Below are 72,089 nucleotides of genomic sequence, written 5' to 3' on the forward strand. Positions count from 1 at the left end.
ATAGAGTTGTTCATGGTATTCATTTATTATTCTATTAATGTCCATGGGACTTGTAGTGATGTTCCCTCTTTCATTTCTAATATTAGTAATATGTATCCTTTCTTTTTTCTTAGACTGGCTAGAGGTTTACTGATTTTATTGCTCTTTTCAAAGAACCATCTTTTTGTTTAATTGCTTTTCTCTATTTATTATTTCCTATTTTTAATTTTATTGAATTCTGCTCTACTTCTTATTATTTCTTTTCTTTAGCTTACTTTGGATTTAACTTGTTCTTCTTTTTCTAGGCTCCTAAAATGGAAACTTGGATTACTGATTTGAGATTTTTCTTTTTTTCTAATATATGCATTCAATGCTCTACATTTCGTTCTGAGCACTGCTTTCACAGCATTCAACAAATTTTGATAAATTGTGTTTCTGTTTTTATTTAGTTAAAATATTTTAAATTTCTCTTGAGATTATTCTTTCTCCCATGTATTATTTAGAAATAGGTTTAATCCCCAGATAATTTGGTATTTCCAGTTGTCTTTTTATTATGAGAGTGGACTTCCATTCTTTAAAATTTGTTGAGGTGTGTTTTATGGCCCAGAATGTGGTTTATTTTGGTGAATATTTCATGTGAGATTGAGAAAATCTGTATTCTACTGTTGTTAAACGAAGCAGTCTATAGATGTCAATTATATTCAGTTGATTGATGATGTTGAGTTCAACTAAAGCAGTTACTGACTTTCTGCCTGCTGGATCTGTCCATTTCTGACAGAGGGGTGTCAGAAACACAGCCAGAGCCTCGCCAGAGCTCTGCTCTGAGTCCATATATTCTCTTGACTTCTGTTAGACTACACCAACATTCTGGGCAGGTTCCTTCTCAGACCTTGCCCATTCCACTAACTTGGGCCGAGCCCCTCTGCCTAGGGACTGGACCTTCTTAGAGGCTGGGTCTTAGACGGAGAAGCCATGAGAAGTTGTGGGTGTATAAGAATGAGTCTTTATTGCAGAAGCCAGTGGCCATATAGCTATTAGACAGGACAGTTCTTCACAGCAATCCCATATAGGCAGCCACACACTGGCTGGTAAATACATGTTTTGCCCACACAGTAGTAGCAGTCTCTGTACCCACAGTTATTATCTGAGCAGCCTCACGCTGCCCCCTAGACTCACTACCTCACATAGTAGTGGCACCTGAGTTATCTGGCTCAGCAGCTTCTTCTCTCTCCCCTGCCCAGCACACTAGCTGGTCTCTGTAGCCTCACATACAAACTACCTCTGAGCTTTTCTTTCAGCACAGTGGTTGGTTAATTACATGTATTATATCTACTTAGACAAAGGAGGCTAGTTGCCAACAATGACATCAATCACTTGGCTATAGGAGGGCAGAGCATACTGTGAGATTGCTGTGGCCTTGCAGCTGTGTAGTCCTTAGATATTTATGATTAAGATTCCCATGTTTAGAGTGGCCTTGGCCACCCAGAATACTATCATTGAGGCCTCCAAACTCTAATTAGCCTTGACTATCCGGGAACTCTGGCATGGTTCCCACAAGGGGTATTGAAGTCTCCAACTATGATAACGAATCCATCTATTTTTCCTTGCAATTTTATCAGTTTTGTGTCAGGTAGACGGATACTGTTGTTAGGTACCTACACACAGAAGATCTTTTTTTAAAACATATTTTATTCATTTTTTACAGGGAGGAAGGGAGAGGGATAGAGAGTTAGAAACATCAATGAGAGAGAAACATCGATCAGCTGCCTCCTGCACATCCCCTACTGGGGATGTGCCCGCAACCCAGGTACATGCCCTTGACTGGAATCGAACCCGGGACCCTTCAGTCCACAGGCCGACGCTCTATCCACTGAGCCAAACTGGTTTTGGCAGTGCTGTTAGTTTTGTATCTCCAGCATTTCTATTTGGTTCTTTTGGGGATTTTCATCCTTTGTTCATATTTCTTACATGTTCTTGCATGCTGTCTAGTTTATCCATTAGCATATTAATCATAGTTGTTTTAAATTCCTGGTGTGATAATTCCAATATCCCTGCTGTGTATGGTTCTGATGACTGCTCTCTCTCCTCAAATGGTGTTTTTGGCCTTTGGTATGCCTTGTAATTTTTCTTTACAACTGAACATGATGTAGCAGGTCAAAGGAACTGCTATCAAAGGACTTAGCAACACTTCCCAGGAAGCGTTCTATAGCGCTATGGTTAGGTCCAGTTTTTTAGTGAACCTCTGCCTCTGGACTGTAAGCTTCACAAGTATTTCTCAGTTTTTTACCCTGCTCTCAGGTGGAAGAGGATGGCTGAATGGTCTGAAACTGGGTATTTCCTTTTTCCAGGTCAGAAGGGCTCTGATAATACCCCAGAAGGTTAGGCTCTGGATAATTAGTTACTCCTGAGGGCAGGCCTTGTTAAAAAGAATAGAGTGCTCTGTAATATTTCAGAATGGCTCCTTTCTCCTCCCCCATGGAGGAGCCCAAAGAAATTTTACTTTGATATTTATTGTGGGAATGTGGTTGATTGAACTTTGTACTTGTTAGGGAAGAGAGGGGACTTCCAAGCACCTTACATGCAGAACCACAATATTGAGTATATTATAGAAAACTCACTTTTATCCATAAGAAAACATCAACAACCAATAGAAAAAAAAAAGCTAAATTTATGAACAGGCATCTCAGAAGAGAAAACTAGCCCCCTCTCCCCCTGCACCCTCCCATGATATTACAGCATGTGAAATGATCATTATTCTCAATGATAACTAGGGAAAAGCAAATGCAAACCATAACAAAATAGAAATTCATTTACATCAGAATAATGGCAATATTAGTTATACTGAAATTCATGCCTTGTGCAAAGTCATTTGTCAGAAACTTCTATGAAGTTGTAGTTGGTTTGAATTTAGGAAGAAGCCACTAGAATGGAATTGGTCAAACAGATTTAGGATTATGCCAATTTACCACAAAGCTACTCCTTGGGTGTAACTTTTAGGTGACTAATCTAAGACTAGGCTATTATTATTTTTTCTAAATGTCCAAGTCAAGGAAGTTTGTCATTCCCTGGATGACTCCTATCTTGAAACTATAGAAATATGACAGTCTTTCACCCTGATAGACAAGTTTCATCTTATTTGTTCTTTACATTTCACCCAGCCCATAAAATGAACCAACCAACACTGGATGTAGCACATAAACCTGTGACACATCGATCACCTTTAGAGCTACACAAGAGAGATACTTATTTTTGCTACCATTATCATCATTGCCATCATCGTCACTACCATTGTCCCTGACACCACCGCAACAATCAGGATATAATGTACAGGTAAATAGGATTTTATTTGGGAAATTAGGTCTGTGAAACCTAACAAGTAACAACAAGGTATCTTCTAACTTTTTGCTAATTGGTTGCTTTCTATAATTCAGATTTTTTTCTGGTCACTGTCAACGAACATGCTATTATTTCTGAGGTCTAAAGGCCTTGTAAAGTCTCTAGGAAAGTTGCAGAAAGTTGGAAAAAAGAATCAGATTGCAGCAAAATTTTGCTCACTTTTTTTTAATAACCACCCATAAGAACACTTTCATTTTTTTCTCTAGTAATAGAATTGAAATAAATTTTATAATATAAAAATGTTTAAATTTTATAATATAAAAATGTTTAAATTTTATAATATAAAAATGTTTAAATTTTATAATATAAAAATGTTTAAATTATAGAAATAATTTAAAGCTATGAATGTCTTTATACATTTTTAGAATTATGTACTTTACAATACACATCATGAATTAGTATCTGGCAAATTTCTGGGGGTCCTCAAAACTTCATAAATATTTAAATGAGATTCCTTTCTAGGGTATTCTGTTTTTGTAGAGTTCCAGGAGAAAGTTGGAAGAGGAGGCCATTCAACTCATTTGATCATTAATTTCTCTGTTCCTTATTCAAAACTTTCTCTTTAGTGATTTAAAGTCCTCTATAACAATAAATAAATAAATAAAAGGTTTATCTTTATAAAATTTGGGAAATTTTGCACTGGAATCTTGTGCTAACTCTCTTCACTATATAACAACTTAGGTGCATCTAATTCAAATGGTGTATAACTGAAGGTCTAATAAATGAAAACTAGTTCATTATGCTTTGCAGTCAAACTGATAATGCAATATCAGAATATGGTTATAAGGAAATCTAATCTAGAAAACTATACCTGGTATAAACTGTGGGATAAATTATAGTGAGATTGACGTTTTAAAATTGAATAATGTATTTACTACTACTTATATGAATATTATTATTGTAATTTGATTAAGGTGAATGGTTGATTATGTCAGAATAGCAATGAGCCTTTACTTGAAGTAGATTCATTCCAAAATTGAGGCAATGGTAGTCCAGTTAAGTATATGAAGTTGGTTAAATTCATTGAAGATTAATTTTTAACCTATTCTCTTTATTCAATGAGGGGTTCATCCTGGCATACAAATCCCTACATTAAAAAAGAAAAAAAAACTATGGCTAAAATTAATTTGGCAGGCAAAAGAGTAAACTGTTCCATGAATGGACATTTTTTGGTATTTAGAACATCATTTTAATGGTTTCTGTTATTATTCAAAATAATAATCAATTCTTGAAGTCCATGGCATCACATTTACTGAAGGAAGGGTTGAATAAATCATAAACTACTGTGATCTTTTAGATATCAAAGACTCTTCTTAATTGTTTATGACAGGAAGAAATCCATAATTGGGGGGAGTCATATTGGTACTATAGTCAACAATCTGTTTTCTTTAGAATATCTAAAAGGGCATTCCAGAGCATCTAATAGAGCTTTCATAGGAAAACATTTTATAAGATGCTATGTAGTGATTATTTTTATAGAAACCATCTCAGCAACTTAAGAATCACCATTTAGGCTACATGCTTGAGTTCCTCAAACTGATATTCGTTTCTCAGAAAGACTAAACTGCCAGTCTACTAGCTAATCCAAAATAAATTTGAGATCTTACTATCACAGTGAACTTCTACTCATTAAAAGAACATATTCTCAGATATTAGTAGGATTAAAACTATTGCTATTAATTACTTTAATTGTACATTTCTTTTAAAGTGTGATTCATTTAGTATAAGAGACTGTGCCAGAATAGCATTTTGCTCCAAGTATGAGATTAAACAATAGAATTTCAGTATGAAAGCTTACATGCAGTGGGGAGTTTCTCTGAAGAGATTATGGTTCTTGTAAACATGAATTAGCAAGTCATCAATATCAGGAAGAGGAAGGATTAAGAATAGAGAACAGAGCAGAGAGGAAATAAGACAGGTGGAGTTACACAGTTGTGGCTTAAGGTAGTGTTTTAAAAAAGTGTAACCCCCCCCCCCCCAAATCTCCTCTATCTAAAAATCAGTTGGTCCTTTAGGCATTAGAACAAAATGAAAGATGCTCATAGTCATAGGGAATACTTAATTTGCCAAATATTAAATATTTGTAGAAATATTAGAAAACAAAGTTAAAGTAGACAAAAAAGAAAAATATCTATCTATGATCTCATAACAGGGATAACTGTAGTTGACATCATGATGTTTCCTTCCACATTTAATTAAAACTTATAAATGGTTATATTATGTATTTGTTTATAAATCTACATACATCCTTATTCATGATGTGGCTATAGTTTAGAAACATACAATCAGACCGAATGCATATATTATAAATCATGTTGTATGAGTTGGAGGAAAGACAGGTAGATTTAGAATGTCTGTTATCTGATTTGAGCCATTTTTCTCCTTTCATAGGTCAGGCATATCATCCCAGAGAAGATCTTGGCCACTATATTTGACAATCCTTGTTTTTCTTGGAGTGGCGGCAATCGTGGGAATAACTATTGGTCTCCTTGTTCATTTTCTGGCAGTCGGTCAGTATTAACTATTTTCAATTTTCACCCTTACTACTAAATCTCCTTTTACTTAGGAATTGTCAAGAAACAACATAAATTTCTTTTGGTAAAATTTATTATTTATTAGTATTTTATTTCAACATAACGCTTTTCCATGAAATTTATAAAAACCTTTTGAATTAGATGCCTCTTAGATCCACTGTATACATTATATCATCAACTATGGAAATATGGCAAGATTGAAATATTCAATATTTGATGCTAATATTCATTGTAAATAAAGGAACTTGTGTAGTAGGCCTGTAGTTGAGTTGTTATGTCTTTCAGTAAATATACCTCAAACTGTAGAGATCCCTACTCTTCTTGGCTCAGTTCTGGTATTGACAGATTAATCTGTCCAGCTGCAAATACTTAAGTTCAGCATACTGAATGCAACAGTGTTAAAGATTCTAGTTATTTGCTGTTCTGTTTTGTGATAAATGTTACAGATTAAAATTATATAATGGTAGTTAAAAAAGGGTCTTTGGAGTTTATTTTTTGTAATCTAGTCTTTGTTATTAGTGAAAAATATTCCAGAGGGTTAAAGTGATATGCTGGGTGACAGCCAATTTGTGTCATCTTTTATTTAACAAGTTGAACTAGTTTATCTAACTTTACATACTTTACTCTTTTCATAATGACCTTAGATAACTTCTTAGACAGAAACTGGCATTTGATTTTCCTATGTACTGGTTGCCATAAGAAAAAATAGAGGAAGCTATAAAAAAGGAAACTAATTTTTATTTTAGGTTGAAATATTTCTGACTTCCAGGACAATGAATTATTACAGCTCAGGTGATCACATTTTTCAAAGTCTATTAGCAGTGTTTGGAGACTATGTGGTGCTTTTTAAGGTTGCTCAAAAGCACAGCCATTTTCTCCCTAATCAAAATACGGTACCATTTCCTATTTTTGAAAGTACGTATATGACCTGAAAGAGCTACCTGTAGGCTTGTCATGTTTTAAATTATGGTGGCCTACTATACCAGGTGAAGCAGTTTACATTTGGGGATAGGAAGAAATGGGGAATGTGAGACCCATGACATATGCTAGGCACCAGCCATCAGATGTTATAGGGAAGTGCAAAGGCAGCATGAAGTCCTAAAGGAATGACTTCAAGGACTGGAAAGAAGGCCAATAGTCAATGGGGCATAAGAAAGGGTGAAAGTGAGTATAGATAAGTCAGAAAGTGAAGGGAGATGTTTCTTGTATCACAGGTATTTAGAAAGATTAACTGGGTAATCATTAAGCTAAGAATTTAGATTACACATGAAAAATACATTGCATCTCTAGTGAATTCTCAGGTAAACTGCTATTAGCTGCCAATATTAATGCTTTGAGGAGGATTATGAGGGACAGTGATATCTATATCTTATGAAGAAAGGAGGGGAATCACTTTATGAATGCTGGGTAGTTACTATTTCTAGAATAAGTGAATATTAATTTCCCTCCTCTTCTTTTATCCATCCCTATGATTATTTCTAAAATTAGGTTGAATATTATTTTTGACATAAAGATATGGAGGGACTTGAGGTCAATTTCTACTTTAAAATTCTTTGAGTATTTCTCTATTTAACAGGAAAGAATTACCATTACCAAGGGGATTTTCATATTTCTGGAGTCACATACAATGATAGCTGTGAAAATGCAGCCTCACAAGTTAGCAAAGATCTGAGCAAAGATATTGAGACTAAGGTAAGTCGGTGATTTATTTTATTAATTTCATTATAAATTTGATTAAAATAGACATGGTGGCTCTTTTATTTTTTCTCCTGACAGATGCTTGATGGATTTCAAAATTCTAGCATATACAAAGAATATGTCAACTCTCAGGTCATCAAACTTCTGTAAGTGCCAATTTATTCAGGATATTATGGAAAGGGATGTAGGTGATATGTAACATTAGCCATGGTTTTATATAATAACAATGTAAGAGAGAAAAAGAGAGAGAGAAAAAAGAGAAAGAAAAAAGGAAGGAAGGAAGGAAGGAAGGAAGGAAGGAAGGAAGGAAGGAAGGAAGGAAGGAAGGAAAGAAAGAAGTAGGAGTTGTCCATAAATTAAGGTATCATTGTATTTAACAAATTTCTGTTCACAGTAGGAACTGTTCTGTACAAATCTGTAATCTTATTCCTAAAGGGGAATTACAAGGTTGTGGCAATCAGGTCTAACTGACTTCTATGATAAAAGATAATTATAACTCTATGGAAAACAAGGATTCCAACTTTATTGTTTTGCTATCTATATATGAGCCACCTTTCCTTTTATCCATATCCATCTGGCATGCCTTTCCTAAAATAATCTCCTTTTGGTCTCTTTAGTATTACCATTACAGTAATAACTGTGGAGCAAAGTGAATCATTTAAGAGAGCATTTGTCTAAATATGTCTTTGAAGTGTATTTGAGGGTGGGGGAAGTGGTGCAGGGAGGAGGGTAGCATGTAGCATAGGGGATGTAGACAGCACTTGTATTTTGGTAATTGTCAATATCTATTCCAGAGATTTCTGAACTTCCAAAACAAAGCAAACAAAAAAATCCAGATGACCAAATGCCAAACAACCAAACAACTTTCCTACAGGCAAACAAAAACCTTCAAAGCTCTCCCATTGACCATAATTATTTGAAAATGTAGTGTTGTTTTTTTAAAAATTGTGGTTAACATGGCTTTTGGTTTGAAAGTCTTCCAAATGAATTAATTTCCTTTTCTGATTAATTAAAAGAATGTACTGAAAGTATAAATAATGGAGATTCTCTTCATGCTTTAGAGCTATCTTTCTGAGATTTCTCATGGTACAGATTTCTCATGGGGTAGATATGTATAAGAAACTATAAAAAGGAGCTTAGTACTGGCTCTTGAATATATTTTAGAAGCTATCTTTAGTTTGACATTAAGCTCTCACTTATCTCTTAATTTAAATTTAAGTTATTAGAAAACACCTATATGAGAACATGGTTTTTTACTGTGTTATAATAAAATCTCATGTTTATTATTTATTGGCTGGTACTCAGTTTCTCTGATGTGTTTAAAATACAGGGTGGGGCAAAAATAGGTTCACAGTTGTGAGTTGGTGAAATACAGGGCTTATTATCATATAATTATTTATTAATTATCATATTATTTTCCATATGAACAACTGTAAACCTACTTTTGTCCAACCCTGTATTCTGATTTTTAGTTTATGGTTCACATCTTCATCCATGCACCATACCTCTGAACCCATTAGAATATTTTTTGGGACCCTTGCACTTTAAACAAACTAGGACAATTTCTATGTATTGTTCTCTAATATATGTAAAGAAAATATGATAATTAAAACGTGGGAAGTTCAATGTGTTCACAAAACATCTAAAATATCAAGAAGCAACAACTAGAACATTTCTGCTGTTTCTAGCCCTTTTCCCAATGGTTCAAGTGTGCAGTTGCAGCTGACATTCAAGTTTCCTCCAGCAAAGAGGGGGATCATGAAGCCTGCAATCAAAGCTGTCTTACTTCAGCTGTTGAAAGACAACATGGCAACCTGGAATGCAGTTCCAGCTTCCATTAAACTTACGGGTATTTCATTTATTTCCATTACTTTCCATTACCTGGGCTTATGACTACTAAAGAAAAATGGTACCAGGAAAAAAAAAAAAGGCAAGCGCTTCTGGAATTTGTTTAGAAAAAAATATGCTTCCCAAAGTCTGGCACTTATACAATGAATTGGTAGTAGAGGGGCCAGTGCCAGAGAATTTTGTCTGAAGAGTGATTGAAATGAAGTTAAACTGTAGCATGAAACTTTGGAAGGGTTTATTGTCAATGTGTGAAAAGGCAATGAAGGGACCTAACTGAAGCATTATTCCCCCCTACCCTGTACTCTTGTCAGGATCCCTTTACAGGAAACAGATTTAAGATATTTTTAATCATTCAGTGTAAAGACTGTAATGGTAAGAAGGAAGATGGAATAGGAAGTTTTTGTTGCTTCTTGAGGAAGAACGGGAATAATAGTATTAAAGAAAAAAATTTATCTGGAATAATTCCCTGGAAAAAAAGGGAAGAAAATGATAGGAATTTGCCCCAGTACAGAAAGTGAAGTTTGTAAAGACTTCAAGGTCCTGCAAAGGTTTTGAAACTCTCACTTGTATTGTTGGAGGGCCTGTTAGGTGATAAGCATGTGGTTACAGATCTGTTTCTTTGTCTCCACATTTTGGCTGCTTCCCTGTGTTGATAGAGTGGCTTACTGTGCTAGGTGTCCTATAGGGCCCAGTGGCTTGGCCTCCCCAGTTACCTGAGCTGAGAGCTCTAGGTATACCCCTTTGTGGGCTGTGTGCACAGTCTTGTTGTAGTTAATCCTTGATTGTTGTAGGTATCACTGGGAGGAATTGACCACCAAGCCAATTGTCTGTAAGAATCAGCTGTGTCTACAGTGAGAGAACTTCTGTGCTGAAGACACCCTTCTGGGGCAAGACTTGCTTCATTGGGGTTTTGGTGCTCACTGAGTCTGCCCCATGAGTGTGTCCCTTATGGATCTGAGGAGTTGTAATCTGGATGGTCCCACTCTGATCACTGGGTACACTGGCTCTTGGATTTCTATGGAGGTGCTAATTTAGCCTCTGCCTGAGGTTACCCAGGAGGAGCTATGGAGACATCTGCAGATTCCTCTTCCTTGTTTGGGGTTTGGAGGTGCCCAGATGAGGCCCAGCTGTGAAGCAATGCAAGCTCCTGTGGGACCTTGGGCCTTCTTTTGGATGTTCTGGGTCTGTCTGACCAATCTGCGGTTTGTTAGGTAATTGTAGATTGCAAAGGGCCAGGCCATTCATATGCAAAAGCCTCTGCGCACAGCTTGGGTGGGGCGGGGTCTCAGGGAATCAACAGGGCAAAGCAAACAGCTATGGCTGATCCTCAGCCCTGCCCTAAGAGGCCCCCGGTGTCAGTGTCCTGGTAATCGCTACAAGCACCTCTGAGAGAAAGCCACCCTCGAGTTCTGCCTGCTGCCAGACAGTCCAGTTTCACCCCGTATGAGTCTGGGTCCCCAGAGACTCACCTGGAACTGGAGTTCAGAGCAGTTGGGAGCTTGAGACTCCCTCCTGATTATAAAGGACAACCACCTCCTCAGTTGCCAGCTCTTTCCACGTGCACCTCAGTACCTCTGCACTTTACTTCCACACCTCCTCTGAGTCTCAGTGTGCTTTTCTTTCCTTCTAGTTGTAGAATTCCACTCAGCCAGCATTCCTGTGGTTTTGGATGATGTCCATTTGTCTTTTAGTTGTATTTTTGAAGTGGTTGTGCAAGGCAGCAATTTCAGGTGTTTACCTATGCCACCATCTTGGTTTTTTTCCTGTGTGCTGCTTTTTAATCAGGAGGGAGAGCAAACAGCTATGGCTGATCCTCAGTCCTGCCCTAAGAGGCCCCCATGTCTCATTGTCCCAGTAATCGCTGCAAGCACCTCTGAGAGAAAGCTGCCCTCGAGTTCTGCCCGATGCCAGACAGTCCAGTTTCTCCCCGTATGAGTCTGGGTCCCCAGAGACTGGCCCAGAACTGGAGTTCAGGGCCGTCAGAAGCTTGTGACTCCCTCCCTATTGAAAAAGACACCGGCGTCCTTGGTTGCCAGCCCTTTCCATGTGCACCTCTGTACCTCTGCACTTTACTTCTGCACCTCCTGAGTCTCAGTGTGCTTTTCTCTTTCCTTCTAGTTGTAGAATTTCCACTCAGCCAGCCTTCCTGTGGTTCTGGATGATGTCTGTTATGTCTTTTAGTTGTAGTTTTGAAGTGGTTTTGCGAGGGAGCAATTTCAGGTGTTTACCTATGCCGCCATCTTGGTTTCTCCCTCTAGTAAAATATAATTTTAATTGGACCTTTTTCTTTATAATATAGATAATTCTGAGTATTTCAGAGTAATAAGAATGATCATAAAGAAAGAAATTTAAAGATAATGCCCAGTCCCTTTTTTAGTAAGAATGTCTGCTTTTTACTGCACTAAATATTTTACAACTATTATAAAATTGAGATCTTTGTTTTTTATTTCATTTTCCCTTTTCCTATGCCTGGTAGAGATGTGAAGAGATGGTCAAAATATAACAAGTAAGAGTGGGAGGGGCTGATAATACATGAAACATTCTGAGTATTTAAATGTTGGTCATAATTGGAGTAGAAAACTTAGACTTTATGTCCTTAGATCTAAGATAATTGCTCAGTGATATTTTATCAATTTTATGTCTTTTAAATTTCAGAAATTAGCAAGACTGATGCTGAAATGCTTACCAACAAATGTAAGTTTAGAAACTTTATTGTAAATTTAACACATTCACGAACATTTCTCCATTTTTTTCCCCTAAAAAGGATCTTGAAGTACATCACATGGAAATCCATAGTAGACTTTTGAAATTATTGGATATATTAGATATACATCTGGAATTTCTTTTTGAACAACACTGGCATATGAATTTTAACTTTGTAAACATTTGCCCAAGAGGATGAAATAAAAACTGATTCCAAATAGTTGAATTATGAGTTAAGAATATCATTTTGAGTAAGTTAAAATAAGAAAGATTGAAGGAAAAAAGGACAACTTAGGATAATAAGAAAATAAACAACTAGGCTGTATCAAATATATTTATTATTGATGAAAAACAGTTCTGTACCTTTTAAATAAATTATCTTTAGAGTATCGTGTTGCCCCCAAGAATTAACCCTGCATTCATGTATTCAATGAATATTTTTGGAGTATCTGTTGTCCATATGGGGACTTATAGGTAGCACTGCATATGCAATGTAAGATGCAGACATTAATGAAACAAAATCTCTACTTTCAAAAAGTTGGAAAGTTTCTTGGAGAAATGAGAATGATAACAAATAGATGCAATAAAAGTCACTGGTTGAAGGATGCTTGAGGCTGGAAAAGAGAATATGTAAAAGTCACCCAAACCAAGATGGAGTGGGTACTGTGCTAACAGCCCATTCCAGGAATGATACAGCATTAGGAGTTGCTGGACAATCGCTAAAGGATTTCAAGTCATGTTTTAAGATACATATCTTATAAAGTGTTATCAAAGATACATGCTTTTGTATAAATAAATCCTTTCTTCAGGTTGTGGGAGACAATTGGTCAATAATATCAGAGCAGGCAACCGAATCGTGAATGGGGGAAATGCCCAGACAGGGGCATGGCCTTGGCAGGCAAGCATGCAGTGGAAGGGCCAACACAACTGCGGAGCATCTCTGATCAGCAGCAGGTGGCTACTATCTGCAGCTCACTGCTTTACTAAGTAAGTAGAAAGTCTGACTCTACATAGGATTCTGGGTGCTGGCATGTTTTTGGTAGTTTGTGGGGGTTAAACTAAATGTGTGAACATTCATCAAGGCCATATACATTTTACAAGTACCTGCAAAATTAAAGGGAAGTAGGGTTATTTAAATTTGATAAAGAAAGTAAAAGTGAATGGAAACAATTCTCATTTCCCAAAGAGCTACTTTGGCCTGACAGTAAGTACTTTACTTACATTATTTTACTTCATCATAACAATAATTTTGCACAAAAGGTATAATTAAACTTATTTAAAGATGAAGAAACTGGGGTTCAGAAATAGTGACATAATTGGCCAAGATCATATAGCTTTTAAATATCAGGAATTGAATGTGAATTCAGGTATGTCTGACTCCAGTTACTAGGTGCTTACTTTTCCCCTTATTTTTGCTCTTCAGAGGTTTACAATCTAGTTAAAGAATTTTAAATATGATATGTTCAGGGTATAAGACCATAGAAGCATAGTAAATGTCTTGTCTATAATATGAGTAAGAGCTTTGGAAGTTTGATGAATAAAGACAGCATATCCAACTGAGATATCTATCTATCTATCCTATCTAATAAAAGAGAAATATGGTAATTAGCATATGACCGCTACCCTTCCCATTGGCTAATCAGGGTGATATGCAAATTAACTGCCAGCCAAGATGGCCGCCAGCAGCCAGGCAGCTTGAAACTAACATGAGGCTTGCTTGCTTCAGTGACGGAGGACTCTAATGTTCCCCATATGCCTTACCGGCCTCTGAGCTTGCAGTTTGAAACATTCTTACAAATATAGAAGCTAAACAAAACCCCAGAAACCTGCTTTTAGCGAGCCGGGATCTCAGAGCTGGAGTTGATACAGAGCTACAGTTATAGAACACAAACAAACCAGATACCTGCTTTCAGCAGCAGAGGCCTCAGAGCTGGAGCCAGAGCTAAAGTTGGCTCAGAATTAACACATTGTATGCGGGAAACGTGTTTACACGTTTTACGTATTTATACATTCTACCAGTGTAGTAGAGCGCGGGACACGTATTAATACGTTTTTTATAGGCTAGCGGTAGAATGCGGGTAACATATAAATACGTAAACTAAAGTTATCGTAATTTTACTGAACGTTGCCATTTGCGCAAAAAATGAGCAAAAATGGCCCGCGCCACCTGTTAGTGCGCGATAAAAAATACCAGCAAACAATGTGTTAAAAAAAATAGAAAAAAAGGACAAGTTGGGAGCTTCAGTCACCCGCCAGCCTGAAAACAGCCCTCAGCCCCTCACCAGGACTGGCCAGGCACCCCAGTGGGGACCCCCACCCTGAAGGGTGTGTGACCAGCTGCAAACAGCCATCACCCCTGATCCAGGCTGGCCAGGCACCCAAGCAGGACCCCCACCCTGATCCAGGACACCCTTCAGGGCAAAACAGCCAGCCCCTACCCATGCACCAGGCCTCTATCCTATATAGTAAAAGGGTAATATGCCTCCCAGCACTGGGATCAGCGGAGCCTCAAGGCCTCCCAGCACTGGGATCAGCATGACAGGGGGCAGTGCCCAAACCCCCTGAACACCCTGTGGCTCTGTGTGTGACAGGGGGCGGGGCCACAACCTCCCTATCCGCCCTGCTCTGTTTGTGACAGGGGAAGGCGCCCCAACCCCATGATCAGCCCTGCTCTGTGCGTGACAGGGGGGAGCTCTCCAACCCTCGGATGGGCCCTGCTCTGTGGGTGATAGAGGGCGGTGCCCCAACCCCCTGATTGGCCCTGCTCTGTGTGTGACGGGGGTGGTGCCGCAACCTCCCCATCGACCCTGCCTTGAGTGTGACAGGGGGTGGTGCCCCACCCCCAAATCGGCCCTACCCTGAGCGTGACTGAGGGTGGCATCACAACCTCCCAATCCGCCCTGCTCTGTGCATGACAGGGTGCGGCACCCCAACTCCCCAATCGGCCCTGCTCTGAGCCCGACCAGGGGCTGCACCTAGGGATTGGGCCTGCCCTCTGCCACCCGGGAGCAGGCCTAAGCCAGCAGGTCGCTATTTCCTGAGGGTTTCCAGACTGCGAGAGGGCACAGGCCGGGCTGAGGGACCCATCTCCGCCGCCCCCCCGAGTGCACAAATTTTTGTGCACCGGGCCTCTAGTCAACACTAATAAAAGAGAAAAATGGTAATTGGCGTACGAGCTACCCTTTTCATTGGCTAATCAGGGCTATATGCAAATTAACTGCCAACTAAGATTGGCAGTTAACTGCCAACTAAGATTGGCAGTTAACTGCCAACAAGATGGCGGTTAATTTGCATATGTAGGCACAATGCAGGGAGGCGAAAGGGAAAGCAGGAAGAAGCCCCCTGTTACTGACAGTGATTGGAAACCCAGGGGGGAGCTAAGAGCTGGGGGGCAGGGCAAAGGGGGCCCTGGGGCCGCCTTTGCCCTGCCCCCCCCGCCATGATCGGAGAATCAGGTGCCTTTTCCGCCCTGGCCAGTGATAGCAGGAAGTAGGGGTGGAGCCAGCGATGGGAGCTGGACACGGTCGAAGCTGGCAGTCCCAGGAGCTAGGGGCCCCTTGCCTGGGCCTAAAGCGAAGCCCACGATCGTGGGGCCGCTGCAGCTGCGGGTCCCCGCTGCCCGGGCCGGACGCCTAGGCCAGAGACGTCAGGCCTGAGCAAGGGGCCGATCCTGCGATTGGAGGGTGATGGGGGTCAACGCCTGAGGGCTCCCAGTATGTGAGAGGGGGCAGGCTGGGCTGAGGGACACTCCCCCCCCCCCCCACACCCAGTGCACGAATTTCGTGCACCGGGCCCCTAGTATATATATAAAAGCCTAAGCGACCATTATGACAGAACAACCAGAACGACTGGTCGCTATGATGTCCACTGACCACCAAGGGGGGCAGATGCTCAACGCAGGAGCTGCCCCCAGCCCGCAGGCTTGATCGCTGATGGGTCTGCTGGCCAACCTCCTGGTCCCTCCCCCAGGCAGTAGGCCAATCAGGGCTGGGTCCTGGGCTGGGACAGGGAACCGGAGGTGGGTGGAAGTGGACGTGGACAGTAAGGGAAGGAGGAGGGGAGGCAGAGAACCTGATTGGCCCTGATCACCAGCCAGGCCTAAGGACCCCACCCGTGCATGAATTTCATGCACCAGGCCTCTAGGATATATATAAAGTCCTAAGCAACTGGTCGACTTTTCAACCAGTCGACAGGTTAAATGGCTCACTGGTTGCTATGATGCACACTGACCACTAGGGATCAGACCCTCAACACAGGAGCTGCCCACTGGTGGTCAGTGCGCTCCCACAGCAGGAGCACCGCTCAGCGAGCTTACTGAGATGCAGCAGCAGCAGGTACAGCGAGGCTGGGATAAGCGGGAGCAGCGCGGTGCCCCGGCCTGGGCTCGGGCTCCTCCCCAGATACCTACCACTTCACTCACTACTACATTCCTTGGGGAATATCGAACTGCTGGTTTCTGCCTGATCCCCACCTTGCCTGCAGGGATCAGGCTGAAATCAACAGTTCAACATCCCCTGAGGGGTCCCAAGTTGGGAGAGAGTGCAGGCCAGGCTGAGGGACCCCACTGGTGCATGAATCTGTGCACCAAGCCTCTAGTGAAGATATAAATTTTGGTCTGGCTCCTACAGATATAAAAACTGATTAATAAAGGTGGGTGTATGGAAAAGAATAATATGTGTATTTGGCTGAGAAAACAGTCTTCTTCAAATGTGTTGAGATGGAATAATACAAGTCATATTCTGTGGATAGCAAACAAAGAGTAACTTGAAGTAGAGAGGAGTTTGTGAAATAAAGCATGAGAAAATATGCTTAGAAAATTTGTATTGATTGGGGACATCTCTAAATGACAAGATGCTTACTTATTGAACTCTCTTACAAAGCATGTTCATAGGATTTGTCCCTCTGATATGATTTTCAAAAAATACTCCATGGACTATGGACCATGGAGACTTTTCAAAAGTGTAGCTCCTTAAGCATCACACTAAACCTTTTCATATAAACCTCTGGAGGTGGAGCCTGGGCTGAGTCTAAGGAAATGAAGTTTCAAACATAGCTGTGAAGCATGTGGAGTCCCAGAAGGTTTCAGAGTAGTAGAAGGACTGAAGAGTGTCACTGTTACATGAAGGTCTTGAAACCTTACAACAACAACAAAAATACACTAAGTATCTAATCTTTCGAGGGAAACTGAAGCTAGTTAAACAAGATATTAGGTCCTAAATTGAGGAAGAGTTTCAGTGAGAACTTGAGAAATGGATCATAAAATCTAAATTAGAAGCAAAAATGCATTGACTTGGTAAACATAATAGGATGATTGGGTGAGAACAAGTGGCATTTTTCTTATGTATGCAGATGACAGAGCCTCCAGTGGCTGTAGAAATCAGGCTGTTTGGCAGTGAATGATTCTGGACCCCATGCACTGAGGCTGCTAGGATGATTCTGACCTAAGTGAAATGTTCAGAACGTGGATGGGCTGAAGTACAAGGAGGAGACATCAGTGACTGTAATTAGGATGATTTGCAGAAGGCTGACAGCTCTAATAGTCCTTAGCAGTATTTTCATGTGACTACAGCATTTATAACATCTGCAAATCAAAGACATTTAAAAAAATAAAAATTTAAGTGATTTTTATTATATGGGAATTTTTGCTGTATGGGAATCTCACGCCTTACACTGACCACTAGGAACAGTGTTGTGGCACAGAGGTTGAATGTATTTTTGTTGAATTGTGTCTTCCAGGAAAAACAATTCAAAAGATTGGACCGTCAACTTTGGAACTTTATTAAATAAACCATATCTGACAGAGAAAGTCCAAAGCATTATTTCTCATGAAAACTTTAGTGGGCCTGGGGTCCACAATGACATTGCCCTGGTGCAGCTTGCTAAAGAAGTCTCTTTCTCAAAGTACGTCCGTAAAATTTGTCTTCCTGAAGCCAAAATGAAGCTTGCAGACAATGACAGTGTTGTAGTTACAGGATGGGGAACACTTTATATGAATGGTAAGTTTTTCTGTAAAAACATAATAGCTTCGTGGGAATAATTATTTAAATGATCATCCAATCAATCACTCTCTCACGAAATTAACCTATTAGTATATATACTGAAAAGAAAACCATGTCCTGGGACCAGCATTTTTCATTATCTTCAATTTCTAAAATATCTCTGGGAATGAGAATTGGGAAAATTGGAATTGTGTGAGGCAGACAGCTATAATAAACATCGGAGAGAGACCAATCTAGCCTGGGACTGGCCTGGCTCCTGGTCACCAAAAGACTCTGTTTTATTTTATAGATATTCTTTATCTCAACAAGCAAAATTAAGATGCCCTTAATATATAGAATTTGTTGCCTTTAGGTCCCCTTCCAAATATCCTTCAAGAGGCCTTGGTGAAGATTATCGATAACAAAGTTTGCAATGCTCCACATGCATTATCTGGCTTAGTGACCGATAACATGCTATGTGCTGGATTTATGTCAGGAAAAACTGATGCCTGTCAGGTATGTCCAGATACGTCATCAAATCATTTTCTCCCAAAGTAGTAATTAAGTGGCATTTTTTATTATCACAAAATGTTTTTCTGGGTTAATAATTTCTACAATGTACCTTCTTATTTCAATCCATAAAACGAGTATTGATTGCCCCCATTTATATACCAGCCACCAGCCTAGATGTCGGGGATGCATTGGTGAACACAAACCCGGCCCTCATGGAGTTTTCATTCTAGGAATCCACACAGGTGGTAATACCTACAAGGCAATAAAATAGATTCGGCCCTATTTCCTGGGCAGTCTGCAGATCTACAATGCTGCCTCTTCCTTATCCAGAGATGCAGCAGGAGGTCTAGCATGTGCACACAGCACCTGTTCCTCAGGGGCTTCACTGAGCAGCGGAGTTGCTGTCTCCAGAGTCAAGGCTGGACGCATTATAAAGTCAATTTCTAGTCTGTCCAATCCAGCATTTGGCAGCTGTAGACAATAGATTCTGGTTTGGAGTTTCCCTGGGTTTTGTTCATTTTTATTTTATTTCATATTTTCCATCACCATTTATCTCTTGTATGCCCTTCGCCACTCCCACCCCATCCCAATCACCACACTATTGAAAAGCCCAAGAGTTCCAAAGTTTCTAAGCCTAAAAAAGGGAGGATTGTTTTTAATTCTGGGGGACTATTGATAACTCCAGAAGAGAGGTAAAAGGAAATTCTTGTACAGGATAAGAAATATTCTCCCCTCTCCCCCTTTTTTCTCTAGAATGATTCTGGTGGACCACTAGTTTACCCTGACTCTAGAAATATCTGGCACCTTGTTGGAATAGTAAGCTGGGGTGATGGATGTGCTCAAAAGAACAAGCCAGGTGTCTATACTCGGGTGACTGCTTATCGTGATTGGATTACCTCCAAGACTGGACTCTGAAAGAAAAGTAACTTTGGAATGGAACATAAAGACAACTGCTGGGTTTCTTATCTGTTGCTTCAAAATCTTTTTCTTTTGACTGTTGGTATACCAGTAATTTTCTTATATATAAATACATAGAGGTCTTTATCAATATTTTATTATACCTAAACACTATCCATTTATTTCCTCTATTAACTAACAGAGAAAACACTAAGAAAAAATAGATGGCCAGAATATTTTTAATTGCCTTGTTCTGTTCTATCCTACCATTATATTCAGAACTGACCTTAACTTATTTTTCAGAATTAAAAAAAAAACAACACAACTTTTAGTATGAGAACACAAATTCTATATCTACCAAATAAATTATTTTTCATTCTATAAATTATAATTACATTTTGTTAAAGTGGAATATATAAGACATAATGTACATTCATTTTTTGTTTATATGTGAGATAATTTGTGTGCCTCATAAAATCATGCAATCTTTGTGTGGAGAAGGTTCTCAGAGGTTCAACTAGAGCAAGCCTCTCAATGTATAGATTGAGAAACTAAAGACTAAAGAGGAAAAATTATTTACTTAAAGTCAATCTTCAGCCTCGCTGATAAGTTACAACACTCACATGAAATTTCCTTCATAGAGTTTAGAACCAAAATTAATTAGGAATTTTAAAAAAATTGTAAGTTGCAATTATTTAAATAACATTTTCTGCTTGTCCTTCTTTTGACATTTGTTTGCCTTCACTTGCAGCAAACATAATGTGAGGTTTTCAAGGGCAGGGAACTATGTGGAATCAATTCAGTAGCTCCAATCTCTGGAAATAATTTCCTAATATAAAAAGAAGTAGCCCAAGATTTTAAAAGTAACTAAAGTAGCCCAACTGGCATGGCTCAGTGGTTGAGCATTGAGCTATGAACCAGGCGGTCACAGTTTGATTCCCAGTCATGGTACATGCCTAGATTGTGGGCTTGATCCCCAGTGTGGGGCATGCAGAAGGCAGCCGATCAATGATCAATGATTCTCTCTCATCATTGATGTTTCTATCTTTCTCTCCCTTTCCCTTCCTCTCTGAAATCAATAAAAATATATTTTGAAAAAAGTAGCTAAAATAAAGTAAAACTAGTTCTTCCCTCAATTGTTTGTAATATTACTTTTTTATTATAAGGTATGACCAAATGACACACATAATGTCAAACCAATCCACAAAAGGTGTGACAAGAAGTGTTTTTTCTCTCTTGATTCCTTTCTCAGGTGGGGCACACATATTTATTGAGCACCTAGTGTGTTCTAGGAACTGTCAAATATAGACACAGTATCTTCTCTCAAGGGGGCTGCATTTAGTGGATAAAGATAGTAAATATACATAAAATAATTTTGGATTGTGATAAACATTATGAAGGAAATAAAAAATAATATGATAGAAAATTGTGGGGCAGGTTAAGAATACTTGAGGTTGTGCTATCTAAATTACTCCTCTCTCTAAGAGAGGAGCATTTGAGCTGGAACAAAATGATGAGTAGGCAAAACATACAAAACATCTGAGCAAAGAGAAATTCAAAGGAAACTAGTATAAAGTCCTTGAGATGGAAATAGGAGAGGTGGATGTGTGGGCAGAAATGATTTTTCTGTTATCAGCTATTTCATCTCAATCTCTTTTGCTGGATCTTCTACATCTTCCCAAACTATAAATGTTGGATTGTCCCAGGGCTCAGTCTTCAGATTTCTTCTTTTCTACTTGCACTCCTACCCTAGATGCTCTTATCCAGCCCAATACTTTCAATACCAACTATTTGCTGACAACTCCCAAATGTTTTAACTCTAGTTCTGGCTTCTCCGGGAACCTATTAGCATATAGTTAAAATTTCTACTTGGAGGTCTAATAGGCAGTTTACGTTAGTATGCCAAAACAGAATTCTTCTTTTTTCATCAGTCTTCCACATCTTAGAACATTAGTCCTGGAGTCATTCTGGGTATCAATATTTGAGATATTATTCTTTCTTACTAGAGGCCTGGTGCATAAAAATTCATGCACTGGAGGGAGGGGGTTGCTCAGCCCGGCCTGCCCCATCTCACAGTCAGGGAGCCCTCAGGGGAGGGAGGTGACCTGGCAATCAGGGGAAGGTGACGCCCCCATCACACCTCTGCTGCTGCCACTGCTGGCAGCACAAGCCTTGGCTGGCCCTGGTTACTTGAGCCTCGGGTGGCCCTGGGCAGCTGGGCAGCTGCCATCCGAGGCTTGCCTGCACCTCAGGCTGGCCCTGGGCGTCTGGGGGGCTGAGGGCGTGTCCGGCTGCACTGCACGCCTGCCACCCCCCTGGCAGAGCTGAAAGGACTGGGGGACTCTGGTGGGGCTGAGGGGACTGGGTGCCACCATCTTGTGGCTATGGGTGCCGCCATCTTTGTGACAGGGTAACAGTCAATTTACATATTCCCTCTTTATTAGATAGGATTTTCATTATTAGAATTTATTTAGGGTTTACAACTGGCCTGGGAAAGCTCTATCCTTATATCTGGAAATTATTGGACTTTGACTCTTGGCCAAAATGATGCCATTAGGATTTATGTGAGATTTAAATTCTGAACCTTTCATGGCAGCCCCTGGGCCAGTTTGTTTACTGATCGAAGATCCTGCTGGAAATGTCTCCCTTGATTTCTTTTGGAGTTAACAGATTTTGGTGGTTCAATCTGGAGACAAAATGTGTATGTGTCTGATTAAGGACTATGGGGAACTTGAACCTGTATATGTCTTGGCCTCCCAATGCTTGCCTGTACTCTCTCTTGATGTACTGTATTCTTTGCCTTTAAATAAAGCTCTATGTAAGTACTAGTATTTCCAATGGAATTTTATCAGTCCTTTCAAATATCCAAACTTGTGAAATCTTTTCAAATTTAATATTTAAAAAATGCAGCAGTGGTGTGCTGAATAAAGTTGGCCTGCACCATTTGTATGAGCTGTATATGAAAACTTTAGGGATTGTGTTAACCAGTTGTGAAACACACCATAGTTTAAAATCAAGAATACTAAATATCCCAAACTCATCGTATTTTAATAATTTTACTACATATTACTAGTGTTTATGGTCTTGAGATTATTTACATCTATTATATCTGTACTAGGGGCCCGGTGCACGAAATTCGTGCACTGGGTGTGTGTGGGGAGGGGAGTGTCCCTCAGCCCAGCCTGCCCCCTCTCACATACTGGGAGCCCTCAGGCATTGACCCCCATCACCCTCCAATCGCAGGATCGGCCCCTTGCCCAGGCCTGATGCCTCGGCCAGAGGCGTAGACCCCCATCACCCTCCGATCGCCTGATCGGCCCCTTGCCCAGGCCTGACGCCTCTGCCAGAGGTGTCAGGCTTGGACAGGGGACCCCCATCTCCCCCTGATCACTGGCTCTGGCCCCCGCCCAGGCCTGAGGCCTCTGGCCCAGGAATCAGGCCTGGGCAGGGGACCCCCATCTCCCTCTGATCGCTTGCTCCACCCCCCGCCCAAGCCTGATGCCTCTGACCCAGGCTTCAGGCCTGGGCAAGGGGACCATCATATCCCCCCAATCCCCGGCTCCGCCGCCCACACAGGCCTGATGCCTCGGCCAGAGGAGTTGACCCTCATCACCCTCCGATCACCAATCACCGGATCGGCCCCTTGACCAGGCCTAAGGCCTCTGGCTGAGGCGTCCGGCCTGGGCAGCGGGGACCCGCAGCTGCAGCGGCCCCGCGATCGTGGGCTCTGCTTTAGGCCCAGGCAAGGGACCCCTAGCTCCCGGGACTGCCAGCTTCGACCGTGCCCAGCTCCCATCACTGGCTCCACCCCTACTTCCTGCTATCACTGGCCAGGGCGGCAAAGGCACCTGATTCTCCGATCATGGCGGGGGGGGGGCAGGGCAAAGGCCCCAGGGCCGCCTTTGCCCTGCCCCCCAGCTCTTAGCTCCCCCCTGGGTTTCCGATCACTGTCAGTGGCAGGGGGCTTCTTTCTGCTTTCCCTTTTGCCTCCCTGCATTGTGCCTACATATGCAAATTAACCGCCATCTTGTTGGCAGTTAACTGCCAATCTTAGTTGGCAGTTAACTGCCAATTATAGTTGGCAGTTAATTTGCATATAGCCCTGATTAGCCAATGAAAAGGGTATCGTCGTACGCCAATTACCATTTTTCTCTTTTATTAGATAGGATAGTAAAGATACATATAATAGAGTGCTACTGCTCACATCTTCCCAAATCCATGCTTGGCAATATCATGTGTGTATCTTGAATTGGTTATTGTGTATTTACACCATGGAAATTTGGTGAATGCTACTACCTCCTCTGGGAGCAGGATGTTAAATACTTACAGCATACCACTGAATTTAAATATTTCTCATTTATGCCTTAAGAATAAATCTTCATCAAATGATGCACTGGAGCACAATTTTTATTCCATTACATTACAAACTAGCTTTTGGTCATCATGCCAGATTCTTTTTGTTAAATGCCTAAAGTACTGCCTGCTAGTGACTGAGGTAAGAAGATTTTTACTTGTTTTCATAATTTCAATGCAAGCAAAAGTTTCAGAAGAAGCTCTTTTTGAAACATTTTTCATGATGTGTCAAGTGCATTTCTAATTTGCAGTTTACAGTAGTTAATTAAAGGATTCTAGAAAAGGCGATTATGTTATTTTAATATTTTGTATTCTATATTTTGTTTAATTCTGAAAATAAAATAATTATATCATGCTTCTTTTCATTGTTTCCTAAAAAATTAAATTATCTTCATTTAAAATTTGTCATAGTTCCAAGAGCTCTTCTTTTGCCTCTGTGACTTTAAAAACTTTCTCTTATAATTAATCAATCAGTCAATCAATCAATCAATCAATCAAGATGTAGTTTGTCACAATTGACATTCATGGTTGAATAAATAAAATTTTATTTTTACTAAGTGAAGGGGTACAAATTACACAAGAATTCCATTAAATAACTATCTATAGTCTTATGAGCTTACATTAATACTTTTTAAAGTCAGGTTTTTCTCACTTACAAAAAATAAATCAACAATGGAAAAATCACTAGCCAGGGTAATGAGAAATTGTCTCCACATTTTCCCTCCCAGTCATTTGATAAAAGATGAAGGACTAGAGGAATTTATCTAAGCCATTATCAGAGCAGGGATGAAGTAGTAATAATCAGGGAAGCTTAGTCTATCAGCACCTCTATCTTTTGCTTAAAATCCTATTCCATTCCTGGTCTCAACACTCATTGAGGACAAACCAGAATTCTTTATTATGACTTGCTGGTGCTCCAGATTGTACCAGGCCTACACCTATCATTTCACTTCCCACAAGATATAAAAATGATCTGTTTATACATCTGAATATCTTACTAGACACTGATCTTCTCTAGGTCCCCTTTCCATCTATGAGTTCCTGGACCTGTGGCTACTTCAAAAGAGGTTATCATTGTGTTCAATTGAATAAAACTGAAATGTACCAGCAAGATCTTGCTGCTACACATACATCTCTTTTATCTCCCATGATGCCCTTGCATCTAACCTGTGACCCAATCACACTATTGAGATTTCTGAAACATGCTATATTGGGCCTTTCCAAATAGTGTACTCCTTGTCTAGAATGTCCTTCAATGACTTTTTTTTCCTGGTATACCCTTATCATTTTTTAAAAATTAGCTCACAACTTTGTGAAACTTTATCTAGTGTGTTCTCATGGATATTATGCTTATTGTCATTAAGCCATCATCTCATCATGAAAGGTTATATAAAGCCAACAAATACAATTTATTTTTAGTCAATATTAACTTGGTCCTAACTCCCTGAGAAACTGTATTTTATTGCCAATTCCAACTTATTTTTTATTCAGATCCACATCAAGGATAAACTTATATGTCATAAGTATATCTAAATTTTTAAAATTATGTAACTAATATCAATACATTATCTTTGTAAAAAAAATGAACCCATGATAAATCAAACTAAACTTATTTTTAATCATCATTTTCATTTCTGGTCTCTTTCCTTCCCCTCCGGGATAATCACTGTTTTGTGAATTCTTCCATATCTTTTCATATATTTATTTATCTTTTCATTTACAGCACATTAATTTAGTACATATATCAGTACCCATTAAAGATGTAAAGTATTATTTACTATTTTTTTTAAGTATTAATGGTATATTGAATTACCATTCTGCATCCCATATTTTTACTCAGTTTTTCTTAAAATATTTCTATATAGGTCAACAACATATCAGTCAGGGTTTAGAGGAGGAAAGATATATATATTTTTTAAATATATTTTATTGATTTTTTTACAGAGAGGAAGAGAGAGAGATAGAGAGTTAGAAACATCGATGAAAGAGAAACATCAATCAGCTGCTTCCTGCACACCTCCTACTGGGGATGTGCCCGCAACCAAGGTACATGCCCTTGACCGGAATCGAACCTGGGACCTTTCAGTCCACAGGCCAATGCTCTATCCACTGAGCCAAATGGTTACGGCAGGAAAGATATTTTTAAACAGAAAGGAATTTGAAATAGGATATCAGGTACTTCAAAAACTGTTGGAAGGGCTGGAGGACCAGGCTCTGCCTCAAGAATGATCTACAGAGCACTAGAGAACTGATACCCACCGGTATCATTAAATTAAATACCTAAGATCTAGGGATCAGAAAGACACCAGCACCAATGATATTACCACTTCAATCTCCTTGCACCCACAAGTTTCTCAGGTCTCTGCTTACTCAAAAATTGTTTCTTGGCCCCCAGGAAGCTGGACAATGGACAGTAGAATGTTGCTGTAGGAAATATCCTATATCAATGACCTTTCACTAACATAAATCCATAAGGCCTCATTTATGCCTTAGAAGGCCTCTGATTTGCTTCTCCCTTCCAAGTTTCATGTAAATGCTTATAGCTGGCAGGATCTAATTTGCATACAGAATCCTAGCTGCAAGGGAGTCTGGGAAATGTCATTTTTAGCTTTCTAATATCTGTGGCATTAAAAGAAAATGTAGAATGGAGGATGAATGAGTCAACAAACTCTATTAATAATCTCATTCCTTTTTAAAATTTTATTTATTATTATTTTTTGTTAATCCTCACCTGAGGATATTTTTTCATTGATCTTTATAGAGAGTAGAAGGGAGGAGGAGAGATAAACAGAGAGAAACATCACTGTGGGAGGGACACATCTATTGGTTGCTGCCGGGGTCCAACCCCAGCGGGTCCAGGGGTCCCCAAAGGTGTGGACGGAGTCGGCGAAGAAGGAATGACACAGGGACTTCTCCAGCCAGGTTTGGTCGCCATGTTCTAGTCAGGTTCTCTTGCCATGTTCTATAGTCAGGTTCAGTCCAGGGTCTATTGCCATGTTCTCTCCAGCGAAGTTCTTCTGTCTCCAGGCTCCGTGTAGGTTCTGTCTTCTGAATTCTGTCTCATGAGTTCTGTGTTCTGAGTTCTGAGTGTTTCTGTCTTGTTACAACTGTATTTATACCAGTTGATTCAATCCTATCAATCTCTATTACAAAGGTTAGAGCGTTTCTTATCTCCATTCCAGGGAGAAAAGATTATGTAGTTTAAGCATGATTGTTCGTAGTTAAAGGGATTAATTACCCGCCTGGCACTTAGTTGAGGGGTTTTATTCCCTCCCTAACTTCAGGGGAAAATCCCTACCTGGGGATTCAACCTTTCTCGGAGAGGTGACCTTGGTTAAAACACAGCGCCAAGAAGGTGAGCAAACATATTAAGAACCGTATGCCATATATGCCAGGTCCCTTGAAACAGCAAGGATGGACCGGCTCCCGGCAAATTCCCCCTTTTTTATTTTTTAAAAGCAAGCATTAAAAAGAAAAACCTGAAACGCTCTCTTATATCCATTTTAAGAGTAGGATTGGCGCTTTCCGCTATTACCTGAGTCCTGATCTATCATCCCAGGGAGAGCTTGCCAATCCTGCACTTTCCCGGGGTGGAAAGGCTGCAGTGGGGTTAAGGATAAGGCTCCTTGGGCCTACCTTCTCCCATGCCTCTACATTTACCTTTCCGGCACCTTTCCTTCCTCAGAAAAGCATGGACGTATTTCTCGTATAAAATGTTCTGTCTGACTGGGAGTAACCTTAATTCCTCTGTTAACAAGCATATATGTTAAAAGATCAATACGGAGTCTTTTTTCTTTAGACTCAGTATGGCACATCTTCTCAATCTAAGAATCAATACAGAGTCTTCTTTCTTTGGACTCAGTATGGCACATCTTCTTAATCTAAAGATCAATACAGAGTCTTCTTTCTTTGGACTCAGTATGGCACATCTTCTCAATCTAAGTTCTGTACTATCCACCTTCTTACCCTACTTATCCTCTATAGGGGGGTCTGTAGCACCCTGGTGGAGTCCTATCCGTCCCGAGTGTGGGGTTCTCAATGGGGGGGGGGCTTACCTAAGGGAATCCTGTTCCAGGGGTTCCCAAAGGTGTGGACGGAGTCGGCGAAGACTATCCACCCTCTTCCTACGGTGGAGTCCGATCCGTCCCGAGTGCAGGGCGCTTACCTAAGGGGTCCCTGTTCGGGCGCCATATGCCGGGGTCCAACCCCAGCGGGTCCAGGGGTCCCCAAAGGTGTGGACGGAGTCGGCGAAGAAGGAATGACACAGGGACTTCTCCAGCCAGGTTTGGTCGCCATGTTCTAGTCAGGTTCTCTTGCCATGTTCTATAGTCAGGTTCAGTCCAGGGTCTATTGCCATGTTCTCTCCAGCGAAGTTCTTCTGTCTCCAGGCTCCGTGTAGGTTCTGTCTTCTGAATTCTGTCTCATGAGTTCTGTGTTCTGAGTTCTGAGTGTTTCTGTCTTGTTACAACTGTATTTATACCAGTTGATTCAATCCTATCAATCTCTATTACAAAGGTTAGAGCGTTTCTTATCTCCATTCCAGGGAGAAAAGATTATGTAGTTTAAGCATGATTGTTCGTAGTTAAAGGGATTAATTACCCGCCTGGCACTTAGTTGAGGGGTTTTATTCCCTCCCTAACTTCAGGGGAAAATCCCTACCTGGGGATTCAACCTTTCTCGGAGAGGTGACCTTGGTTAAAACACAGCGCCAAGAAGGTGAGCAAACATATTAAGAACCGTATGCCATATATGCCAGGTCCCTTGAAACAGCAAGGATGGACCGGCTCCCGGCAAATTCCCCCTTTTTTATTTTTTAAAAGCAAGCATTAAAAAGAAAAACCTGAAACGCTCTCTTATATCCATTTTAAGAGTAGGATTGGCGCTTTCCGCTATTACCTGAGTCCTGATCTATCATCCCAGGGAGAGCTTGCCAATCCTGCACTTTCCCGGGGTGGAAAGGCTGCAGTGGGGTTAAGGATAAGGCTCCTTGGGCCTACCTTCTCCCATGCCTCTACATTTACCTTTCCGGCACCTTTCCTTCCTCAGAAAAGCATGGACGTATTTCTCGTATAAAATGTTCTGTCTGACTGGGAGTAACCTTAATTCCTCTGTTAACAAGCATATATGTTAAAAGATCAATACGGAGTCTTTTTTCTTTAGACTCAGTATGGCACATCTTCTCAATCTAAGAATCAATACAGAGTCTTCTTTCTTTGGACTCAGTATGGCACATCTTCTTAATCTAAAGATCAATACAGAGTCTTCTTTCTTTGGACTCAGTATGGCACATCTTCTCAATCTAAGTTCTGTACTATCCACCTTCTTACCCTACTTATCCTCTATAGGGGGGTCTGTAGCACCCTGGTGGAGTCCTATCCGTCCCGAGTGTGGGGTTCTCAATGGGGGGGGGGCTTACCTAAGGGAATCCTGTTCCAGGGGTTCCCAAAGGTGTGGACGGAGTCGGCGAAGACTATCCACCCTCTTCCTACGGTGGAGTCCGATCCGTCCCGAGTGCAGGGCGCTTACCTAAGGGGTCCCTGTTCGGGCGCCATATGCCGGGGTCCAACCCCAGCAGGTCCAGGGGTCCCCAAAGGTGTGGACGGAGTCGGCGAAGAAGGAATGACACGGAGACAGTGTTCAGTTGATCAGCAGCCTAGCCAGGATCTCTAGCCCGGATCTCCAGAGAGGTTCTGCTTCGGATATCCAGCGAGGTTCTGTAGCCATGTTCCCTCGCTAGGTTCTCCAGCCAGGTTCTGTCCAGGCTCTCCAGTCAGGTTCAGTGTCCAGGTTCCAGTCAGGTTCTCCTGCCAATCTCTGTAGTCAGGTTCAGTCCAGGATCCCTTGCCATGTTCTCCCGCTAGGCTCTGTCTCTAGGCTCCGAGGCCAGTCCCTCTCCAGGATCCTCCGGCATGCTCTCTCCAGCGAAGCTCCCCCGTCTCTAGGCGCTGTCTTCTGAATTCTGTCTCCTGAGTTCTGAGTTCTGAGTTCTGAGTGTTTCTGTCTTGTTACAACTGTATTTATACCAGTTGATTCAATCCTATCAATCTCTATTACAAAGGTTAGAGCGTTTCTTATCTCCATTCCAGGGAGAAAAGATTATGTAGTTTAAGCATGATTGTTCGTAGTTAAAGGGATTAATTACCCGCCTGGCACTTAGTTGAGGGGTTTTATTCCCTCCCTAACTTCAGGGGAAAATCCCTACCTGGGGATTCAACCTTTCTCGGAGAGGTGACCTTGGTTAAAACACAGCGCCAAGAAGGTGAGCAAACATATTAAGAACCGTATGCCATATATGCCAGGTCCCTTGAAACAGCAAGGATGGACCGGCTCCCGGCAGGTTGCCTCCTGTACGTGCCCCAACAAGGGTCAGGGATTGAGCCTGCAACCAAGGTATCAGTCCTTGACCAGAATTGAACCTGGGACCCTTCAGGTCTAACCTAATTCCTTTTAACATCAAATTAACATTCCATAATATTGAAACACCATAGTTTATTTAACCATTAGTTTACCAATTAATAATTTGTTTCCATTTTTTTGCTTTTGCAAACTTTATAATAAAACATCTTCCTATATTTTTATCTGATTACTTGTGCCAAGATAGATATCTAGATAGATACCTAGATGTGAAACTAATTGGTAATGGAAAATGTAGTTTTAAAATTAAATAGATGCTGCCAATTGCTCTTTAAAAGTTCTTACCTCACTTTAATGCCTACTATCAACATATGAGAGCCCATTTCTCCACATGCTTACCAAATATTGAAATAATATTTTTAATTTTAGTGTGATTTATTATTGCTTTAATGTATACTTCTATAATTATTAATGGATGATATTGAGTATTATTTTATATGCCAATTGAATACCCATATTTCTTCTGGGAACACTGCAAATCCTATTTACATTTAATATTGAGTTATTAAATGTTTTATTAACTTTTAGAATGTCTACATATAGTTTGGTTGTTCATCATTTATTTCAAAGGTATAATTTATTTACTAAACATATATTGGATACTAAATACTCTGATGATTATGAAGAAAGACAGATATATAAGATACAGTCCATGCCTTCAAAGTTCAAGCAGCTTATACTTTCATATGGGTTATAGAACCACCCCACGGACAAATTTAAATAGGAAACAGTATAACATAGAAGATGATTAAATCCAAAATGAGTACTGACAATGGTACTTAGAGGCCAGAAAAAGGAAGTGGCAATTAGGTTGGACTATGAAGCAAGAATAAACATTGGGTGGGTAAAAATGTCAATCCTGAGAGTATTAAACAGCACAAATAAAAGGATGGAGGGTGGAAAGCACTTCTTTTTAAGAAATGGAACTGTGAGAAATGGCTCAAGTAAAGTCAATCTTTAGGTAAAATCATTGTTAAGATAATACAATGTCCTGGGCATTGTGCCAAGCACTTGGTGTATTAGTATATGGTGTTAATCGATGCAACAACTTTACAGGTATGCTATTGTTAGATAGCAGTTTTACCCATGAGGAAGCTGAAGCTCAGAGATACACACATATGACACAGCTAGTTACTAGAGGAACTGAAATTGGAATAGAAATCAAGCCCTTTCTGTTACACCTAACTACTATGGAACAACATGGATAAAAGAAGATGCCATTCTAAAGAGACTTGAACATCAACTGAAGAAGTTTATATTTAATCCTAAAAGCAATTTAGATTTTTGAAGATGGAGAAATGTCATGACAATTAGTATCATAATTCAGTTGTCTATTCAAAAGCTTCCTCCTCAGAGAGACCTTTCTGGACCTCACCCCCGTGTCCCCCCATCCCCCCCCCCCCCCCCACACACATACATGACTTTCAAACCAATTACTCTGCTTTGTTTTCTTTATAGCATGTATAAATATCTTGTACTAAATTATATATTTTCTCTTTTCTTGAGTGTTTGTACTTCCCATTCAAGTGTTAGCTTCATGAAGGCAGGAACTTTATTATAGCCAGCGTTGTATTTCCATTACTAGGGACAAAATGCAGCCTCAGGAAGTACATGACAAATAGTTGTTAAATAAATGAATGGAGCGAGTGAATGGTTAAAAATATGAAAGATGGTGCTAAGAATCTAGATATTTATATGCAAAATATCTAAATTACCTCCTAATGTTTTGTTTTTGTAAAAATTTTGTTACTCGAAAATTTACTCCATATTTACTTAGTAACATAACTCTTGACTAGGTCAATTAGTTCCATTTCTTATAAAGAATTAAAAAGGGAGACATATGTAATACTCTTTGCAATAAATACTTCAAGCAATAAAAAAAAGAATTACCAAAATAGAACTGATGTTTCTTACACCAAAAACTACTTCTACCTGTAAATCTATTTCTATATAGTTATGTGCAGAGTCCCAGTGAGAGTTTTTAGATTAAGCATGTTATAAATGAGTAATGCTTGCTGAATTATTGTATTAAAAACACACAAAAAAACAACAGCAATGCATATTTAAGTCATTTGTCAAAGACTGCTCTGGTGAGTGGAGTTGGTTTCACCGAGGAAGAGTTCTGCATCATAAAAGGAATGGATGGAATCTGAGTCAGAGCACTGATTCACGAATATGTGGTGGCATTTCTTGGGCGGACCTCTCAGGCAACCAATCCAAATGATGTCTGCTGTCTTTTTCTAAGTATACAACTCAAAGAGTGATTTTCAGTTCTTCCTTTAACCACAGATGCACAGCTGTCACCAACACTTGTTAAACAAGTTTCTTTTTAATTACCCTCTGCTATTGCACCCAACCCTTAAAATCCCAGGTATCATTGTGGTTAGCACATTTACCTGAGAACCACTGATCAGGACAAAAGAAGTGCAGAAGTTTCCTTTATTGCTATTGACATCAACAGCTAATATATCGGCACATTATGTATAGGTAAGTGGAGATTTGCTCGCCTAAAATTCCGACAAAAATAAAACTAAACTATTTCCTCAATATGACCCCCACCCAAGGACTGTAGTAAAATAATTGAGTTTAGGAGGAGTTTGTAATTTTTCCACAGACTTTTAAAGTTCCTGCCTGGAGACAACTCTATCACACACACATATTTGTTTTAGAATCTGTAGTTTTGTGCAGTGATTCAGGGAGTGCTTCAGAAAGGTGACATGCAGCTTAACAGATGTGTGACTTGTAAAATGGAAAAGAGGAAACAAAGATAATTTTTTTTCTCATAAATCAAATGTTAAATTGTTATTGGTGGTGATCATGATTATGAGTTAATTGTTTTTTAACATTTTGTGCTTTTTAAAGTGCTATCATAAATATTGCCTTGAATCTTATAGTATTATTGCTTCATAGCTGTTTTTTTTTGTAGAATCATATATAAAATCTGAAAAGTCTGTCACTTTTAAGCAGCTATTTAATCATGTATTTTTATCTGTAAAATAATCATGAATTAGAATGGTTTAATTATGTATAAACATGTGCTTTTTATTTTTATCGTGTATCTAACTAGATAATTATTATGTGAAGTAAACAATGATAATTAATGTCATTTTAAAAGTTTACTTTTAATTCACAAAACATTTTCATAAAAATGCATGCAAAATAGCAAAATTAAGTAAAACTAATTATAAAATATTTAATGTTCAGGTAACTGTGTAATATGAATGCGTACCTTATACAAATATTTCTCTAAAAATGTTCATCTTGAGCCAATAGTTGAGCCATTTAAGACACACACACACACACACACACACACACATTTATTTATTTTACAACATCAGTATTCGCATAAAATGTTATTAGGAAGATTATACTCACTATAATAAGATATAGTAAGAATATTTTTTCTTGAACTAAAGTAAATATTTTTAATTAAAGATGTTATATTACTCCTACCCTGATGTTTTCTTATTAATCTCAGCTCTGCTATATCAGCAAAAAAAAAAAAAAAAAGTAATCATACACATTTAGCAGTAGAGAGGAAACACAATTGCTTTGTTTTGTTTTGCCTATAATACAGTCATCACTTTTATGCTGGGTGGGTGATTTTCTTTTTACTCATAGGCCACCTCCTTCATCTCCTTCAACATTTTGATACTTGTGTGAACTCCCACCCTAAAAGATTTCAAAGGATTAACCCATTGTTCCTAAGCATTCCTAGTTACCTAGGAAAGCTTTAAACCCCAATTCAGTGGTTAGCTGCTCAGAGTGAGCCATTAATCTGATTATCAGGAAGAGCTTGAGTGGATTTGGCAACATGGTTGATTCTGCAGGTGCATTTGAAGAGACCTTAGTCAAGCCTGTGGTTGGACTTGGCTGCCAGAATGATGAACACCAAGAGAAGAAAAGGAACACTGGGAGTGAAAATCAAAACTTCAAAACCACATTTTATCAATTCCATTTTTTAAAATTACAGTTAGTCTTACAGGATAAAATGGGAAAAATCTCAAAAGAAAGCTGTGTTCTAGATGCTTGCCAAGGTAGCTTGCCAAAGTAGTTCATGGTCAGAAGTTTTTAATAACAAGATATAATTAATATTCTGTATGCTCTTTCAGTAAGTTCTCTTATGTGATTTTTTTTCAGAAGAATTTGTAGTATGAACTACAGAAAGATTGGCTAAGTAGCTGAGAGATTTTTCTGCCTGGGAAGTCTGTCACTTTTAAGCAACTATTTAATCGGTGTAATAGTTTGTAAGATCTTTAGGTTATGAGCTAAAGATTGCTACAACCCAGAGGAGCATCTGAGCTCGTAACAAGCAATAATCAAAGTGGACAAAGAGGAGAGGAAGTGTAAATATACAATTCTGGACTGTTTTCAATGAAGGACAGTTGAAAATGAGGATGCTATTTTAGTTCTTTTTCAAACGATTGTGTCTAAATGAATTCTAAGACATCTTATTTGATTAAATTTTAATAGATTTAAATTTACTTATGTTCTTATATGATACAAGTTCTTAAACTGTAGAAATAAGAGAAAAAATTTCACAAATCTATATGAAGGTAAATATTTAAAGATAAAACTAGTCAATATAAGAAATGTATAAATATAATCCTCAGTTAAGACACTATTAAGGAAAAAAAAAGAGTAAGAGTTCATGGGAGAAAGAAAAGTATAAAGAAAGGGTGTGGACTAAGGGTGTAGAGAACCAAGCAGTGAGCAAAGCAGTTTTGGTGGAGCTGAATGCTTATGTTATGAAGTAAGTGCTAACATATCAATGAAGGGTGAACAATATTTTGAATTTGACACTTAAGAAAGAAGCTGACAATTTAAAGTCTTTTGAGAGACTTCAAACAATATGACTGTGCAATTCAAGAAATGTCTGAAAAATCAAGAAATTAGTTGTAGTTAGAATGGAAACAAATCTCTGTCTTAAAAAGAGAAATACCAGTTTTGCATAATATTTCATACAGCATGCACTAAAATACACTAATCTAGCTTCACAGCTTTGTTTCTTTCCTATTTTTGGATGACTCTTCAGTTGATATCCACAACTATCAATCTGATATCTATCGATATCAGATTAACTATCGATCTGATATCTCTAGTTGTATACTGAAAATTTAAATGTCTCTCAAACTCAAGATATAAAATACTTATCATTTTTATCCTCAAATTACCTCTTCTAGGCTTCATTTACTCTCCTTTAATTCTTGAGATAAAGACTTATGTCATCTTTAACATATTCCCATCTTTTACCAATATAGCTAACTAATTACAAAGTTCTGACAAATATTATATTGTAATCTTTCTCAAATTAATCACTTTTTTCCCTTGCTACCACCATCCAGGACTCCATCGCTACGTTCCCATAGATTACAGTAGTCTCTTTACTCATTGGTCCTCTCATTTTTCTCCCTCCTTTAAACTATCATCATGCAGACTACTTGCAGATTCATCTTCTTAATCACCACATGTCTTCATGATAGTTATGGCTCTCCTGATTAGTACTGAAGGCTTTCCACAAACTGTATTCCTCTGATCTATCTTTCTATCCTTCATGATCTAGTTGTCCTTAATATCCCTTGCCTTCATGCATTCACTTCTTCAAAAAGTATTATCTATAATGTGCTAGACACCACGCTATTCCCTAAGTATAAAACAAAAATAATGACATGGCCCCAGACAACAACATGGTCACAACTATAAGTAAAATGATATCCATATAAAAATAAAAACTACTTTCAATGTAGACACATAATAGGCTGGGCCATGGAAGACGTCAGTGAAGAGGAGATGACAGAGTTGAGTAATAAAGTTTGAGTGTAATCTCACTGGGTAGACTTGAGGTGAGCATTTTAGGTAGAAGGTCAGAATGTGCAAGGATATGGAAACGTGAAAGAGTTGGGTTGTCCATGGAACTCGGGGTAGTTTGAAATGACTGGCACATAGATTAGAAACAGGTGGAAACACAGGTTTAAAAGTGAAATGAGATGGTGGAGAGGTTGGCATATGACAGGGGCATAGTTATTTATAGAACTATGAAGAAAAAGCAGAGTGTAGGGTACAGATAAAGAGTTCAAAAATATAATAATGGTGTTGTAAATATTCTCCTCTAATGCCTGGTTGTTTCTCAGTAGCCTAGGAAATAAGGCTATCAGCTAAGACTGAGGATGGACCAGATAGTGCTGGAGGTTTGAGGAAAAATAAATGTGAAATAGTTTCAAAGAGAGTAAAAAAAATTGTGAGGATTAAAATTTTTTTTTTCTCTTGAAAACATCAACACAATTAATTTTGATCTGAAATCCAATATATCATAAACACTGCCCCTGATGTTGACATGGTTAAGTGAGAATCTGCAGCACCAGGAGTATTAAAGTGCAAATTCTCAGGCCCTTTTAAGAATCTGAATTCATTAGATCTGAGGTACGATATGCTAATCTGCATAGTTAATAAACACTCCCAGGTGTGTCTGGCTAAGGTCATTCTCCAATCACACTTGGAGGAGACCCACCATATAAGACAAAATATCAATACCTTTGTTTGACATCAAAGGTGGTTCTTGTTGTTGCCTCTCTGTTGATGTCAGGATTCTCTAAAGAAACACAACCTAGTTTTGCAGCTAGGAATTATGAGCAGCAAAGTCTCCTGAAACACCGAGGTGGCATGGGAAGTTCTGCACAGGAACCAGCACAAGTATCGGAAGTTTTTGGAGACTGCAGATCAGTTTGAAGAACTATGACCCTCAGAAGGACAAACACTTCTTGGGCACTGTTAGTCATAAGTCCACTCCCCACCCCAAATTCTCTGTATGTGTTCTGGGGGAGCAGCAGCACTGTAATGAGGCCAAGGTGTTGGATATCCCCCACATGGATATCAAGGTGCTGAAGAAACTCAATGAGAATAAGAAACAGGTCAAGTTGTACCATGCCTTTTTGGCTTCAGAGTCTCTGATCAAGCAGATCCAATGAATCTGGGGCCCAGGACTGAATAAGGTTGGCAAGTTGCCTTCATTGTTGACCCACATGAGAACATGGTGGCCAAAGTCAATGAGGTGAAATTCACAATCAAGTTCCAGATGAAGAAGATGCTGAGTCTGGTAGTGGCTATTGGCCACGTGAAGATGACAGGTGAGCTTGTGTACAACATCCACTTAGTTGTCAATTTCCTGGTGTCATTGCTCAAAAAGAACTGGCAGAATGTCCCGGCTTTGTATATTAATAGCACCATGGGCTACCCCAGCACCTGTACTAAGGCCCAGCTTAACAAACCATATTGCTACTGTTAAAAAAAAGAAAATAAAAAATAAACAGAACCTATAGGACAGGGGTGGGCAACCTTTTTGTGAGTGCATGCCAAAACCAGCAAAATCTCTGACTCAAAGTTCTTCTGTATGCCAACACTAATTTTTTGAGAACATGTTACTCCTACTTGATATCTCTTAAGTTGTACGTATGTGAAGAACCTTGAAGAAATAATAAAATTCATTTGAGCAACAAAAACACAGTATATGATGATGAAAAATACATTTATTTTTTAATGTATACACGTACACTGATAGTCCGACAGAAAACTTTATGACTCCGTTTGATATCATCAGTGGGACTTTTGCTGCTGCATCACTGATGACAGAGATTTTACATCAGGTTTACATCTTTTGACCTTCAGAGATATGCACAAGCTACTACTTTTATCTGTCAGGCTACTCCTATTACGAGACTTGACAAAATTCATCACTGAGAACAAAGATTCACAAGCATATGTCGATGAAACCAAAACACTGGTCGGATCTAGGAAGGCAGGGAGAGTTAAGGCAGAGGCATAGAAATTGCTCTTCCCCTCTCTCGTCAATTCATGTCTATGGTCTTTAAGATAACTTGTTATGTAAAATTATTTATTTATCTAAGATGCACCTACACTGAATTTATCTGAAAAATAAAAAAAGTAGATGTCAAGAAAAAAATTGTAAATGGAAGATTATAAGAGAGGTTTTCGCGTGCCAGCAAAAGTTACTGGCATGCCATGTTTGGCACACGTGCCAGGGGTTGCCCACCCCTGCCAGAGGATATCTCTTTTTCTAGATAGATGATAGATAGATAGATAGTTAGATAGATAGATAGATAGATAGATAGATAGATAGATAGATAGATAGATTATAGATAGGTAGATCCTATTGGATATAATACATTATATATATCTATATACATAAATTTTTATTTATCTATCTATATAGCACTCATCATATCTATCTAATCTATCATCTAGCTAGCTAGCTAACTATCATCTGGAGAGTGAGAGATTTTATTTTAAGGAATTACTTAACAAAGTTGTGAAATTGGAAAATATGAAATTCATAGGACAAGTTGGCAGGCTGCAAACTCAAGTAGGATTTCCATGTTACACTCCCAGGGCAGAATTCCTTCTTCTTCCAGAAACCTCAGCTTTAGCTGGGCCATGGAAAACTTTATCTGATTGGATGAGGCTGAATTATCTCCTTTATTATTGAGAGTAATCTTTTTGTTAGGTCAACTGATCATAAAAGTTTATCACAGAATATCTTCACAGCAAAATGTAGACTAGTGATTGACTAAACAACTTGGGACCAAGCCTAGCCAAAGTTGACATAAAATTAATCATCATGCTGCAAGAAAATGGAATTGCTGGCTATTCTTTGAGCACTACATGTTGTTTCCTCTTCTTAGACATGTTTCCATGCCTCTTTGTCTGGAAAGTTCTACACATATTTCAACTTAAGCAGTGGCTCTCAACACATACCAGTATTTATCCAATATAATAAAACCCTAATATCGACAGAACAGCGGAATGACTGGTTGCTGTGATATGCACTGACCAGCAGGAGGCAGACACTCAACGCAGGAGCTGCCCCCTGGTGGTCAGTGTGCTCCCACAGGGGTGCACCACTCAGCCAGAACCTGGGCGCATGGCTGGCGAGCACAGAGGCAGTGGCGGGAGCCTCTCCCGCCTCCACTGCAGGCGGGCAGTAAGGAGTGAGGGGTCCTGGACTGTGAGAGCCCCAGACGCAAGAGGGATGTCCACCTGCTGGGGATCAGGCCCAAGCAGGTAGGTGGACATCCTCCAAAGGGTCAGAGACTGTGATAAGACACAGGTTGGACTGAGGGACACTCCCAGTGCACGAATGTCATGCACCAGGTCTCTGGCTGTATAAATGAAACAGTGAAAATATCTTATTTGTTGTAGGTTGATTATATCATGCTTGTCTATAAAAAATCGTTTTTTGAATTATATCCATAAACAAACTAATAAGAGAGATGAACACTGCTTTGACCCAATATAGCACTTCACATTTGTGTGTGTTTTATATATAATCAACACTAATAAAAGAGAAAAATGGTAATTGGTGTACGACGATACCCTTTTCATTGGCTAATCAGGGCTATATGCAAATTAACTGCCAACTAAGATTGGCAGTTAACTGCCAACTAAGATTGGCAGTTAACTGTCAACAAGATGGCGGTTAATTTGCATATGTAGGCACAATGCAGGGAGGCGAAAGGGAAAGCAGGAAGAAGCCCCCTGCCACTGACAGTGATTGGAAACCCAGGGGGGAGCTAAGAGCTGGGGGGCAGGGCAAAGGCGGCCCTAGGGCCGCCTTTGCCCTGCTCCCCAGCCATGATCGGAGAATCAGGTGCCTTTTCCACCCTGGCCAGTGATAGCAGGAAGTAGGGGTGGAGCCAGCGATGGGAGCTGGGCACGGTCGAAGCTGGCAGTCCCAGGAGCTAGGGGTCCCTTGCCTGGGCCTAAAGCGGAGCCCACGATCGCGGGGCCGCTGCAGCTGTGGGTCCCCGCTGCCTGGGCCAGACGCCTTAGCCAGAGGCATCCTGCAGGGGCAGGGGCGGAGCCCGCGCAATCGCGGCGCCCCCCGCTGCAACTGCAGGTCCCCGCTGCCCGGGCCCGACGCCTAGGCCAGAGGCGTCAGGCCTGGGCAAGGGGCCGATCCTGCGATTGGAGGGTGATGGGGGTCAACGCCTGAGGGCTCCCAGTATGTGAGAGGGGGCAGGCTGGGCTGAGGGACACTCCCCCCCCCCCCACACACCCAGTGCACGAATTTCGTGCACCAGGCCCCTAGTAAGGAAATAATAAATAAGATAGGCTTATGATCATAGTTTAAGAATTATGATAGGCTTAGGCATTAAGAACTTCTAAGACATTTCAATTCTCCACCCCTCTTCCCCTGCAACCTGGCAAGCTGGTCACTTACTGATACCAACTTTATCACTATCCACTGATCATGGGAAGGAACTAGATGCTAAGTATAGATAATTTGGCACACCAATCATCAAACTCCTGAGAAATAATTTCATAGCACAGATCCAGAGAGGTTTGCTTATAAAGGTAAGCTCATGGACTTTCTTTCTTCCCTCCCCTCTTTATTCTCTCTCTCTCTCTCTCTCTCTCTCTCTCTCTCTCTCTCTCTCTCCTCTTAAAATGTCTTTTGCTATTACTGTGCCTAAATTGTGGAGCTTCTAGATATGAGCAAAAGGAAAAACAAATATTTAGAATGACTGATTTTTTAAATATGTCCTTCATATGTATGTCCTTTTCTTTCAGACCAGTCACAACTTCCCGTACATCTTTGCCATTATGGATAATTGCCCTTATTGTGTTTGGAGTGTTGGCAATCCTGGGAATAACTATTGGTCTCCTGGTTCATTTTCTGGTAGTAGGTTGGTAAAATATACATTTTTACTCATTACAGTTTGTTGTAAACTTTATTTCCATTTCTACAAAAAAAAGAGGAGACAATTGCAAGCAATGAACTATCTCTATTTAAAATGTTTTTTTCTGGGATCACAGATAGAAGAATATACTAGATATGAAAGCATAGCTACATATTTGATAGGCAGAAAAAGTGCTCTATCAAGATGGTATCATATATGTTATTTATAATTAAAGCATTACTTATTTTATGTGAAGAAGATAAAACAAATAATATTGCATTTTGACTAATTTTTATTCCTAATAAAATATTAATATAAAAATCCCTTTAACATAGATAAAAGACTTTGAAAACATGAGGATAGTTGGAGTTACTATTAGAAATAATGTTTTGACTGTAGACAATATTGTATTTATATCCTGCTATGAAAGACAAAAAAAATCATCATACTCCTCATTTTTCTCCCACACTTCCCTGCAATTTATAAGCAATATTATTATTATTTTACATTTTCATTGTTTATAAAACTTCTTTCTGGTCTGTAATCATAATCACTACAGTTTTTTTAGTTTTGAATATGCTTACCATTAACCATTTTTCCATGACCTTGGCATGATTGGATTTTCCCCCTACAAAGTTATATATACTCATAATTTAGAGTCTAACTGGCAGAGCTTTTTATAAAAAATGCAGATCCTCCTCCCCTATTTCCAGTTTCTCAGAGGCAACCACTTTCAACTCTTTAAGTTGATTCATAATATTGTTATGTTCTAATTTTTCAATTATTGGTTTTATCTATTCACTTTATACTATGGAATATGAGGATTCTGTGCTCATTCACATCCTGGCTACATAGCAATTCACTTGGGATTTTACTTCAGTAACATCTTGGGGATTACTTTCAATTGTCTGTTGGACTTAATTTTCTAATGCCTGTATTCCATATTTTCTTTTTATTATTTTATGTACTCAGTTATGGTGGAGTATATATTCTACTCTAGGAGCTTTCTGAGAAGTATACGTTTTTGACAACTTGCATGTCTGAAAATGTCTTAATTCTATTCTGAACCTTAATAAATAGTATAGAAATTTTGTATAAAAATCCTCACCTGAGGATATATTTATTCGTTTTAGAGAGAGGAAGGGAGAGAGAAAAAAACATTGATGTGAGAGAAACATTGATCACCTACCGTACCCACTCTCACCAGGGATCAAACCTGCAACCTAGTACATGCCCTGACTGAGAATTGAACTCGCAACCTTTTGGTGTACAGGATGATGTTCCAACCAATTTAGCCACCCAGCCAGGGCTCCTCTTCCATTTCTTTACTGAGTCCTCCAGATTTTCTTCTTCACTAAATTGTATATTTTGAGCTCTTTATTCTATAATATCTTTAAGACAATGGGAAGTGCTAGTAAAAGCTTTCCTTTGTTTCATGATAATTATAAAAAGCTTCTTACTGGATCCTTTGTAATTATTATTTACTCTTTTTGATTTGGACAAGACTATTTTCAAAGGATTATTGTGGGAAGTGAGTCTAGGGGTGGCTCATAGGCTAAGGGAGTTTGGAGCTTATATTTTGGTTTGTCCGCTCAAATGTTCTCTTATTCAGTCTGTTATTTTTCTTTAACACTGGGGCACACTTACCTTCAGTTTTTAACGCTTAAGAATCCAGGGTTGCCCTGAGGATAGTTCCTTAATTTACACTCTCTGAATTATGGCAGAGGGATTTTGACTTCTTCCTTTCACCCCAGCTTAGCTCCAGCAAGTTGCCTCAGCTGGGAGATTAGACCACATATAATAAAAATGTCACAGTAGTATGGTTTCACTTTTATTTTCACTGCTGTCATTCTGCAGTGTCAAACTAAGTCTCTACAGAAATATTCCTTATCTTTTTCTAGAATCTGAAGTCTTATTACTAGAATCATAGAATCATTGAGAACTTTTAGAAAAATCTTTATTCATCTCAACTTGTGAAGAGGTGACTCTCTGCTCTATATCCTTTCTCACCTTAGTGTATATTTCAGTTTTTGTCATATTTGCTTCATAGTTTTTTATTTGGAGTCATGGCTGTTTTCTCTTTTTCCCTTCAACTTAAGCCCTCCACCTTTTTTTCTTCCCCCCTTCCCAAATCTGGAATTAAAAACAGGAGAAAATAGAAGTGTTTATACTCTGACAGCTTCAAATATATATGTTCTCATGATTGATGCTTAAACTATGTTATTAAATAGAGAACTCCTAGTATAAACGAATCCCCCAAAATGACAACAGCATGTGTTTGTGTAAGTTTTCTTTACAGAAATAAGTTATAAGTAACCAAGACATGCAGAAATTATAAAACATGTTCCTTCTTTCTGCCCCTTAGTCCATCTTTCTCAATTGCTATTGGTATTTGAACCAATAGAGCTGGGAATGTTAATCATAAAGTCTAAGTAAGCCTTATCAATACCTCATCCCTAAGGGGTTATTTTCATCTCATCAGGTACCAACAGAGCACAATGGCTGTATGCACAGTGGCCTCAGCATAGTGAGCAATCCCAGTGGCCCATTAGGGTTGCTGCATAAAATTAAATTAAAAATATGATATTCAAGGGTTGATTTCCTTGTTCCAGAGTATGGTTTCTTAGTCTTAAATGTCTTAGACAATTATATATTCAGTTTATCCATTGTACTTGGGGAAAAATGCTCCATGCAGTTGAAATAAAAATTTGCCAATTTATTGTTTTCTACATTGAAAAATATTCATGGCTGCCTAATTGCTGTAACAGGTAACAAATATTTAGGAACCTAATCAAGAACTGAAGCATTTATTGTGAATAGTAAATTATAAAAAATGAATTTGAATACTTTCAAGGTCTACTTTTGATATTTATGGTAAAACCTAATAAACTAGCATTGCAAAACTTGGTCTCTGTAGTAAAGGATCCCTGACTTACAGATAAGCTAACTACAATTAATAATTTTCATCCATATATCATTATTTATAACCAACCCATTTTCAGCATTATATTTAGCACTTTCTGGCTTTTTTTCTCATTACCTTTCTCACTGTAAAATATTTTCACATTTATGACAGCAAAATAGTTCATATTTTATTTTAAGTATAGTATCTCCCTTCTCTGAATTCATATGTAACAATTAACTTTATCATTTAATTATCCTTATGGGTATCTCATTAGTAATGATTTAATCCTCATTGAGCCTGTGTCTTCCACAAAATAGTTTTTAAAGGCAATAATTATATTGCAAAATAAAATTAACATTTGTTTAGAGCTTATTATATGCTAGATACAGTTATACAGTATCTAACATATTCTTAGATGCTTAATATCGATTAAGATTAGAGGTAAGATACATCAGATACCAAACAGCTTAGTGTCTATGAAAATTTAGGAAGGAAATGTAATGGATTAAGTGTGGGCTTTGGACAGACCGAGTTTTGATCCTTGGCTTTCTTACTAGCTATGTGATATTGGATAAGTTACTGCATATCTCTAAGACTTCATTTCTCTGAAAAAATGGGTATACTTCATCTGGCTTTTGTAAAGTATCTTTACACAGTAAGTACTTCATAAATGGTAACTATTTATTTTAAATATATTTTATTGATTTTTTTACAGAGAGGAAGGGAGAGAGATAGAGAGTTAGAAACATCGATGAGAGAGAAACATCTATCAGCTGCCTTCTGCACACTCCCTATTGGGGATGTGCCTGCAACCAAGGTACATGCCCTTGACCAGAATCGAACCTGGGACGCTTGAGTCAGCAGGCCGATGCTCTATCCACGAGCCAAACTGGTTAGGGCAATGGTAACTATTTTTATTGTCTGACAATTGATTATTCTGGACAGAAATTTTATTTATATATGGTCCTACCTGTCTCATCAAGATGTGGCAACTCTTTATGATTTTTGTCTAATATATATCTACTTCATTCTTAGTCTTATAAATAGTTTTCACAATGCCCAGGTTATCTAATCAACCATGCCAGAAAGATTCACAGCATTTATCAATATCTAATATGAGCACAGTTCTTACTAGTTGGTATTACTATGTCATCTATATCTGGATTGTAAACCCATTTCACTTAACTAATTCTTGCATCATTTCTTTATCTCACAGAAAACACAGTCTACTACTACCAAGGTAACTTTAAGGTTCTGGATATTCCATATAATAGAAATTATGAAAGAGAGACATCACCAGAAAATAACTATCTTAGCACAATTCTTGAGACTAAGGTAAATTAGTATTTTCCTATATTTACTCATTAATTCTCTGAAATATAAATATGTTATTGGAATTTGATGTTTGACTCTATGTGTTCTCTTTAACAGATGGCTGATGCATTTCAGAGTTCTAGCATTTACAAACAATATCTCAATTCTCAAGTTATCACACTGGTGTAAGTAACTAACAGTAACATAAAACAGATCAACCCACCATAATATTATTATGCTTATAATTCTCCTATAAAAGTCTACTATAAATATGTTACAGTAATTAGCCAATGAGTTACTAATATTCAATATTGTCCTAAGCTAAGTGTCAGATTGTTCAGTATAAAACCAAAGGAAATATCAGGCAATATAACTGAGTTCATTAGACCTATTGAAAATGTTATCAATCCTTAAATTAAAGAAAATATATCCCTCTGGTGTCCTAAATTTTTATGTTCAGACAACATTATTAGATGGTCCCTAAGACTGATGTTTGATGCTCTGACATTTTTATTTAGCAGTAGCATAAACACAGGTCTTGTTTTCTCCTGTCTTCCTCCTCGCAAGTCAGCTAAGCACTTAATAGAACTGTTCTAGAGTTCTTAGGGAAAGGAACATATCTATACCATGCTTTGATATTCAGGCATCAAAGCATGGTATATCGCCACAGCAAGAAGTGAAATACCTGTGCTGTGTTCTCTGCATGTGGGTTTGGAGTAGCATGAAAAAGCAGAGGGAATCCTAGAATAGGAAATAGACAACCTGAGCTCAGCCTTTGCCACTTAGGAGCCCTAGAAACTTGGGAAAGTCACCATACCACTTTGCATCTGCTCCCCTGTCTGTGAAATGTTGATAATGACACCTACACTGCATCACCCATAAAACTGTGCTCAGGATCAAAGAAGATAATATGCATGCAACAATTTGCAAATAAACACATTTCAAATGAAGGGAATCATGCTGCTGCCTTCATCAATGCCACCAGACTGCCTACGTTTCCCCTACTTCTGGAACTCACGGAACTGCTGGAATTGCACAATAAATCAAGATTTCAACTAGCATTAACATTGAGGTTTAGGTTTAGTACTGGAAAGAAATAGAAGACTAAAATTAAAGGGCCATGTACCTCTTAGACAAAACTGCAACGACCAGAAGACTTCCTTTTTTGATACCAAGACAATCTTTCTAGTCACTTCAGCTATCTATAGGGAGGGATGGAGAGGTAGTGTCTCATTTGGCACACCCTGTGACAATAATCAAACTCTCACTCCCATGAGCTGAATGCTTCCTGGGAATGGTTATTGATTTATACGCCAAAAGACGGTAGCTCATTAGGGAGATCCAAAGCATAATAGTGTCACTTCAGACACTACCCTCAAGGATGCTTGGCAATTCCATTAGCCAAACTCTTGAGCTTCCTCTCCTTTTCCATTTCAAACAAATCTGCCTTGAGCACCACAGTCAGGTGATCTTCCTCAAGCATGATTTTTCTCAACTTCTCTTCACTGCTGGCGTTTGGCTAGCATTAAAGGCCTTCCTAAGTCCGGTCTCTTAGACACCATTGTCACTAGCTGACTGGGCAGAGGGATAGAGTGCACATGTAAAGAGCCAGGTTGTAGTCAATCGTACTGAATCTGGATCCTAGTTGAGTAGCTGTGCAATCTCGAGCACTTTAGGTAACCTCTCAGAACCTCAAGTTTTCCTTGTCTATCAAATGAATATAATGACACCTGTGCTGCAAGGTCACTGTGGAGACTAAGTGTGATAATAAATGTGATAAGCAAGTATTACGAACACAGCAGATGGCCAATAAACACCAATTAATGTCATTGCTCTCTAGTTATTCTGGAGTACTATTTCTCCTCTTCTTCGCCTGATGACATTTTCTGCTTGATGATGAAGCAGCAATAAAAATGCTTAAGGGCCAGTGTGTATGTCACCTTTTCCATGAAAATTTCTATGATCTTTTAAGTAAAAAGGGACTTATCTTTTTTTATTATTATTATCAGCAGATAAGATAAATATCTTACCACTTCTGACATATTTATTATAGTCACTTGTATACATATTTTATCTCCCTTACAAATCTGGACATTTCTTGAGGGTGGGAAATGTGTCCTAGTCACCTTTGCATGGCCCAGTTTTTTGTCTAGCAGTTGCTCAATAAATGATTAATGAATGTTTGAATAAATGATCCCAGTTCTTCTACCCTGTGCCTCAGGCCTTTCCTATTTTTCAGATTTGTAGAACTATTTATCTCCTAAAATGAATAATATAGCTGCATATATACTGTTACCGAGTAAAATGTAGTTAGAAGCATAATCCTGTGATTAAAGTGAAGGTACTGCACAGACCCCTAAAAATCAGAAGAAATCAAGATATGAAAGATCAGGCAAAAAAAGAAGGAAATGTAATTTTTTAGCAACATATGACACCTTTATGTTGTTTCCAGTCCTGATAGCAACAGCGTGACAGCACATATATTGCTGATGTTCAAGGTTCCCAGATCAATGAAGGCAAACACAAGAAGAAGAATTGAAAGCATCTTACAGCAGATGCTCAGTAACAACTCAGGAGCCTTGACTACAGATCCTAATTCTCTTAGGCTTGTGGGTAAGCTCATGTGTTAGATGACAACAGTATTGCTTTCTTCTTTTTATCTGGACACATATCACAAGCACCAGAAACAAACATGATACTCAATTTTTTTTAAAATGAATGTCATTGTTTTACATCAGAGCATTCTTCATTACTAAAAACACTCAAATGTCACACCTTAAAAGTGGTCTGGTGGGAAAAAAGCTAATTCTTATTCAAAAATGGATAGTAAACCTTTGAACAGTTCCTAGAAGTAATGGTGTGTCTTGCTATTCTTTTCAGGATCTCCTGTGGCTTTCAAAAACTGCATAGGATCTGCTCTTATGAGAGCTCACTTTTTAAAAGTTATGTTTGTATGCTAACAGGAATCAGATTCACTTGTGGGGACTTCCTGTTCTTACAAAGGAAGACACTGGTAGTTTTCACTCTAGGTGATACACAATATAATTTTAATTAAGTAGAAGGCAATCTCTCACATGGAACTATGAAGATGATACTCATATCACATTCACATACAGTAAAAGAACAATTCAAATAAACCCATGTTCTCTCCTTCCTATCGACATTTTATCCTGAGAGTGTTACTGTACCTACCATCTCACTCCATGGGTTCCAGGGCCAATGGACTAATGCCACGTATTTTATTTACCATGTCCTTTTTGTTCTTTTTCAGAAACCAATAAGGTCGATACTGAAAGGATTATCAACAACCGTAAGTTCAGATACCTTTTACTTTAAATATGTAAGACGATCTAAAACATAAGTCAAGATTTGTTACTTTTGGCCAGGCACAGGTCTACGTGCTTTACATACAACTTACTAATCCATTCTAAACCATTCTAAATTAGTTACTATCACCCCATTTTAGAGATGGGGAAACTGAAGCACAAAGAAGTGGCATAATTTGCCTAAATTCAACCAGCTTGTAAAAGGTGGGAACAGAACTCAAACCAGGGAGTATGGTTGCAGAGGCCATGGACTTAACCATGACTTTACATGCCTCCTACAGCTTTTACACTCTTCAAGTGCCGAGATGTCTTGGAGGTCCTATGGAGGTGATTCTGGGGTTGCTAGTGATTCCTATAGAGATGATTCTGTTCCTACCAGTGTAAGATATTGTCAGACAGACCATACAAGAATATCTCACTTCACTCTCAGCTTTGTCATCAAATCAACATTATTTTCCTATTCTCAATGGAACAAAACTGACTCCTTCTGACAGGCTGTGGGAGACGAGCAAGGATATCAGCTACATATGATAGAGTCAAGGGAGGTTCCAATGTTCGGGAAGGAGAATGGCCCTGGCAAGCAAGTCTCAAAATAAATGGCCGACACTACTGTGGGGCATCTTTGATCAGTGACAGATACCTGGTGACTGCAGCTCACTGCTTTCAAAAGTAAGTTCATCATGTTGCCCAGGCTAGGGGGACCAAAAGCCCTGGAACATTCCCAGTTGACCTCCATTATCGCAGTTTAATTATCGGTAGCACACCCTTTCATTCTCAAAAGTGTCCTGGAAGGTTTGGAAGATAAATGATATGGTAAACCAATCTAAGGCTTTCCTACTTTACCAATAAGAACGGGACGAGTCATTCATTCATACTATGACATATTTATCTCTCATGATTCTTATCTCATGTCACTTTATACTGCAACTACTTGTAGTTGCTAAAACACCTCATCCTATTTCATAACTCTCTCCCCCTCTTCATGGGCCTGTCCCCTTGTCATTTTGTAGTCACATGTGACTCAGCTCTATAGTTTCACCCAAAATGCTACTTTCCCCAAGAAATGGTCCATTTCCTAGTGCATGTATATAACTGTGGTCCCACTAATTATATACACAATCATTTAAGCAATCATAACTGCCTGTGTTTATGCCATCTTTCATTAGACTTAAATTTTTTGAAGGCATGGGTTTATTTTTATATATGTATCCTCATAGCCTTACATAGTGTATATTGAAAGGAGTCAAAGAAGGCTTTTAAAATTAATTTAAAAGTCAGGTTCTATCACTATTAATGGATTATCAAGGAAGGAAAAATTAATGTCATGAAAGGGGTATAATAGATGCAGATCGTATTTCTATCACTTTGAAGTAAATACAAAATGATTTTTGTTTCTTTAGGACACTAAATCCAAAAAACTATACTGTCAGCTTTGGCACCAAAGTAACTCCCCCCTATATGCAACATTACGTTGAACAAATTATTATTCATGAAGGCTACATCCCAGGCGAACATCATGATGATATTGCAGTTATACTGCTCACTGAAAAAGTTTTATTTAAGAATGATGTCCATCGAGTTTGTCTTCCCGAAGCCACACAGATTTTTCTACCAGGTGAAGGCGTTGTTGTTACAGGATGGGGAGCACTTTCGTATAATGGTAAGTCCAGGGAAATCTTAACATAGTGAGTAAGGTACAAAAGCAACAAGAGAAATTAGTGAGTTAGGTACAGAGTCAAAGACATTGTTTACCTCTGGATGCCCAGTACTCCCAGGCAACTTCTCAGAAAATGCTGCATTTGGAGCTGTGGCTTTGCAAATTGCCTTGCTTTAGAACATTCTAAGGAGACCAACTTGTGAAAACTCTCTAAGCTGGAGAACCTAAGTGAGAAAGTTCTGGTCCAAAGATGTAAAAAGAGAGACAAAGGCATAGGAAGGCAGCACTAGGAGGATGGTTCAAATTGTTCTCTGAACATTTCTTTTTCATTGGTTTTACTGCGAGAGGGCTAAGAGAGCTTTCTCATCCTAAGAATAGCAAGAGTCAAATATAGGTCTTATGCACAAAGGAAAAACCAAATTTTTCATCTTGCTCTGTTTCAGAGCAGCTCTTTTGCTGAGAATATTTACTTATTTTAGGTAAATACCCAACGATACTTCAGAAAGCACCTGTGAAGATTATCGATACAAACAGTTGTAATTCTAGGGAAGCATACAATGGTATGGTGCAGGACACGATGCTATGTGCTGGGTACATGGAAGGACATATTGATGCCTGCCAGGTAAGTCTGAACATTATTCACATTGGACTTACAAATATATGTAACTCCCTCAGCTGTGGCACTCAAGTGATTCTTCCCTATATGCAACATCTATAATAATAAAAGCATAATATGCTAATTAGACCAGACAGCCTAACGACCTTCCGGACATCATTCCAGATGTCCTTCTGGACGAAGCAGCAGGGGCAGGGGCCGAGGCAGAGGCGGTTAGGGGTGATGAGGCAGGCAGGCAGAGTGGTTAGGGGCCATGAGGCAGGCAGGCGGCAGTTAGGGGTGATCAGGCAGGCAGGCAAGTGGTTAGGGGTAATCAGGCAGGCAGGTGAGTAGTTAGGGGTAATCAGGCAGGCAGGCAGAAGGGTTAGGGGAGATCAGACAGGCAGGTGAGTGGTTAGGGGTGATGAGGCAGGCAGGCAGAGTGGTTAGAGGCAATTAGGCAGGCAGGTAGGCAAGTGGTTAGGAGCCAGGGGTCCCAGATTGTGAGAGGGATGTCCGACTGCCAGTTGCGGGATAGGGCCTAAACTGGCAATTTCCGAGGGGTCCTGGATTGCGAGAGGGTGCAGGCTGGACTGAGAGACTACCTTCCCTCTGCCCCCGTGCACAGATTTCATGCATTGAGCCTCTAGTGTGTTTATAAGTGTTTAACAAACATTTATGTTGGACTTACTCTGAGCCAAGTACAAACTGGAGTCCTTTACAAATATTAATCCTTTTAATCATGACTTTGTCATGTAGCTACTCTCATTATTATAATTTTATAGATACTGAAACGGAGGCAGAAGAAGGTAATGTAATTTGCACAAGGTCACACAGCTATTAAGTGAGAAAGCTGGCATCCAAAACGAGTAGTCTAGCATCACAGTCCATAATCTGGATCATATTTCAATAAAGAATCAGTCTTAGGTCCTAGCCAGTTTGGCTAAGTGAATAGAATGTTTGCCCATGGACAGAAGAGTCCCAGGTTTGACTCTGGTCAAGTGCACATATCTTGGTTGCAGGCTCCATCCCATACACTGTCAGGATGCATGTGGGAGGCAATCAATCTCTATCTCTCTTTTTTTCTCTCTCTTTCCCACCCTTCCATTCTCTCTAAAAAAATCAATGGAAAAAATCCTCAGATGAGGATTACCAACAAGAAAAAAGAAAATCCGCCTCAGAAAGTTTTCAATTATTTTTAGCTCATTTTTTCTTATATTTTTAGCCTCCTCATGGTTAGGGGTCTGGCTACTTTTCTCAGATAGGAAGCCCTCTATTGCAAGTTTATTAATAATATGTCTCCCAAAGCTTTCTCATGGAATTAGACCTTATAACCTATCAGTTCATGCCTTCAAGGTTCAGGTCAACTCCAAAGAGCCCCAGAGAATATATTCTGGCCAGTCACAGTTATGATTAAGGATGAAGAATGGATTTACACCATGTACCTCCCTGTGATCTTTATGAAGCATGAATCACAAACATCATCTTGGCTTTTCATACAGGGTAATTTAAGTATCTGGGAATAAATTCTCACAATGATAAATACTTTTTGTTTTATTTAGGGTGACTCTGGAGGACCATTGGTTTATCCCAATTCTCGACATATTTGGTACCTTGTTGGAATAGTGAGCTGGGGTGTAGAATGTGGAAAAATCAACAAGCCAGGTGTCTATATGCGAGTGACTGCCTATCGCAACTGGATTGCCTCCAAGACTGGTATTTAAGAGAAAAGTATCTTGTAGAAACTATCTTAGGTCATTTTAACTTATTACTCCTAAGCCTTATGTAACGTGGATTTCCAATTAGCATATACAATGATTGTTTAGAAAAAATTGTGGTCCTGAGGGAATATTTATAAACTTTAATTTTAAGCAGACGCCACAAAAGAAGAAATTTCATGTTTAGTCAAAAAAAGGCCTAAGAAAGCACTCTTATAAAAAACTGACAATTACTAATTGTTTTCTATTTCATGCACCCACATCATGAAATACAGCTCTTGGTTTTAGGCATTCAGACTTTGTAGAATTATGAAAGCATGTTTTTGTCTATTGCAAGTTACCAGGCAACACTGTGAGAGTCTGGAACCAACACCTTCTGAGAAGTGGGTTGGAATGTTCTGTATCTGCCCTCAGATCATAGTTTTTGTAGAAGGGCTGTGATTGTGAACTAAATCTTGTCAGAATTTAGGCACTAACTTAGAGTCTCTTAATTGGGTGCTAATCAACTCTTTTAGTCAAAGAATTTCACCACCAGCAAAACTGGGTGAAACAATTCAGCTTAGATTTACAGATACCAGGTGCACTAATTCTTCAATGTTGATACAGGCTTCTGTAGAAATTCTTTATTTGTAACATATATAAAAAGAAGACATGGAGATGTCTAATGTATTTTATATTCAACAATAAAGATAAATTTAAAAAAATAAAGGAAAAAAAATAAAAGTAGATTATCCTTGTTCAATATAACATTTTTCTTTTCTTTTTGTTTGTTTTCTTATTAGTGTTTTGCAGGTGACTTCCTTCTTTTATTTTTCTGTTATTGCTTCCACTTGGTCAAATACTTGGGAAAGGGCAACAGGGTAGTTAAACAGCTACCAGGAGGCAGGAAGGAGAGGCTGGGCCAGATCAGGGGCATGCAGTGGGCAAGGGAGGCTCCTAGTTACACTTGAGGATGAGGCTGAATGAGCCAGGGATGGGGCCAGGCAGCTTGTGGAGTTTGGTCAGGTGATTGTCCATCCTCTCATGAGTGTCAGCTCTGGGTTTAGGAAGTGTTTCTCCAGGAAGCAAAAGAGTTGGGGGACATGCAGATAGAGCTCAGGATGTGCCTCGCCTTCCGGGCCAAGGAGGTTTTCATGGCGTGCAGGTTGCCACCTCACTCTTCTTAGGATGGCTTCTGAATTTCCTAGAAAAGGGCTCTGTTGCTGTGCTGGTTTTACAACTTTAAGAGATGAGGGTGTGCTCTGCTTCTCCTCCTCTAACTCACAGAACTGGCACAAGTGGACCAGGGTCACATGATCCCGTGGTTATGGAGGCCCAGAGAGAGGCAGGTAAGGGAGGCCCACAGATGCAGGTTGATCAGGCTGTGACGGCAGCCTCCACCTCAGAGGAATGAATTCTGGCTGATTTGAGGGCTCATGGTTCATTGGCGACTCAGAAACAACCATACACAAAAAAATGACATCTGTGGGTCTCAGAAGTGGATGATGGAATGACCAAGGAGAAGGCTCTGGAAGCTGCGGCTGGGGGCTGAGGAGAAAGGAGGGTCACTGGAGGCTGGAGGGCAGTTGCATCCAAACAAGAGACAGTTGCATCCATACCCACATACCTGCCTGTAGTTGGTTGTTTTGTATGCGAGAAATGCTAATTACTGGCCATGTTCTTGGTCTCCGTTTGTGGAAGTGAGCACAGAATCCTGTTTTATGAACCATACACTATTTATAAATTCAGTGACTTTAGTTTGTAATATTCATCTTTCAAGGTTACAAATTTTTATCAGTCTCTACTAAAATTTTGACTCAGAGGCTTAACAAGAGTCCTTAAACAGTGTTTAAATTTTATTTAAGCTTCCACTACCAAGTTTGGATATATAAAAGGAAATGTTTTACCTATTGAATTTTCTCCTCCCAGAAAATATAGATTTTACTCTCTACCTATAACCATTTTCTATATAAGACCTGGAATAAATATATATCATATACAACCATATAAGTTAGTTATTCCAGAGTTTCATAAATTTGTTTTTAATGGCAGTTATAAGTTATTTTCCATCATCTATAACCCTAGTTTTTTTAAGTGTTCAAAGACCAAAGACTCTTAAAGAAGTCTTGGCATATTAAATTCAGTTATTATCTACCTTGTTATTTAACCCATTTGGTTATATAAGTAACATCAAATATTGTATTATTCATTACAATAAGAAATCCTATATAATAAAGAGGTAATATGTAAATTGACCCTCACTCTGCCACGCTGTCACAAGATGGCTGCACCCACAGTGGAGGCAGGGTTCCCGTAGCAAACCTTAAAGAATGATCAGCAGGGACCTGAGGCTGTGTGGCGCTGGGCCAGGGCAAGAGACCTGAGGCTGCGCCCCCTGCCTGGTGGGGCTTGATGGGGGAACTTAGGCTGCACTCCCTTCCTGGTGCGGCTTGACGGGGGATCTCAGGTCACACCCCCACCCCAGTGCCAGGCCGGGGGACCTCAGGCTGCACCCCCTTCCATAGTGCCGGGCTGGGGACCTCAAGCCGCATCCCCCGCCCTGGCGCCAGGCCAGGAAACCTGACACCACGCCCCCAGCCCAGTGGAGCTTGATGGGAGATCTGAGGCTGCACCCCTTGCCTGGCGGGGATTGATGGGAGTGGGGCCAACCAGGTCTGGGTCTCACGCGATTTTGAGGTGCATGCGAGTGGGCAGGGATTTGACTCTGGGTCCCGCGGCATGCCCCAGACTCTGATAGGAGGAAGATTTTCATATACATTTTACTAATTTTCTTTCATCTCTGACACGTCTATTATAGAGAAAGGGCAAATAGCAATATTAAAATATTTCCTCTAATTAATTCCTTTTTGATGTGCATGAATTTCATGCACTGGGCCACTAGTTAAACAGTAAAACTTAACATTTATTGAGTTCTTACTATGTGTCAGGAACAATTCTAATAACTTTACATGTCCTATCCCAGTTAATCCTTATGTTCTATGAACTATACCACTATTTTAGTTCGGATGAAGACATTGAGACATAGATTTTAGCAACCTTGCCAAGGATGCAAAATAATATTTATCCTACATCATTCTTCCTCTTAGTCCATCACAGAAGTCCATGATAAGGAAGGGACTTTGACCTGAAGTGTGAACAGTTCACATTTTTTTCTTTGTTGAGGTTGTTTTGTTTGTTTGCATATTCTGAAAAGAGTAAAACCCATTATAGCATTGGTTAGTGCCTAACACTAGTACGAAGTTCACAATGGGAAACGATGCCAGTAGCACTTTCACAAAACCATTTATATTTGTGGAGTATTTTATATATCTCGCTTGATCCTATATAAAAATGCCTTCTGAATCTTGACCTGGTGAATTTGGTTCCCACTGCCAGCCTGAGCCTAGGCCCTTGGCAGCTGCTGCGGCTTTGTCTGGAAGGGTGTTCGGAAGGTCGTCCGGAAGATGTCTGCCCTAATTAGCATATTACCCTTTTATTGGTATAGATTTGGCTTTGACAATGTCCTCAGTTGATGGCAGGTTCTGTAAATAATTTGTCTATAAAACCAGTATCTAGATCCATTTACGTTTTTTACTGGGCTTTTTATGGAATCTTATCTTTTTAGTTTATAGTTGCTCATTTTTTTTTCTGTAATCACTCTCAGCTACAAGACTTTCCATATGCCTCTCTAGACCTGCTCATATATTGCTGACTTTCTTACAATTTTTGGCTTACTCATTTTCTCAAAAAGTGTTTAAGAAACAAAAACAAATGCAACAACAACAAAAATACCCTTGAATTTGTGGCATGCTTTCTTTTTTAAAAAAGCTACTCTTCTGGGAAAGAAGATGACCTGAGCCCTCAGCATGCTCTGAAGAAAGTCTTGTGAAGGCTGAGATGGATCTTTTTATTGTTGCCCATGTTCAACTGGGCTTTCATTCATTTTTCCCCCTTGATTTTATTTTCCCAACTCTCCTATTTCATGTGGCTATGTAATTTATTTTACAAATGAGCCTGCTCAGACAGTTTCAAAATAATAGTTGACTTTTTACAGCACTAAGTTAGCCTCTTAGTAATTTGCTTCAACTAAAAATCTACATGCTTTTCTCATGGATTGATGAAACAGGTTGACAGGGTCCTTCTATCACTCTCTATAGTTTCTGGGGTGGGTATCAGGGTGGGAGGCAGTTCCCTTTATACTCAATCACAGCCATCTTAGCCTGATCCTGCTTATTCCGATTTGGGATCTGCAGCATTCTCGTGTAGCCCCCATTCTGACCTTGGTACCGAGGAACCAGCACTTGAAACAGCTTTGGGATCAAGTCCTTCTCTGTGAGCCAGAAGTCAGCCATGTGCAGGGCTCTTTGATTGGCGTCTGCCAGCTTCCCATAGTCGATAAGCTTCTCAGTATAACCCTTCAAGATATCTCATCCATGCGCACTCAGGACGCCTTGTTGTTTGGATATCACCAGTCCTGTAAGCAAGTTCCACAACAGGTGGATGAGGGACTCGGGACCAAGGCCCAGACGCAGAATACGTGGCCATGGGAAATGGTGGCAGGGACCGACGGCTACATGTTCCCTGCTACTCCCCAAACACCTGGAGCTGGAACTGGAAACCCAGAATTTATTCTTGTATTATATTTATATTTATTATTACTATTATTATTATTAATCTACTTTTACCCACCCCTGTACAGGAAATACTAGTAGACAAAGCAAAACAGGACCAAGTTGGGAAGTGTGCTTTCTCAGAAGGTAAGGTTACATAAAGATGGACTAATTGCCCAAGAATGGTCTTGGAAGGCACACTAGAGCAGTATAGTGTAGAGCGTGGACATTGGAGTCATCAGACCTGTGTTGGAATCCCTGCTATTGCCCAGGTGTATAAACTTAGGCAAGTTTCTTAACTCCCAAGTGTCCAGGTCCTTGTCTGCAAAGTAGGAATGATAACAGTATCAAGGCTATGTAGCATAATGAATATAAAGCATTTAATACAGTGCCTAGCACATAGTAACCCTCCTCCCCCCTCACGCTACCCAGATGATCTGTTGTTACAAAAGGTAGGTTTTCATGAGAAGGGATAATTTGGGCAGGTAGAGAGTGTGGAAAAAGGCTGGCATTTCAGGTGAGGGGAATAATGAACTTGAACAAAGCAATGAACATGGTACATGTGAACTCACTGAGAGAAGTGCACATGAAGGAGTGCACAGGAGGGACAGGACTGGGCTTATGGGATTGATCTGGAGGAGTGGTTCCCAGCTTTGGAGCCCTAAGAGAAGGAGTGGGATGTGTAGTTATCAGAAGGAATCTTCACATCTATTAGTGCTCCAAGCAATACTTTAAACTGAATATATATTACCTAAGGCTTTTAAATACATATAGTTGTAGTTGAAATTAATAAAACAAAATTTAATTTAATGAACCATTAAATTAATAAATACTTTTCAATATATCAAATAATTCTGTTCTTCATGTCTCAACTTAAATCTCACATCATCAGAGAGATACTTGCTCCTTTCACTACTTAACATAGTCCCCATGCCCACTTTACTCTCTAGTCCTTAATCTGCTTTAACTTGTTTCATAACACCAAACACAACCTGGAGTTATGTTGTCTATTTGTTTACTCTCTCTCCTCTTTTTGATTATAAACTATCATGATGGAAGGGACTTTGTGGTATTCATCTACCATCACTCCAGCATCTAGACCAGTATCTCTACATGATGGGCCTTCAGTAAATATTTGCTTGAATAAGTAAACACATCTACAACCTAGTAGTGTCATGTGCAAACAACAGGGCAAATGAATTGATTATGCTATATACAGCCATTTTCATTTTCTCAATGAATAATTTAAATTAGAATCAGAAGACCCTTCACATCCTCTTCATAGTCATCATTAGCTCTTTGTTGAAATGAGAATTTCTTATTAATAAAAGAGGTGCCACAGAAGAATTGTCCAATTATGAGACACATAAGAGAAAAATGAATCATTGTTCTAAAAGGCTGTAGCTTAAACCTGTGGGAGAACATTGCTGTTGAGATATAAGTACATGTCATAGCTATTCATTTCAGTGCACAAATGATAAAGTCATTAATTAGAGCTTCCCCTAAACCCAGACAGGTTAAACCGCTAACATATTATCCAAAATTAGGTAATGTGTGTCATCACTTGGATACCTAGTCATCCAAGTGACAATACATTTTGAACTCCCACAACCTCAGCCACCATAAGACAAAGAACACGTGTCCTAAGATTGCCCAAAGGGGTAACAAGATTGCTTTAAAAAGCAGGATCTGACAACAGCATGGATGGAACTGGAGAGCATTATGCTAAGCGAGATAAATATCACATAACCTCACTCAGTTGTGGAACATAATGAACATAAACTAATGAACAAAAATAGATCCAGAGACAGAAAAACGTCAATCAGATGCTCAAACCTCAGAGGGAAGGTAGGGAAGGGTGGGGTTAATGGGGAGAGATCAACCAAAGGACTTGTCTGCATACAAATAAGCCTAACCAATGGAAACAGACACCTGGGGGGTGAGGGCATGTTTGGGGGGTGCAGGGGGTAAATGGGCGTATAAGGACACATATGTAATACCTTAATCAATAAAGGAAAAAAAATTTAAAAAAGAGACAAGTTCTGTGATTATATACTAAGCAAGCAGGTCATCAATGGGTAAACTGAACATTTGTTGAGAAACTTGATGTGACCCAAAGTACTTAATATATAGCATTATGTCAGGAGACATCTGAATTTTTAATATCAATGTTACATTATTTGATCCCCTGTCTTTATCTTTGATTTTTATTCTGACATTTGTAGACACATATCAATTAAATGATTACTAATTATAGGACAAAAGTTAATAGCTCCACTAAAGTATTTTATGTGTCTGAATTTCTGTCTCCCAAGAGTTGTCTTCACTTCATTTTCTTCATATGAGAGAAATAGAAATAGTGGTCATGCTGTGCCCTCTTCCTCTCTCAAGTCAAGCTGTTATTATTTTAAACACAATACATTTGCTCTGGATATTTTTCCACAAATACTATGCATTAATATAAATCATGATAGTAAACAATTACACATGGGATAACCTGTTTGTCCATGTACTCACCTATTACTACATCAGAATTATTTCTGATATGTCCGCACCTAAAAAAATCCTAAACTCCACCTCTTGCAAATCAAGCAAGATATTTTCAGAGCTAGTGACTTGAATAGTTGCATGTATAACTCCCTTCCACCCACCATATCATCTGTTCCCTATGAAGCACAGGAGTTAAGCAGGAAATTTGTCATGGTTCTTCTACTGGGACAACCTCGTCTACTTTCTTGGAGCCAGGAAATATGATTCTTCTGTTTATCTTTTGTCACTCAATTAAGTAACTATAAGAAGGTCCACAGAGACTCTGTTTCTACAATTTAAAGCTGTTGCTGATCTTTTTAAATGAGGTGAATAGGATTTGACTTTAGGAAGGGAGGCTAATGGTAGGGGATTTTAGGATCACCAACTATCTTAGTCTGGATTTTTGAGAAAACAGAGCCTGAAACACAACTTCACTTTTGAGGGTACGCTATTCTGGAGAAGGAGTTAGGTCCAATAGAGCAGGAAAGGACAGAGAGCAAAGGCAAGGGGTAGATTACAAAACTGGCTGGAGCTTTATATCAAGCTAGTGGGATATTTCCAGATGTCTGTATGAGGGATTGTGTTTCTGAATGGTCAGATCAGGAAGAGAAAGGAAGACTTTATCCTACCCTCTCCTATCTGTCGGTGAACAAAATTCAACCTATGGTGAATCAACAATGACATGCTTTTAGGTTTTATCACTTGGCCTTTCTAGTAGCCCTGGTGATGGCTAGATCCAAAGGCAGCAGTGACAGCATCCACAGCAGCAGCAGTCACACTGCTTGGGATGAGCTAGTGAACAGCAGCAAGTCAGTGATACTTCCCATTTGCACACATATAGGGTTCGGTATTGCAGAACCAGCTGGGCAGGTTGGTGCACCTCTAGTGTGTCTCAGAGGCAAATGAAGAGCTCAGGTGGGGAGCAAGAGGGGCAGAGTAAAGAGTGAGACAATATATTGTCAGGTCTTGCTTGAGGTCCCATAAGGGACTGGGAGCGGCCACCTCAATGGGATGGGCTGGCCAAGCAGGTGGAGTACCATGAAAACATGGCCCCCACTGTGAAGATGTCAGCAAGCTTTCCTCCAATGAAGCCTGAAATTCCTACTCTATGGTCTATGCTTAAATGGTAGGTGCCAGAAAAATCTTCTGGAGGATTATCAGGAGCGTCCTGCAGAAAATTACAGTCCAGAATCCAAGGGATGAACAACAACAAAAAACTGGGACCAGTCATGAATCAGCAAAGCTGGAAGGGAGTGAGATCCTAATAGAATGCAATCATTGTTAAAGACGAACACCTATTTATGAAAATTCAGCTCGTAAAAGAAGCAGGGAAATAAGCCATTCTTAATTATTACCTGTTCAAACTAGGTTCACTAAAGATATCCAACCATTCTGCATTCACCAAAGTGAGGAAATGTTAACCAAAGCTAATAGTGCCTGCACCATGGGAATGTGAGACACTATGAGGTAATGAAAAGAAAACTACTTGGAAATAAGAAAATTTGGATTCCAATTCAGATTCTGCTACTTATATTGTGACTTAAGAAGTTTATTCAACCTACCTGATATCTCAGTTTGCTTTCCAGTTTAATGGGAATTACAGTGTAAACTTTACAGCATTGTGAGGATTATAGGAAGCAGCTGAAAATGCTCAGGACAGAAAATCAGAAATTCTTGGTTAAATTAGAAAATACTTCTGAACTATATTTTGTTATGCCTTTTTTTCTTCTCAGATAATTAATTTCACTTGAAAATATGTGTGCCATTATCTTTCTGCACAACTAGCACATAACACCATTGGTTTGATTCTAACCTAATTTTACTAGGCACTAACAATAACTTTAAAAAAAAATCCTCACTGAGACTGTTTTTATTGATTTTGAGAGAGAGAGAGAGAGAGAGAGAGAGAGAGAGAGAAGAAGAAGAAGGGGAAGAGGGCGAGAAAGAGAGAGACAGAGAGAAGAGAAACAGAGAAAGAGAGACAGAGACAGAGAGAAACATTGATCAGTTGACCACCTTACCACATGCCCTGAAGGGGATAGAACCAGCAACCTAGGTATGTGCCCTGCCTGGGAATCAAACCTGGAACCTTTGGGTGTATGGGATGACAGTCCAATCAACAGCCACCTGGCCAGGGCTACTCTTGCATTTATTTATTTATTTATATTTATTTTTACTCTTGCCATTTTTAGATAAGCAATCTTGGCATCCAGAATTTTAACTGCCATTGTTAAATGAGTTTATTTGTTTTTGATATTTATCAACAGCAATACCTGAAGGTGTGCTTTAACTGCAGAATTTTAAAAGATGACAAAAACACTAAATGAGACTATTTAAGAATATTATTATAATAAAATAATTTTTAAAATATACAGTAAATTATATGTAGTGTATTAAAAGTTACCTAGTACAAATAAGCAATGGCCAGACCACATATAAAAATGGAACTTTGACCCATTACCTTTAGCAACCAGTCCAGAAAGGCTACTCTGTCTGCAACACAATCAGTTCAAGAGGCCAAACAAAGAGCAATCAGCCCCAATTGACTATGACTTGATTAATAACTTGATTGATGACTGATACTTCTCTATTAGTTTCCCCTGATTCCAATTTAGGACCAGAGAAAGCTAAATATGCACCCTCCAAATCAAGTAGTATGCCATAGTTTTAGCTAGCCCTCCTAGTTTTCCCATGTGGATAGCTTCCAATCCTGGCATACCTGAAGCCCCCCTTCCTTTTTTTTACTATATAGCTTTCTCCCTGCTCTGCCAACCACCTTGCTAAAGCAAACTGTGAATAAATAGCCTTTACTTATTCTCATTTTGTTTGTGTTTATTTATTACTATAATACATATGGAAATTTTATAAATATCTTGTAGTTTAGTTCCAGCATTAAATTCCAGTGGTTTATTATTAAGGAATTGTGTAAACTTTGGTCACCAGATATAGCTAGTAAAACTGTCTCAAAAATTAGACTTTATGTGTAATGTTTATGTCAAAGTCTTTATGAATAATTGATTAATTCATTACTTAAAAAATATTTACAACTGTTGTACATACTAGAGATGCAACAATCCATTGCTATAAATGCTAAAAAGAAGCTATATGTAAATATTAAGAAAAGGAAATAAGCGGAGGTTGAGGATAGAGAGTGATGGGATCAGTACTTTAGACAACATGGTCAGAGAGGCCTCTTTGATGAGGTAACATCTGAGCAGAGATGTGAAAGAAATGAAGGAGCAAGACTTGAAAGTATCCGCAGAAAACTTTAAAGGAGAGAGCACAGAAGTTACAAAGACTGAGGACAACACTGCTGTAACTGAGAAGAGGTGAGGTTGGAAAGAGCAGAGAAGTAATAGGGCAAGGTTATATATGATCTTGTATGCCACAATAAGACTGAATTTTATTCTGTGTTGAAAGGCACTGAGGATTTTATCCAAGACAGCAACATTATCTGACTAATCTATACTAATAAAAGGATAATATGCTAATTAGACTGGGTTGACCAGACATCTTCCAGACATCTGACTTCCTTCCAGACAAAGCCATGGTGGTGGGGGCCAAAGCAGAGGCGGTTAGGGGCAATCAGGCTGGCAGGGCACCAGTTAGGGCACAACCAGGCCGGCAAGCAGAGGCAGTTAAGGGCAATCAGGCTGGTAGGTAGAGTGGTTAAGGGTGATCAGGCAGGCAGGCAGGCCAGCAGTTAGGAGCCAGAGGTCCTGGATTGCGAGAGGGATGTCTGACTGCCAATTTAGGACCCATCCTGCAGGTATCAGGCCCAAACTGGCAGTTGGACATCCCCCAAGGGGTCCAAGATTGGAGAGGATGCAGGCCCGGCTGAGGGAACCCCCCCATCCCCATGCACAAATTCCATGCACCGGGCCTCTAGTATTTCAATAAGATCTCTCTGACTTGTATAAAGAATAGAATGAATGGGGTCAATCACAGAAGCGGTGATGCCATTTAGGAGGCAATACAGTATTTCAAGTGCTTGATGATAAGATCATTGATTAGGATGGTATTGGTGAAGATGACAATAAGTGGTCAGATCTGAATATACATTTTAAAGATAGAAACTCTAGAATTTCCTAATGGAGTGAATGTAGAGGGGAGTCTAGGATTACTGCAGGATTTTCATCATGGCCAACTTGGTGAAAAATGGTGCCACTTACTGAGTTTGAAGAACAGAAAGAAGCAGTTATGAGGAGTAGGAAGAAAGAATTGTTAAGTTTAGCCTATGTTAAATACAAATGAGTATGTTGGATAAAGAGTTAGATATGCATGTCTGGAGTTCAGAGAAGAGCTCAGGGCTGGAAGTGTAAGTTTAAGAATCATGAACATATAAGTAGTATATTTGAAAAAAGGAAGTGGGTGAGAGAGAATAAATGTGATAGAGAAGATATCCGAAGGCTGAGTCCTGATAATTTGCAAGTTTTAGTGGTTGGAAAGAGGTTGAGAATCCAGCAAACAGTTTCTGAGTTGTCCTGTAATGAGCAGTTGTTAGGGAGTCATGTAATTTTTCCTTGATTCATATTTTAAGTATTAGACACAGTACTGCCAGAGGCACACTAAGAGCATAGTGTATACTAGCCTGAACATATCTCCTTTGTTAATTTGCAATAAATTAAAGGCAAAAATGTAGCTACAAATTACTGTCTTGGGGGTATTTGCTCAATAATCTTCAAAACCTTTGATTAAATCTGTTTAGTCAAACACTAAATTTACTGTGAATAATTTAATGTATATAATAAAAATGTCTGTTCAATCCTTCAAAAGCTTAGTGCCTAAAAGTGTTTCTTGTAGCAGTCAGAACTGCATAAATAGTAATTCCATGCTGTAAAGTTTCATTGGGAAGGTACTTAATAATCACAAAGCAATTTTATGTAGCAAAGAGCACTCTAAAAATTATTATTTTAGGGGATATTTCCCATTCATTTTCTTTAGCAACATAAAGAAACATCAATGAGAAAAAAAGGTATTTCTTGAAATCAAGAACCCATATTCAAGTTCTTTCATCAACTGAATTTTTCACTTCTGACTTTGAGGCTTTAGTCAAAGTGCATAACCTTTGTATAGAGTGAGTATAATGCGTGCTGCCCTCAGAGCTCTCTGGAAGACAGCCAGGGATAATGATAATGTAGATTATAGGCGTGTTAGAAAATGCCTCTTTGACCAGCTGTTGTTTTTAGAATGGCCCTATGATTGGCTAAAGAAAGATGGCATGTGACTAACTTCATATTAGCAAGAACACTTGTGAAACCACGTCCCATGCCTGACACAAATTTAAAGGGTTAAGTCCCGGGAGAAGGAGGTTAACACTCATTGTCTTTCATATGTTTTGGATCTCAGAAAAAAGAGTCCGAAATTTCATTCTAGGACCATTTCCAATGGCCGCCAGCTAAAGAGGTAGATGCTATCTAATGACAGAACCACTTCCAGACTATAAACTACAAGGTATGGAAAACAGTGGTTAAAGGGATTCATGCATATTTTAAAATCCTTTTGTTTTCTTTCTTATGCCCTTTTATAATTTCCTATGATGTGATTTTTTAGTTTACTTCTTATGCTTACATGTTAAATCTGTCCTGTTCAAATTCTATTCTCTCTCCTGAATCTTCCATGAATGATTAGGCATTTCAAACTATTGCTTAGAAATGTATCAATTTAAAAACATATTGGGATGTTTGTAAAGACATTTGTTTAGTTTGAAAAATTTAACTCAGTTATTTTCAAAGTGTGTACTAGAGTCTCCTATGGAGCCCTGAGTTGTCATGGGCTGCTGACCTTCAAACTAAGGTCTCGTTTGCAGTTTCACTGTGTTGACATGTGTACCGGTGGAGCAAAAGCAATATGGTCAAAACTGCTGGTGCCTTAGTGTGAATCAAGACAGTGGCATCGAACTGTACTAGAGTCATTATGTGTGTGCTTTCAAATACTCCAGAAAAAAAGAATTCCAGTTTCACTTAAGAATATTCTTGATGAAGCAGTAAAAAAATTATTAATTCGATTAAATCTTGATTGTTAGGTACAGATCTTCTTAAATGTACCAGTCAACAAAATGAAAAGAATGCATAAACACTGCTGCATGCTAAGTACAACGATTGCCTTGAGGAAAGTTCTCAGATTTGAGTTGAAAGCTGTTAATAGCTACTCCTTAACATATATCACCATTTTTACTTGAAAGAGCAACTGATAGATCAATCATGATTACTTAGACTTGGTTCTTTGGCAGATAGTTGTTGTTTTGTTTTTTTTTAATATATCTTTATTGATTTCAGAGAGGAAGGAAGAGGGGAGACAGATAGAAACATCAGTGATAAGAGAGAATCATTGATTGGCTGCCTCCTGCACACCCCACACGGGACTGAGCCCGAAACCCAGGCATGTGCCCTTGACTGGAATCCAACCTGGGACTCTTCAGTCTACAGGCTGATGCTCTATCCAGGCTGAGCCAAACCAGCTAGGGCTGGCAGATAGTTTATTTAAAATTAATGAAATGAGCCTGTCACTTTAAGGAAAACAATGAATAATTTGTTGTTTGTGATAAAATTCAAACTCATAAGTGAAAATTACAATTTTGAAAACTTGCATAATTTCCTGTAAATTTGACAACTTTGCAATACTTAAAGACTTTTTATAATGAGATTGGTATTGATACTATGGAATATTAAATTTTGATACTGTATAATGAAATGTGTAACTTAATTTTTACACTATCCTGTTATACATAATTATTAATAATGAACTACAATGTTCTCTAATGACTGATTACTATAATTGTGTTGCATTCATTTCCCTTACGCACCTTATGCGCAGGTGGGCCATTTCTCTCCACTAACACTAGCAGTGAATATTTTAGCAGCCCATTGCCATGTCATTAGTCTTGGACTGACTCGTTTGGTGTGTGTGTGCACAACAGGGAATATTTCACTTTCAGAGAACAAGAAAAATAGATTCATTTGGTTACGTTTATTAATTTGTGCAGTTATTCAGTGTCTGGTAAGTTAATGTTCAAGAAAAAAATATTAATTTTTATTAAAATGATCTATTATTTTATGTTAACGATTACTCATATATTTCATCCCTTTGTATTCAGCATGTCTATCGAAATAAACCTATGTTTCTATGAAAATTGAAGCTTTATTTTTCTTGCGGCCCACATAAACGTAAACCTTGTTTATTTAGCCCATGTTAGCCTTTGAGTTTGACATGCTTGGTGTAGACTCAAAGAATATACCCAATTATTTGAAGAGGCTATCAAAATATTCCTTCTTTTCAACTATATCTCTCTGTGAGACACAATTTTCCTAAAATATTTTCATTAAACAGCACAATGCAATATAGCGAGTTCCAAAAGCAGATAGACATAAAATGAGTTTCATAATTTTTTAAAAATATAGTTCTTAAAAATAAAAATGTTATTTTAAATGGTTTGTTATTGTTATTTTAAATAAATAAATATTAAAATGTTTATTTTAAATTTCTAATAAAGTAAATATCAGTATATAACTTATATAAACCATAGCTGTTTAGGCTCCTCAACAATTTTTAAGGGTATGAAGTGGTCCTGAAACCAAAATGTCCCCTCTGATTTAATTTTTTATAAGGGAGAAATCAGTCATAACAGAACTATAAATTTATAGGGTGTTAATTTATTAGCCTTGAAACTGTATTTTAAAAATATATAAGCCCACAGAAGGTTATTTGGTTTTTATCATTCAGTGACTCAGCCCATCACATATTTAACGAAGTGCTAATGCACCTAATGACTGTGCAGGTCAGAAGCTTAAAAAAGTATAATGTTAGTGCTTCAGATGCTTTTGTGTGTGTTTTAAAGCTTATCTCCTAACCCCAGGCATTTAACACAATTATTTCCACAATCATACTGAGGGTCTCTAACAACATATATATTTTGATGATCAGAACTTTATTTTACCCTACTTCAAATAGTCTTAGGTTGGTCATAGTCATGTTATTAAAATCCTGGAAGTATAATTATTTTAAAGGAGAAAAAGAAATGATGTACATTAGAAATGATGTAGTTAAAGCTTTCTTTTGTCAGAGACAGAAATAGAAGCCCAGAGAGGAGTAGATAACATACACAATTAGAATGTGACTAATTCTAGAATTAAATCTGGTTTCTTAGTCAAATACTCTTTTCAGTATACTGCTATTTATTCTCTACTGATCTCTACCTTCTGACAACGTGAAATCTTTGTTTTTGAGTGCAAAATATTGAATTACAATGTTATAGCAATTCCATAGACCTAAGCCAGCGCTCTTTGAAACTTCCACCTAGTCCTTCACTCCACTAGTAGGGCTTGATTTTATTAAGTCAGTGTTTTGAGGTATTAAATTAGAGGTGAAAAGATTGAATACTGTGAATTAAATTTGGAAGTTTAACTTAATTTTCTAGTTAGTACTGTCCTAGTTGCTGCTATCATATCTGTTTTATAAAAAATAATTTTTTATTGTGATTATTCAATAAGATTGCTAAACTGGAGCCTCTGGGTGATATAGATGTTAACATAAGAAACATTTAAGTCTGTGAAAAATTTTTGTGAGTTTATTTGAGCCAAAACTTTTGACAATTGCCAAGAAGCAAAATCTCTTAAGATTAAAGGCAAATGTTTTCTGATAAAATACAAACTTCATTTAGTATAGGTTCTTAATATAAAACAATTACAAGTTGAGTATTGTTTGTAAAAATAACATCAAATCAGCCAGAGAGAGAAATGTATCATGTTTCAAATTAGGTTTTGTGAGTAGACAGATTAAAGTTCTATTTTAAATATAAAGTTTTATAAAATAAAAAAAATAAAAATAAAAAAAGAAGCAAAATCTCAACAGATGTGTCTCTTTTGTAATATTTTATGCATATTTTTACAGTATTTTTCCTCTTTTTAAAATATATATAGCTTTCTCTACATGGGCTTTAAAGCTGTCTCTAGTTATAATGTACATTTTTTTGCTCTTGAGAAACAAATAATTATATTATTTGCAGTTGGATAATACTAATAAAGTTTGGTATATTAATAATATTGTTTGGCATACTTATTTTTTGAAACAAGTCATTTTGAAATCTTTTATTAGTTTAGCAGTTTTCCCCTTAATTAGGTTGGATTTTCTATGTAAAAATAGTATTTTTACTTACCAGTCTTTCAAAAGTTAAATGTCCTCTTACAGTTTCCTGCCATATTAGGAGCATAAAGAAAACTGTTAAATAATATTTAAATCTCTCATTTCAACAATGAGAAAAACCACAGCTCAGAGGAAATAACTTATATTAATACTAGCTAGTTAAAAAGTATACATATTAATCTGTAACCGATATCTTCTATCCCTATTTAAAGAAGATTACGGTCGTCTTCTCATTTTATATAAAGTAACTGAATGATTATTAATGTAGAACAAGAATAAATCATCCTTTTAAATCTTTAAGGGAATTTGATGAGATTTTAGTTCTATATAATAAATTTCTGGAAATTGTATAGTAATGATTAAATCTCTGTTTACAACTGATCTCTATCCTATACCAAAAAGTAGATAGGGGAGAATAACTTGTAATATTTGAGATGTGTCATTAAACTGAAATTTCTCATCGTACTGCTAATTAGGCATCTAACTATAGCTTTCACGAGGAAATCCTGACCAGCCAACATTGCATCATGGCTGATATCATTCATGAATTATAGGAATAAAGAACTCCTCCAGTGAGAAGTACTTGAATTATGCATAGATAATGAGAGAGATAAATGCAAAATTAGTACACTCATTCTAGATAAACGAAACAAAACACGAGGTTTTAAAAGGGATGGAAATTGATAAACTTTAGTGTTAAGTAAATTTGGAATGGAATAAGAAATCAAGCTGTATTACAAAGCCACTCTTCTCAAAACTGCCTGGTACTGGCACAAGAACAGACATATAGACCAATGGAATAGAACAGAGATTAAGTGACTTATTTAAAGTCACAAAGTTAGTGGCAGAGCAAAAATTTGAATCAAAGCAGTCAGTACCTAGCTACTGCATTTTAAACTGTTATCTTAAACAGTCAGAGGTTTCATTAAGGAAGTGGTAATTGAGTTGGGCTTTTACCAAGTGTCATATTTAAATGAGAGAATGGGGACAACAACCCAGTGGGAAGGAGGCTGTGATAATAGGAGAGAAATTACCAAGGCAGAATGAATATTAGATGTTTTAGGGATGAGAAGCATGATTAGACTTAAAGTTCATGATGTGATGTATCATGGGAAATAAAATTGGAATACATATTCTTAGAGTGTTTTGAATTTCATTGAACACATTTTTGATGAAGTATAAAATAGAAAGCCATTCAAAAAATTTTTAAAAATAGTCACATAATGAAAGCCGTGCTTTGGAGCTATTAGTCTTTAATGAAGATGATGATGAATTTGAAGAAAAAGAAAACAAGTCATTGAGTTCAGATGAAAAGCTGTTAGAACAGTCTAAGCTAGGTTAGGAAGAGAAAGGAATATATGAACCAAAGAGACAATATGAAGAAATAATTATTAAGGAATGAAATTGAGGACTGAGTCAAGGATACCTTTCAAATTTTGAGTGTAGGTGTTTGGGACATTGGGTGGTGCTACTGATAAAGGCAGAGAAGGTTGGAGGCACAAAGAGTTGTTGGTTGTGAGATACCTAGCTAGACTGTAAAATTCTTTGAGAGCAGGGTAGTGTCATATTTACCATTTTAGACTTAGCAATGTGATAGGCATAGTGCCTGGCAAATAGATGGTCAATAAGACACTTTAAAAAATATATGATTGCATGTGGTCATGAAACAAAAAGTTAGTAGGCATCTATAGGACTACAACTTCAGTAAGGAGTAAAGTGACGATACAGATTTAGGAGTTGTCTGAATAGAAGAGAGTTCTATAAAGTCATGAGAATGGATTAATTCATGAAAGAAAGATTTGTTTTGGAAAAAAACCCAGAGTGAACCTAGTATAGGAACCATTTATTTGAGGTCTTAAAGGACTTCCTTCAATTTAAAAATTATGAAAAAAAATAAAATATTATTTAGTGTCTGTGTCACAAATAGTCTTTTTGGATTAAATTCTGCCCGAGGAGCTTGGGGTGTGCTGATCAGTTTTGGCACATTTTTTTTTCTTTCCGTCAAAGCCAATGAGATATAGCTAATATACAATAATGTAAAGTGTATTATTCAGATACAATATCATTTGATAAAGATGAGAGTATCTTAGTCCACTTGATTCTAAATGAGAATAACCTAATGTTTTTTTGAAAGTGTACACTGAAAAATGTTAGATCATATTCATAGCGCGTGCTTTCTCATTTAGAAATGGTGTACACAAAAATGTTGGCAGTGGTTAATTCTGAGTGATATGGGGAGATAGAAGAGACTAGAAGAGTGGGTATTAATCCAAGTAGTAATTAAAATTTAATTATATTTTAAAAGGAGGCTGAATGTATTTAATATTTAAAGGTACTTTTTCTCATGCTCCTCTGAAAGAGGTAATACTTCCCAATAGGTCAAACTTCTGTTTACTTATTACTTATACTCACTCCTTTCTATTTTGTGAAGAGAGTATAACTAAAACCAGACAATTTTATTCATAAATAATGCACCAAAACAAGTGAACATAAATTGCAATGCAACTAGATAGGATGAAAGCAAACCAACAAATATCAGTGTCATTGTCTATTGAATTCCTAGTCTTTCCTTAGAGTATCTGGGATGCCATATGTAACATACAATCTGAGTTCCAAGACTGAATGAATATTCCAATGTTAATCAAAGTATTGAACATTAGTAATTCTTTGCTTCTTTACTAATATTCTTTACATTAAAAAATACATGTTCAGTAAGTTCTAGTATTTTCCTCCCATACCTCTGCTGATGACCTTGTGCCTCACCCCCTCATGGAGTGTAAGCCCTTCTCTTTGAAAACTATATCAAACTAGTCTAGATTCACTCTAAAGGTTAATAATAGAAGCTAAATTGGCAAAAATAAAAATTTGCTCTTGGGAGTGGTTCTTTAAAATTGTGGCAGCAGAAAAGACCCTGGCTGGTATGGCTTAGTTGGTTGGTTGATTCCTGGTCAGGGCACACACCCAGGTTGCTGTTTTGATCCCTGATAAGGGGCATGCAAGAGGAGCCAAGCAATGTTACATTCTCACATCGATGTGTCTCTCTTCTCCCTTCCTCTCCCTCTCTCTAAAAATCAATAAACTATTCCTTGAAAACAATCCTTAAAAAAACCCACACAATTTCTGGCAGCAGAAAATATTTCCTAGAAGTTACTTTAACATCTAAACTCGGTAGACAGGGCTAAGTGAAGAAGTGCTATCAGAGCCAGTCACATCACCTCTGGGATCTACACAGCTCAGGGCAACCCATCTTGGTTTATCAAACTGAGAAAACTGAGCTTTCCAAATATCATCATGATATTAATGACATC

At 38.5% G+C, this 72,089-nt stretch overlaps 2 protein-coding genes and 1 pseudogene across 2 annotated transcripts; all 3 read left to right on the plus strand.

Annotated features, from left to right (window-relative positions):
• Window positions 1-3,142: 3,142 nt before the first annotated feature.
• On the plus strand, window positions 3,143-22,645 carry LOC132218534 (transmembrane protease serine 11B-like). Its single transcript, XM_059669833.1, has 10 exons — window positions 3,143-3,309; window positions 5,767-5,885; window positions 7,486-7,601; window positions 7,686-7,753; window positions 9,296-9,456; window positions 12,111-12,149; window positions 12,968-13,145; window positions 17,895-18,154; window positions 18,510-18,652; window positions 19,403-22,645. The coding sequence occupies exons 1-10, from the start codon at window positions 3,302-3,304 to the stop codon at window positions 19,562-19,564; spliced, it is 1,254 nt and encodes a 417-aa protein (XP_059525816.1). The 5' UTR covers window positions 3,143-3,301; the 3' UTR covers window positions 19,565-22,645.
• A 9,998-nt stretch (window positions 22,646-32,643) lies between these two features.
• LOC132218442 (transmembrane protease serine 11B-like protein) lies at window positions 32,644-53,263 on the plus strand. Its single transcript, XM_059669663.1, has 10 exons — window positions 32,644-32,800; window positions 40,898-41,013; window positions 45,129-45,247; window positions 45,344-45,411; window positions 47,679-47,839; window positions 48,498-48,536; window positions 49,047-49,221; window positions 49,953-50,212; window positions 50,689-50,831; window positions 52,367-53,263. The coding sequence occupies exons 1-10, from the start codon at window positions 32,793-32,795 to the stop codon at window positions 52,526-52,528; spliced, it is 1,251 nt and encodes a 416-aa protein (XP_059525646.1). The 5' UTR covers window positions 32,644-32,792; the 3' UTR covers window positions 52,529-53,263.
• Window positions 36,935-37,595, plus strand: LOC132212225 (large ribosomal subunit protein uL1-like; annotated as a pseudogene).
• Window positions 53,264-72,089: the final 18,826 nt, after the last annotated feature.

Source organism: Myotis daubentonii, chromosome 1 (assembly GCF_963259705.1).
Source record: "Myotis daubentonii chromosome 1, mMyoDau2.1, whole genome shotgun sequence".
Taxonomy (NCBI): Eukaryota; Metazoa; Chordata; class Mammalia; order Chiroptera; family Vespertilionidae; genus Myotis; species Myotis daubentonii.

What these genes read in the sequence shown, in the direction of transcription:
- LOC132218534 (XM_059669833.1), top strand. An exon ending in TGAAATGCTTACCAACAAAT is followed by an intron (nt 12,150 to 12,967) that starts GTAAGTTTAGAA and finishes TCCTTTCTTCAG; the next exon opens with GTTGTGGGAGACAATTGGTC. An exon ending in GCAGCTCACTGCTTTACTAA is followed by an intron (nt 13,146 to 17,894) that starts GTAAGTAGAAAG and finishes TGTGTCTTCCAG; the next exon opens with GAAAAACAATTCAAAAGATT.
- LOC132218442 (XM_059669663.1), top strand. An exon ending in TAATTCTCTTAGGCTTGTGG is followed by an intron (nt 47,840 to 48,497) that starts GTAAGCTCATGT and finishes GTTCTTTTTCAG; the next exon opens with AAACCAATAAGGTCGATACT. An exon ending in GGGAGCACTTTCGTATAATG is followed by an intron (nt 50,213 to 50,688) that starts GTAAGTCCAGGG and finishes TACTTATTTTAG; the next exon opens with GTAAATACCCAACGATACTT.